General features: G+C 40.0%; 4 protein-coding genes across 4 annotated transcripts; 3 read left to right on the top strand and 1 right to left on the bottom strand.

Moving 5' to 3' along the window:
- The first annotated feature begins 12,986 nt into the window (after positions 1-12,986).
- Positions 12,987-13,624, top strand: LOC129774486 (mantle protein-like). The gene is made up of 2 exons (XM_055778231.1): positions 12,987-13,035; positions 13,097-13,624. The coding sequence occupies exons 1-2, from the start codon at positions 13,030-13,032 to the stop codon at positions 13,622-13,624; spliced, it is 534 nt and encodes a 177-aa protein (XP_055634206.1). The 5' UTR covers positions 12,987-13,029.
- Positions 13,625-16,178: 2,554 nt separating this feature from the next.
- Positions 16,179-16,823, top strand: LOC129774484 (mantle protein-like). The gene is made up of 2 exons (XM_055778229.1): positions 16,179-16,238; positions 16,296-16,823. Exons 1-2 carry the CDS (start codon positions 16,233-16,235, stop codon positions 16,821-16,823), a joined length of 534 nt encoding a protein of 177 aa, XP_055634204.1. The 5' UTR covers positions 16,179-16,232.
- A 14,314-nt stretch (positions 16,824-31,137) lies between these two features.
- On the bottom strand, positions 31,138-31,772 carry LOC129774485 (mantle protein-like). Its single transcript, XM_055778230.1, has 2 exons — positions 31,729-31,772; positions 31,138-31,665 (listed from the first exon to the last, which is right to left on the bottom strand). The coding sequence occupies exons 1-2, from the start codon at positions 31,732-31,734 to the stop codon at positions 31,138-31,140; spliced, it is 534 nt and encodes a 177-aa protein (XP_055634205.1). The 5' UTR covers positions 31,735-31,772.
- A 634-nt stretch (positions 31,773-32,406) lies between these two features.
- On the top strand, positions 32,407-33,094 carry LOC129774487 (mantle protein-like). Its single transcript, XM_055778232.1, has 2 exons — positions 32,407-32,464; positions 32,567-33,094. Exons 1-2 carry the CDS (start codon positions 32,459-32,461, stop codon positions 33,092-33,094), a joined length of 534 nt encoding a protein of 177 aa, XP_055634207.1. The 5' UTR covers positions 32,407-32,458.
- Positions 33,095-72,089: the final 38,995 nt, after the last annotated feature.

Below are 72,089 nucleotides of genomic sequence, written 5' to 3'. Positions count from 1 at the left end.
AATCCTCAGCTTTCAATAAAAAATATAAAAAAAATATAGCCCCCTTGGTCCCGAGACCATGAAAGCTATGAATAACAAATACAGTCAATAATAACGAAAACATAATTCAAAGCATTTTTTTATAACTCAAAGTATTCAATTAATTGACAAGTGTGCTTTATAATTGTCTTTAATTTGGCTTCAATTGGCCAGCTAATTGGCTTTAATTTAATATGTCGAACATCTGAATCGATCCAGTGGTTCGAAACTTGAATTTTGGAAAAAAAAAGTCATGTTTTGCAAAAATGCGAAAAAAATGATTTTTCGGACCCTAAAACGGAAATGAACACCCTATTGAAAAATTTAAAAAAACATGTCTAATGGTTTGCGATAAAGAACTAAACTACCCCTTTTTACCAAAATCTTGGCATATATTTTCATCTTTAATATATCGAACATACCCTAACAACAAAGCTTCATTGCTGGGTAATGTAGACTCGTCAAGCTGTTGGTCTATAATAAATCGAATAACATTTAATTTTTGTTACGTCATGATGATAACTTCCTTCGTGTTAAATCACGTATATGTTTAAAATACAGAAAAATGTAAAACATGATTGATGGACTTATACGCTCAAACACATCTTGCACGAACCTGTTCACGTTTTTTTACTTGGTGAACATAATACAAGCTATGGAGCATCTTAAATATTTCAAATAAGAATATGTGTTATGTTATAGGGGTCGATATTCAGACCCAGTCGACCCATCAATTTTTTCCGTTTCCGTTCCTGTCGACCCCTGGGAAACCGAAATCGGCCCCGGGGGGTCGATATCGACTACTTTGAGAAACCCTGTGATGGAGTATCTTTCTTTAGGAATAGAAAGCACAGCCTGCCGGCTGTGACGGTTATCAAATGCTATTGATCCGATTTAGGTCGAATTTATATGAATTCAATCTGTTTGCATCTCTCTATCGCGTGAACTAATATAAAAATACAAAAAATCTAAATTTTACTGTTTTAAAAAAAAAATCTGGAAACGTAAAAAAACTCATTTGGACAGCATTTTTTCCATCAAACGGCCACCATCTTGTCAAAAAATGTGTTCTTAACTTGTTTGAGATTCATGCGATAGCGACATCTTCGCTGATTCAGAATATGTACGATTTTTTTTGTTTCAGATAACCAGAAGGGCTGGAATTGTGTACGCCATGACACAACTTTTCATTGAACTCACTCTGTGGGGGAGTAGTGGGTCCTTCCTTCGATGTTCCGGTGGCTTCTCCCTCACATAGATGGGGATTGATAAAAGGACTCTTCCGCAATTTTAGAGATTCACACACTTTTTATTGCTGCACAGTTTTACATAGAACTCACACACTTTTTATTTTTACAATTAACATTTAATTTTACATTTAACATTTAGAAACTATTTACAACAAAGAATAATTAACAAAGGAATAAACTTGTTCGGTGAACCTGGGTCCTGGGTTCCGTGCGATTGGTTTGGCGGTGCTAAGTCAACTCAACTCTATCATTCGATACGAGTTCTCCAGGACCTATCGATTGGGCTTTGCGATGTTTTTCTTGTTGAGATAAGCCGAGGCTTTTATCTCCCTCCGATCGATCTCACTGCTGCTAATGCTATGATATCAGTGCACCGACCTCTGCGACCAATGAACCTTCGAAACCTGCAGGAAACGCTCCGTAGACAAATCTGATGCCAACTCCAGGTGCACCGCTTTGGTGCAAAGACACACAAACAAGGCTACGTATGCCTTGACCGCTGTTCGTCGTGGCCCTGCTCGAATATAAACAGGTCCGAAGTAATCGACGCCCGATTTTTGGAAAGGCCGCGCTGCTGTAATGCGTGGCGAGGGTAGTTCACCCATCAGTTGTTGAGTGGCTCGTGGTTTAACCCGGAAACACGTTCGGCATTGGTGTATTATGTGTCTCACTACACTTCTGCCACCTAATGGACATAAACGAAGACGACAGGTTCCTAGTAACAACTGAGGACCCGCATGCAGTAATTTCTCGTGGTAAAGACGAAGCAGTAGCCGTGTAAACCTATGTTTAGCTGGAAGAACCATTGGGTGCTTCGTTTGCTCTGACTCCGCAGAGTGTTTGAGCCTTCCGCCGACTCGTAGAACTTGATCCTTATCAATAAACGGATTAAACCAACGTAGAGGGGATTTTCCGTGGAGTAAATTTCCATTTCTGAGCGCCTTGAGCTCCTATGCGAACGTCTCTCGCTGAACGCACCGCACAAGCGTTGATCAGCTTCTCGCAGTTCAGATGTAGTTAGAAAACCAGCGCCCTTTGACCCCTTTTTCTGGAGTAGCCTTATGAACCTTCGGTATATCGCAGTGCTCCGTATCAACTGCGTGTGATAGTTGAATCTTGCGAAAAACGTTTCGTTGAAATCTGCATACGGACAAGCTATCGCTGTTGCTACACAGCGACGCATTTCCTCTCTCCCTTCATCGTCTGGCATATGATTCGGTAGGGATGGCCAATTTTCTTGGTCCATAGCCAACCAGCTTGGACCTTTCCACCATAAGCTGTTGTCTCGAATCTCGCTAGGCATGAGTCCCCTGGATATTAAGTCAGCGGGGTTGTCGATCCCGGGAACGTGTCGCCAGTGAAAATCTTCTGTAGCCAACTGTATCTTGGAAACCCGATTTGCAATGAATGTAACCCATGTTGCCGGAGGTTATTGAAGCCATCGGAGGACGCAGGTAGAGTCTGTCCAAAAGAATGCGTCTGCTTGTATTTTGAGTGCATGCTGTACCCTTTTGAAGAGCTCAACACCGAGAAGTGCACCGCAAAGCTCGAGTCTGGGGATTGTCTGCACTCTGAGAGGGGCAACCATGGACCTAGAAGTCAACAAACGTATTAGAACGTTGTTTTCCTCATCTCGACTACGTAAATAAATGCAGGCACCATATGCCTTCTGCGACGCATCAGAAAAGCAGTGGATTTGGGAATCCACTGCATTTGATATGACAACACATCGATCGAATTCAATGTCGTGCAGCAAAGGGAGTTGTTGATATTTTTTTCCAGTTTTCGCACACTGTAGGAGGCAGTGGCTGATCCCAGTCCAACCGATTTCCACCTTGATCGGTCAATGTCCATAAGGATTGCATACATATTCGGCAGTTGTAATTACAGGACCAATATCCCCTTCTGAGTCAAAAAGAGTAGCAATTCGGGATGAAATAAGCCGTTTCGTAAGAAGCTCGCTAAGTTCCACCGGAGGTATAGTGAAATGAAATTTGAAAACATCCTTTTTAGGTATCCATATTAGACTCAATGTCTTCACAGAAGGATAAGCGTCCAAAACTATGCCCGTTGAGTCGGGAATTGCCAAGTAACTCTCAGGAACATCTCTTAGAACATCTGGGTGATTCGACGCCCACTTTCTCAATCGAAAACCTCCACTTTCCATCATCTTTTCCAGTTCGAATCTCAGTCGCAACGCTTCTTCAACGTCAACAGTACCTGTTAACACGTCATCCATATACGTGTCCTCGCTAGCGGCTCTTGCTGCGAGGGGAAATCGTTGTTCCTCCTCCATTGCTAGCTGTTTTAACGTTCTCGTGGCAAGAAACGGAGCTGATTTGGTACCATACGTCACCGTGTTTAGTTCGTAGACTGATACCTCTTCGGACGGTGATTCGCGCCAAAGGATGCATTATAGTGACCGATCTTCTTGGTGTACATTAATTTGGCGGAACATCTTTTCCACGTCCGCATCCAGCATGATTTGCTTGATTCGACAACGTAGAGTAATAGACCTCAAGTCATCTTGTATTATTGGGCCCACCAACAGGCAATCATTTAATGATTTTCCTGATTTCGTTTTGCAGGAGGCATCGAACACCACCCTAACCTTAGTCGTTGTGCTTGCCTCCTTGATGACTGGGTGATGTGGCAGGTAACAACGCTGACATGCATTAATTTCCTCACCAACTACCTTCCGCATGTGTCCAAGCTGCTGATACTCCGACATAAACGCGATATACTGTTCCCGTAATCCGTCATCCCTGGCTAACCGTCGTTCGGTCCCATGAAGCCGTCGCAAAGCGATGTCCCTCGACTCGCCTAACTGCGCCAAAACGTCTCCATTTCTCGGTAGCGAAACAGTAAACCGCCCATCTGTCTCTCGCCGTACCGTATTTGCATAAAACAACTCGCACCGTGTCTCCTCCGGTGAAAACCCTTTGCTTGTCCCAACCTCCTCACAGGACCAAAATCGGGCCACAAGCTCCTCCAATTTTTCAGCCGTATACATATTGCAATTTATGCGTAAGGGATGATTTACTACGGACAGTCCACCACAAACAATCCATCCAAAGACCGACTCATTCAGCGATGGCAAATTCTCTCCTAAGCTGATTCTACGACCTGTCTCGAAGTAGTCAAAGAAGGATTCGATCCCTAGAACCATATCCACGCTCTTAGATATACAGAAGGAAGGATCGGCCAACTCTACTCCTTCTGGTATCTTCCACCCAATTGTATTTACATGGGCCGTGGGTAAGTTGACTGTCAATCGAGGCAATACGAGGAAGTTCAACTCACGGGAAAAATTCGAAACTTTCGATTTGACGGTAGCATAAATGCGTTGATTTATCCTGGTTGATGTTTGTCCGATTCCTAATACTGAGATGTCCACCTTATCTCGATTAACCTTCAGGAATTGACTTAATCTTACGGAGAGAAAATTGAAAATTGAGAGATTCGATTCTCCCATAAAAAGCAGGAGTACCCCCGCTTACTCTTCGGTTCACAGAATTATCCTACAGATTTCTCATCCGTTGCAAGATCATAAATCCATCGGTGATTGATAACTTCGAAAATCTACTCCAACAGACTCCTCAGTCAAGTTTTATGTATTTATACCATGAGTACCTTACCCACGAAGTGCACCCTTCACCGGGCATCTCCAACCAAGTTTGCTTCCCATACTTTTGCAATTCCTCTGTCAATTTTGATCTGTCCATGCGACAAAAGATCCATGGAATCCCAGATCATCTACGCTCCGATTATATTCCGGAGATATTTTCGGCAGAATATGGGAAAGTTAGATCTGATAAAATGTTCTTTACTGACGGTTCATGCATAAACGGGTCCACTGGCTTCGGCATCTTCAATGAAAATTCCAGTGCCTCTTTCAAACTCAAAGATCCTTGTTCCGTGTATGTCGCTGAACTGGGTGCGATATATTACGCATTAGGGATCATTGAAACATTGCCCATCGAGCACTATTTTATTTTTTCAGACAGTCTCAGCTCAATAGAGGCAATCCGCTCAATGAAAGTTGATAAACGCTCATCTTATTTCCTAACAAGAATAAGACAACTATTGAGTGTTTTGGTCGAACAATTATTAAAGATTACCTTAGCATGGGTTCCCTCTCATTGCTCGATTCCGGGAATGAGAAAGCGGACTCGCTAGCTAAGGTGGGCGCTTTAGAAGGCACACTTTTTGAAAGGCAAATTGCTTATAATGCATTTTTCCACATTCCTCGTCAGTATACGCTCGTAAGTTGGCAGCGCATGTGGAGTGGTGATGAGTTCGGTCGTTGGTTACACACGATTATCCCTAAGGTCTCGACGAGGGCATGGTTCAAGGGATTGAATGTGATTTCATTCGCGTGATATCTCGGCTTATGTCCAATCACTACAACCTAAACGCGCATCTCTAGCGCATTGGGCTCGCAGCAAACAATCTTTGTGATTGTGGCGATGGCTACCACGACATCGAGCATGTTGTCTGGTCGTGTATCCGGTTCCATGCTGCTCGCTCTCAGCTCTCTAGAGCACTGAGAGCACAAGGCAAACAATCGGATATCCCCGTCCGGGATATCTTAGGTAGCCGTGATCCTGATCTTCTGCTTCATCTATACCTGTTCCTCAGAAACGCCGATGTCAACGTTTAATGATGTTTCCTTCGTTGTGTCCCCGTTTCATATCCCTCCTATCCGATCGATAAACTTTTACTTAGTCGCGGCAATACATACACACACTCTTTACAGTTGCACGGGCCAAAGGTTGTGCAGTCCACTGATCATTCAACAAGAGCCAAAGGTTGTACCGCTCATGACAACTCTACACGAACTGATGATTGCGCCGGCTAGTGACCATTCTATCCTGGATTTCTCGAGTCGAGACGCACCACGCTAGATATGGGGTACAGACTAGGGGGGCGTTGCTGATTAATGGTCAGCTGCATCCCAATAGGAAGTATCCCGTGTCGGGCACACGTACAGAGCATCGAAACTGCGACATACCAATTATGAGAACACTTGTAATACTAACCTCGAGTCAACCGCGAGTAATCGGTTACATATTACTAACATAGTCTAAGCAAACATTGTCAAAATATTGAACTCCCGGCACCGTTAGGCTGACGCCATATGAGCCTTAATAAAATATATATTTTGGATAAAAAAAAAAAAAAAAATTGCTCTCTGACCCGGAATCGAGTAACGCTCGAGCTGGATATTGGTTGCCATCGTCATCTTCCAACAGCACGACTGCTGTAGCTAACAGAACTTGTGAGGAATATTACTGCACGATGCCGGAAACCATACTGTTAGTTGCTAGGTTAGCAACTTGATCGGAATTCGTTGGGCCCTTGGCCCCAATTGGATTGTTCGAGCTACTGGTTTTACCACTGTTAGCTGTGCTCGTCCCGCCATCCTTCCCCTACTTAAAGCACACCATGATATGGTGTCGTCCCTTGCATTTGCGACATGAGAACCTTGACTGACAATCCTTCGCCTGATGGCCCGTTCTGAATCAGTTTCGACACAAAGCGTGAGTTCGAAGAAGTGCCTCTCGATCTGACACATTCATCTGGAGAAATGTTGAACATAGGTGTAAAAGATGATTGGAAGAACACGCTATACAGCGAACCACTGTCGCCGTACTGAAACTGGCCTTCACCCCAGCAGCTTTCAGTTTGGTTACAGGTTGTTGTGAGTTGGAAACGCTCTTCATAGGCATTGATTACAATACGTGTATCCGTCTTCGAATGAACTCCGTCAAATCAGCCACGGTATCTCGTTCCTTACTAGCCGTATATTCCTCCCAACCCCTGCGTGTAACAGAGTCCAACCGTGATGTCAGTATATTCACTAGCAGGAGGTCCTTATATTAAATTGGTTGGATAATTTGATCTAACGTCTGCACGGTCCTTTCGAAACCTTCCAGCAATTCATGCAGTTCGGCAATGAATTCCTTGTTGATCGTAGGCAGCGAAAAGAGTGACTGAACCTGGCGCCTTCTTAGGTGTTTGCTGTCATTGTATCACTTCAGCAACATCTCCCAAGCGATGTGGTAGTTTGTCGTCGTAATTTGTAGAGGATCGATTAGATTTCGTGGTTCCCCTATCAAACAGCCCTTCAAATAATGAAGTTTTTCTACCTCTGGAAGATCCGGCTTCGAATGGATCACAGAAATGGACAAATCTCGGAAGCTGATCCATTCGTCAATATCCCCATTGAACGTTTGTAATCGGATTTGTGGTAGACGAACGTGCTCATGCGTATGAGGAATAGGATTATCCTCTGAACAGAACGATTGGTTTTTCACTGGTAGATCCGTCATTCCTCTCATCTTATCCTTGAGAATGGATTTGACGTGGTAAAACCGTTCACAGAATTCCTGTCGCTCCTCGTCGTAGGTCCCATCAGAGAGATCAAAATCGTCATGCACCTTCATTTCGATCAGCGTATCACCATATTTTTCCAAAAGGTTTTCCAATCTCTCTAGGCGAACCTCCACCTCACCGATGGTTGTATCCTCCTTGTAACGATCAACAAAATGCCCGATGTCATTTACAGTAGCTTGCATCTGCTTCAACTTCGTTGTCAACACCTACAACGACGACGGTTTTTTGGATGATGATGTACTCCTCATGGCGATGTGTAATTAAACCCAGTATGGAGAAACAGAAAGGATCGGATGCAGTAACCAATGTAGGATGCTTAGCCCGGCTAGACATACACTATTCTTTCACTGACCTGCCGAAACAGTCACTGATGCCCAGTTGTAGCAATGAAGATTCCAGTCTCACCAGCGTTAGCAGTTAACGTTGCTCGGGTACCCCATCAACGCTCAAAAACTCGGAATTTTGGGTAGAACGGGGAGGAAAACTTGGTGTAGTAACAATAAAATACCAGCCTCGACTGGGCATATACCAGTTTACCTCACCTGGAGAAACTAATAGTGCTTCCAGATGTACAACAAATATGCATCAAATTTGATCCGGAATGTAGGTACTCAATCGTCGTGTCTCTTCGTATATATCGCACAACCAAAATAATAAGATATAAAAGGATGCATTGTGCCACAATTATTCCTTCCTGTGCAATATCGAGTCTCAGTAGTAACAGAAGGTGATCAGCAGGAAAAGTGAATCGAAGAAGAAAATATTCTCAAAATTGTGTATTTCTCTAAACCTAGCTTGGCAGACATATACCGCTCCTAGACTCACCCAGAGAAATATAATTTGGTGCATCCTCTTCTTCCGGAAATTGTTGGTAATTGTGATTGCCAGCATCGAAGGAAACGCGTTGATAACCAAGATCCAAATGAGCCAATAATTTTGCCAGGAATTATCCGAGTGCCGAAGATCCTTTCCTGGTTCCAGTATCCAAAGGAGTATTGTCTTGTATGGTTCCTATTGTTCCTATGGGTCCATTCAGCATGCACAATAGTACTTTGTTGTACTATTGTTTGAAGTCACAATGGCTGTCAATTCCTTTGTCCTCATACAATGAACTCACATGCCATTGTTTTCCACGGGTAGATGGTAGATCATGCAGATGAAATCGAATGCCGGAATTAGAATCTAACTTTTTGCCTAGCTCGGCTGGACATATAGGTGTCGGTCCAACTCACCTGGAAAACCTTTTCCATCAACGGATGTCCAGTCCAGAGCACCTGATACATAGTTGATGATATTCTTCGTTGCGGCGTCGGTGTTCCCTTTGATGAAAAGTGTATGAATCCCCTTGATGCGTCCTTATCCGGTTCGAAGGACCAGATGATGTGGGGGAGTTGTGGGTCCTTCCTTCGATATTCCGGTGGCTTCTCCCTCACATAGATGGGGATTGATAAAAGGACTCTTCCGCAATTTTAGAGATTCACACACTTTTTATTGCTGCACAGTTTTACATAGAACTCACACACTTTTTATTTTTACAATTAACATTTAATTTTGCATTTAACATTTAGAAACTATTTACAACAAAGAATAATTAACAAAGGAATAAACTTGTTCGGTGAGCCTGGGTCCTGGGTTCCGTGCGATTGGTTTGGCGGTGCTAAGTCAACTCAACTCTATCATTCGATACGAGTTCTCCAGGACCTATCGATTGGGCTTTGCGATGTTTTTCTCGTTGAGATAAGCCGAGGATTTTTATCTCTCTCCGATCGATCTCACTGCTGCTAATGCGAATTAGCGACAGTTGATGATTGTGGTCATCTCTCTCCTATTGCGTTACGTAATTTGGATGATGAGATATATACACTCGTTCAGGGCCGGATTCTTCGCTAAGCTGAGTATATGTACTTGCAGACACACTCCATCAACTTGTAACTATTCTAATTATGAATATTTTTTTCCGTTCCATTTTTATTTTATTGCTAAAAAATATTTAAAGAATAATGATACAATGGATATTAAAAATATTCTTCGTTTTATTTTTTCTTAATACGAAAAAACGTCCGAAATTCGTGCCTCTGCACTATAATACCCCCTTAACGGTTCGTTCACACAAAGACACAAAACTGTCAAGTCGCTAATGGATGGGCCTTTAAAGTTTGTTAGATGCCATCGCACAGAAACATCTCGAGTTGATCAATCGTAAGGTTATTGTGTTTCGCCATGATAATGCTACTCCACGAATTTCGGACGGAAGCTCTCTATAACGACAATCTTTGAAAGCGACAATTCTCTATAACGACGGTCCCTTGCGATTTCGCTATAGAGAGCTTTCGCTATAATTAGCAAGTGTGATATTTTTTCAAAAAAGGCTAGTAGGCTTGGCAAAAATCAATGCATGTTGGTCGGGATACATTTCCAAATCTACCGTCTAGTCCAGACATTGTGATATGAAACTTCATGCAAAACTTCCTGAACATTGCAAGTATGCTTCTGAAAATGCGAACGTTAGCCGTTTTCTCATATGATAAAAACTAAAAAGAGAATAATTTGTGAGAATAAGCTTTAATTATGTTCACATATGATAACATAGTTACGTTCGGATTTACGAACTGTTCTCCTTGCGGATGCATAGTAATGCAGCCATTCCAGGTCAAACCGATATAGTGGTTCTCAGATTTTCATGAAAAGAGTTAGTTTTGTTCCTTTTCGAAAAATATTAGACCCGTATTTTTTTTTTTTGTTTTTTAATTTTGGTGATCACTTCAATTTTAGGGTGGTTCGAAAATTAATTTTTCTCCTTCTTTTCAAAAATGGCTTTTTTCAAGAATTCATAACTTTCGAATTACCACACCGATTAAAATGATCTATAATTGATATATATTAAAGCTAGTGTTCTTTAAAAAAATACTACATCTGCAAAAAAATAATTAATTTTATTTTCATAATTATTGTTTTTTTTATAGTTAACATGGTCTCGGGACCAATGACGCCATATTTTTTTATATTTTTTTCTGGAAAGCTGAGGTTTTTTTTTACATAACATATCCAAAAATCAAAGAGGTGTTTTTTTTCATTTTTAAGTTATGATTTTTCAAAATTTACCGATGGTCCGAAAAATTATTTTTTTCCTCATTGGCATCGATTTGATATGTCGATCATTTGAATCGGTTCAGTAGTTCGAAAGTAATGTTTTTTTGAAAAAAAAAGTCAGTTTTGGAAAAAAAAAAAAGAAAAAAACAGTTTTTTCGGACCACCCTAAAACGGAAATGGTCACTCTAATAATGACTTATTTCAAAAGAAAATGAAATGGGTGAACGTTAAAGTGAAAGTTAATTGGCTATTACGAATACAGTGAAGTAAAAAATGTGATTTTGGTAGATTTTAGTTGAAGATTCACTAGGAATTGTTTAAAATGATATTGCAGCGAAATTAAAAAAGATGAAGGTTGTGTATCAGAGAACAAATTGTAGAGCGGTTAGGGAGCTTCAATTTGGTTGATAGAAATATTCATGTTTATTATGTATTTTTTTTTGGATAAAATAAGGAGTAACACCTTAAGAACCACAAACTTTGAAGTTTTCACTTCTGGAATGTTATTTAAATCCACTAATTTGGAAGTTTCATAACGGTCTCCTGTATAAAATTTTCTCATCTTTCAAATGAAAGCAACATAATTGTCCTACGTAGCGTAATTTTTGAACTAGAGCCAGTTTAAGGCAAACAGAGCCCGACATAGAGAAAAAGTTGAATAACTTTGTCATTGTTGGAATTCGAACATATGCGTAGAAGGATTTTTATCATTTAATATGATCATCATCATCTTTATCATCATCTGTAATAATTAGGATTTTTTATATGAGAAAGGTATTTTATGACTTTAAGGGGATGAATCAAAAATTCAATTCTTTTTTTATAATCAAAAAACAAAAAATATTTGTATAAAAAACAAATGAAAAAAATATTGTTTTAAGAAATAAGAAATAATAAATCGAGTCCGCGCTGTATTGTAAATAAAAGTTTACAGTGATGGACGCAAATAAAATCCACCCCCTTTCGAAATCAAAGTGTTCCAATATTAGCTAGATAGTCAATACGACAACCCTTTGGTCTCGACAACTAACTGACAAATGTCTTAAAATTGCGTGAAACGTGCAAATTGTAAATTTCTGTCATAAATTAACTTTCGATTTCTGTATGGAAAAGTCCTACATGAACGCTCTAGGAACCAAATGAAAGCTGGTTGATAGGGTTAATTCGATTGCTATTAAGTGATTTAGCAAAAAAAAAAGTGTTATTCTACAAAAAGAAAAAACAGAAAACAATGGATTTTTTTTATTGTTCCCAATATGTTTGTACACAACATCTACACACACCTATATAAAAATGTGTTCACAAATTTTCCAAAACTTCATTCAAACCATCTTCAAGCGTTGATTTTACAGTGCATATAAATATAAATGAAAGTATTTAGTTTTTGTTTTATTAATTTTTATTGGTAACAATTACACATACTATAAACAAAACCGTTTCCCATGGATCATTTTCAATTCAGAAAACTTTTACTTTCATGAAAACCCCCATTGATTTTTATACTCCTGGATGTGAACAATCACTGGAAAGGGCTTCTCGTAAAACATTGGCTGTTGATCATACACTGGAACTGGTTTCTCTGTATAAACTGTCGATGGTTCAACGTTGTCCTCCCCACTAGCCGGGTCGTTTGCTACTGTTAAGCGCTGAATATCCTTTTCGCCTATGGGTACTGGAATAACCGTTTCTACTTCCACAGGACAGTGAACCTCCACTTCTACTGGAACTTGTTTCCCAGCTTCACCGAAGGTTGAAATTGGAACCTCCTTGGGGATGACGGCAGAGAGATGATCACATTTCTGACAACCCGGATGGTTGAAACCATTATGGCCCTGCTCAACCTCACAGGAACCACTCCGAGAGAAGACACACGACTGTGCGGTAGTCAATGGCCATAGCCACAGACAGCACAGCGAACGCCTAAAATTGAAACGATTAATGTTCACTTGTATTGTGCCACGAATTTTTTTTTCTGTTTTACTTTCATATTTGATACCGATAGTAGGGTTGATTTCGCGAGCAGGACCGAGCCGCTGAAACGGTTACCAGCGAATGATATCGCTTGGATGGTCCGATGAGGTTTTTATCCCTGGCTGTGTTACCCAATCTGGGTAACATTATTGATGGTTGGTTTATTTCATGAAAATAAAACATATTTCCTAACATCCCGACGGACGAAATAAAATCGAGACACCGCAACCGAAAAACATCATTCGCTTGCGCTCATAACAACGATTAAGTGCTGACTGGAAATCACTCAACGGTGTCGATCATGAAGGTAAGAAAAATATGACAGAGCGAGATAAAAATTCGTCTCACTATTACCGATAACATTTTAGGCGTTTATTGTGTTTTCAATGGCTATGGCCGTTGCTTCCTGCGCATCAGTTGACGAGTCTTCGAAGAAAGAGAAACGTGGACTATGGGAACTTGGACACGATCTCAACGGTTTCGACCATGCTCACCACGATCACCACCTGGATCATCACGAAGTCGAACATTTACATACAACCATCACCAAGAAGGTTCCTGTTCCATACCCAGTCGAGGTAGAAAAACACGTTCTAGTCGAGGTGAAGGTCCCGTATCCAGTTCACGTTGAGAAGAAGGTCCCAGTTGTGGTCGAGAAAAAAGTTCCAGTTTACGTTGAGAAGAAGGTCCCAGTCCACGTTGATCGCCCGGTTCCATATCCAGTCGAAGTTGAGGTTCCGGTCATAAAGAAGGAATACGTCGAAGTGCCAAAACCATACGCAGTTCATGTCGAGAAACCCGTTCCAGTGTATATCCACAAGCGAGTGGTCGTTGAGAAGCCGGCCCCGGTAACTGTTCACATTAAGGAACACAAGAAACATTGGGGACTGTTCTGAGAATGATCGTGTAATAAACTAGAAATAAAATATACTTACTTTAAAAATGAAATTAATTGATGGAATAGCTTTGTGGAAAAGGGGAGCTCACCCACACCTTCGTTATAACATTCTCACTCAGTTCCATTTCTGCCGAGTATATTGTCGAAGAATTTCCCCACTGTCGCCATTCACAGGGTCCTGCGGGAATTATTTGCCAGACTATTTATACTACGGTGAAACCGGGCCATACAGGAGGTGTAAAATGTACACAGAAAACGTCGGTAAAAAAGCAGCACTTTAAGCGGTTTTCATTAGGGAAGGTCATTGGAACAGGTATTGCGGATGACGGGGAGAGGGCTGGCTGGTGGGAAAACAATAACGCATTGCGGAGTCCCCGACGTCGTCGTAGTCATTATTGCTGGGATTCCTTGGGCGGGGAGTTTATAACAATACGGGTTTGTGGCCTTTTGTCGTGATGTGTTTGCGGGAATGGTTTTTTTTCTCTCCGTCTTCCTTGCGTCCAAAGGAAAAGGAAGCGAATAAATGTTGAACAAATCCCTTTTTCTGCATGAATCCTTTTACAGTGGGACGTCAACATGGAGATGGAACCAAAGGATACCCTCTAATGGGAAGCAACGAAAGCAAAGGTTTCGGAATGCATATGTTTGTGGAAAATTATGACGTTTGCTGTTTGTTTACGAGCTATTTGGACAAAAAAGTATTAATGTGGTGTGGATGGAATGTTGGAACAAATAAGGGGTGATATGTAAATTCCAACGGGAAATTCAGTGGACATATTTATGACATCAATTGTACCTTAATACGAACTTCATTTCATGAAGTACGCTTCGTTCGCTTCCGAACGAAATTTGTCCCGGCCAAGGGGCCGGACTAACTTTATTAATCACATTTTACGACAGCACATGGTGAAGTATCCGATGTAAACCATTCATCATTCTTGCCAATCAGAGAGCACTCCATTGAATCATTCATTTCGCACATTAGGTCCATCCAACCGTCAGCAACCGTTCGGTGAATCGGAGTGGCCAGCCAGACATGTCACCGGGTCCAAATTTCATCAACGAACATAACCCAAAAAAATGAACCATGAATGATGGATGGATTATGACTTTCTCGTTCAATTGGATGCCTCTCGTGTATGGCATTTTTCGTCTTCTCCAGCGATTTTTTTTTTCTCTGTATGTCCGTGTCAGCGGCGGAATATCCAATATGTCCACACGCCACAAATAAAGAGAAGTGCCCTCGAAAAAAAAAAATTAAATCATATCCCACGTGCCACGGATGACCGGATATGTTTGTCCTCGCCCCGAGAGCGAGAACATGTCTCTGAAGTGATGTGAAGTAAATAAATTGCGATTAAGGGCCACCCGTGCTTTGATGTGTCATCAAATTTGCGGGAGTGGATTTGAGCAACTGTTTTATTTTTCGCTGTTGCCGAGTCTTTCTCGATTGATCCTTTAGGAATTGAAATTGAAATCAGTGCTCATTTGAATGTATTTCAGGCGGCTCATTAAACGCGAGGCATACCAACGTTTCCGTTTCACCCCCCAGATAAGAGCAGAGCCTTCACCTCGATGTTCAGGGCCATAAATATTCATCGGATCGATCGGCTTCTGGAGGCCCCTCGGAAACCCCGGGCGAAACAGAAGGAATCGTGGGTGGGATAAAAAGCACTTTTTGAAAGCGATAGCAATCTGAGTTACAATAAATTACCGCTCAGGAATAAGCATCAGATAAACGAAATCCTTCGTCAATTTGGGAGCGTATTCCGGTTCAATTTTTGCATTAGATAAAAGAGACAGTTGACATTTGTTTAACCGTTCTCTTCCTTTTCCAATGATTTGAGTTACAATTATAAAGCTGAAACTGGAGGAAACGGGTCAGGTCAAATATACACCGTTTAATACGATAGTTTGTTGCCATTTTGCAGAAAAATATTTATTACTCCTCTCAGTCAAAGAACCCTCGTCCCTCTTGATTGTATCGAACTGTTAGAATCTATTTTTGGAAAGATATTTCAAACGTAATACTTTGTTCGAGCGTCTTGTCAGACAAATTACATAAAGCTCACCGACATACGTTCACATTCACGGACACAACAATATTTTGACTTTAATGGTGAGATGCATAGCTAATAAATGTCCGAAGTAAAATTCAGCATAATCTGGGCAAGATTACGAACACCCCAAAGGAAAATATGCTTCTCATGGAAAAAATACTATAATGTTGATAAAGGGTTCAACGTTCGTGTGGGCATATCAACCACATAAAGGATACTGGTTAAAAAAATTTGATTTTGATTAAACCATTGAAATGGTCTATTCACAGCAAATAGCCTCAATCATTGTAACCCTGAGTTTTTATTTAAGATCAGTGCTTCATCGAGAAAAATATTTTCATAATTCATGATTTTGTTGTGCAAACGAAAATGAATTCCATTCAATGAGCCATGAGCGAAAATTGGAAACAAATGTCACGGTCGAAAGCGCTACGAACCGACAGCCGAGCCCAATAAAAACCGTGACAGTTCAGATCGGAGGGATCATTCGCTAGAGATCATCTCAACGATCAAGTGCAATCCGGATATCCCTTAACGGCAGCAATTATGAAGGTATAGACGAGTGTTCAATAATAATCATACTGTGCTCAACAAGAATAATCTTTTCAGGCGTTCATCATTTTGTCTATGGCTGTTGCCATTGCTTCTTGTGCAGCAGTTGACGAATCTTCGAAGAAGGAAAAACGTGGCCTCTGGGATCTTGGACACGAACTTAATGACTTTGACGATGATCACCACGATCATCACCTGGATCACCACGAAGTCAAACATTTGCATACAACCATCACCAAGAAGGTTCCCGTCCCATACCCAGTGGAGGTCGAGAAACACGTTCCAGTCGAAGTGAAGGTCCCATATCCAGTTCACGTTGAGAAGAAGGTCCCAGTTGTGGTCGAGAAGAAAGTTCCAGTATACGTGGAGAAGAAGGTTCCAGTCCACGTTGACCGCCCAGTTCCATACCCAGTCGAGGTGAAGGTTCCAGTCATCAAGAAGGAATACGTCGAAGTGCCGAAACCGTACGCAGTTCATGTTGAGAAACCCGTTCCAGTATATGTCCACAAGCCAGTGATCGTTGAGAAGCCAGTTCCAGTGACAGTCCATATCAAGGAGCACAAGAAGCACTGGAGTCTGTTCTAGGAATGTTCGTTCCGTAATTGTTACTAATAAAACATTGTTGAAAATCTAATCGATGTATTATTTGTGGTTTATGATCAAAGGGAGGAAAAAGTCTCCCATTCCATTTATTCGATTTGCCTCATTCATCGACATTCTCGGAAGCATGCTGATCCCGACATCGTTGTAATTTTCTGAGTCGAAAAATCCAAAGAGTTTTATTTAGTAATTGCGGTGAACTGTTGCGTGCGTGTTTGTTGCCACCAATAAATAATTCCCGCTAAGTTCTTTACATCTACAGATTGGAAATATATTATTTCAGACGAACAAATGAATAATTGAAAAATGACAAGCAATGATTATTAAAATGAACGCGCTAAACGAAATAGTAACGAAATAAAATTTGAATGCACCTATACCTCTACGGAAACAATCGTATCTTTCCGCCATGCATATCATTCCAAGAAAGAAATATATGAATATGAAAAAATATTGACCGATGGAAATTGACATTTTTGAAAACCGAAAAATCACCCTAGAGTGAAGTACATGAAATCGGGTTTGAAAAAAAAAATAATCCTAATGTCCTATAATTGCATTTTTTTTTCTTGACTCTCTGAGACTTTTTTTGTCATAAGGTGACTGTTTTGCAATCAGACGTTCTTCGAGTCGTTTTATGATACCAGATTCCGAGGAATTCGTGATTCCCAACTTTTTTTTCCGATGACACGATGCAACAGATCCTTATTCTCAAAGTACCCGTGCAAAATTTGTTCGCACACGCACTGTTCTTTCGTCGCCAATTAGAAAACTTTTGCGCATTCGATGAAAATTTACACAAAGTGTATACAATATACATTAACCATTTGAGTACGGGGGAGCGCGAAGGCGCTCCTCTTGTTATATGCCAAAAGTACAGGGAGCGCATTGGGCGCTTTTTGTTTTATGCTAACATTTTTGGCTTGGTACCTTTTAACGTAGGAAAAACATATTGGTGGCCTTCCGGGAACATATTAGTGGTACAAATTGAATATATATAGATTCTATCGATTGTTGCTCATCCATTTTTCGATGGATTTAAGAGATTTTTGAAAAGTGCTTTAAATGCTGTCAGGACAAATCTAAAGGCGATGTATAGAATGTAATAATGAAAAGTTGAAAAGCTCAAATCCAATTTACTCAATCAAAAACAGAAAGTATGGTTATATAAATAAGTTAATGTTTATAAATTTTATAAATACCACTTTTTATGTGTTTTTTGTTTTACTTTAACACAACTTTTATGGCTTAATCAGTTGTCTACGTTTATCAGTATTTTTTTTGAATGTACTCAAACTCAATCGGATTTTTGGCATTTGCTCTCAAAACTCGCCCCGTACTCAAACGGTTAAACTATGGCTCAATTAAAGGTCATAGACGGATTTCATGCCAACTCGTCTCAAGAGTTGGCAGTACCATATCAGATAGTAGTAAAACGTTATGGGTGTAAAGACATGGGTCATTGAAGCAACTTTTCATACTTGAAATATTCGAAAAAGAATTAAACTACTTTTTGGAAAAAAGCCAATTTTTTTTCTTTATTTTTAACAAAAAATTATAATTTAAAAACTATTATACCTACAAAATTCTTGTCAAAAAATGAAATGTAGGAAACTGTTAAAATTTTCACAAATAAATACCAAAAAGACGGGTGGGTAATGTCGGGGACATAACCGGAGTGACGTAGAACTATACAAAGGGGACAGCTTTTGCTAAATATATATTTTAAATATATTGTTTTATTTTCTTCTCCTACGTGAATACCTACCTATCTACCTGAAAAATGGACTAGTTTACTGTTTACTCTTTATGAACATGTTGGCGGTTCTGAAAAGAACCTTTTGTGTTGTGTTTTTGCTTTTTTTTTACAAACTTTCTCAATTTTTTCTCACTATCTCATAGTTGATTCTTGATTTTTTTCTGAAGGCTTTGTACTTATTAAATGTTTAACGCCGGGCATCTGTTAGCGTATGCACATATCGTACAATCAAAATGATGGCTATGATAGGGAATGCATAGGTGGTCATCAGCTCATTCACTATCATATATTTCACCATTGAGCACATTACCGTACCTTAAACTGTGGTTTCGGAGACGAATGAATTGTAAGATTTGTATCTCCGCAAACAAAGTAAATAGAAATGAAAAAGAACTGAGGTTTTGGAGACGAACTCTACGATCTGTCGAGAATTAAACGAGCTATAAGCGTTCTGAAAAAGCAACAGTAAATTAACACAGGATTAAAGTCCTTTAAAATAACAGAGCAGCAGGAAATACATAGCTCATCATGTTGCTCCTTAGTTATGTTTCTATACAATGCTGATGTAACGTCAGTCAATTTTCAACATCAATTATCAACCAAAGAAAGCAGTTCTTGCTACCGAGAAACTTCGTTAATGCCATCCTGCATACAATGTGTTGTAATTTGAAGCCACTTTTAATTCGGAAACCATGCATGGGTTTGTGAAAACTGAATGATCAATCAGTTTATATTATATGTCATATTATGTCACTTTAGAATGCATTGGTATTGTGAAAACTTTTAATAAGTCTTCTTTGAAAGGTTTAATGGCCCTGAAAAGCGCCGTGTTTTACGGTGGCTGGTTTTGCCACCAAAGCAGTCTGTATAAACAAACTTTTTCCTTCTTCTACCTGCTACCGTTTTGCGATTGCGTTTGCCACTCGCTGAAACTAGTTGTTGCCACCGAACCGAATGTGCTCTGTTCTGTAGGCGGGTTTTCTTATTGTCGTGCATGGCCAGCTCGAGCACTCCGGCGGCCAAATTTCTATAACCGCTATTAGGTATATTGTGATGTGAAACGATGCCACACTACAACAACACTGATTTACGGTTTGAAAAAGAATGATATATTTTTCAGCGGATCCGCGCGTTTTGTACTCTAGCGGTACACACTCACAGGATAGAGACAAATCGGCAGACACAGCCAAAGGGGCGAGTCCAACGAGACGAACGAATGAGCGTTAAAAGGCAGCGATGGCAAAAAAATACATAGAGGCGAATGAACTGCAAAGTTTAAAGCCTCTTAAAAACAAAGAAAGAAAGAAGAAAAATACATTCATTACGATTTGTTCGCTCGTTGGATTCACATACAGGCTAAAAAGGGTCCTTTTCAGGATCACAAAATTATCTTTAATCTAAAGAGTTTAATGTTTTGTTATCACTCGATATCCCCATCCTGTTCGGCTAAACCTTCCTGTTTAGCGAGTGCGTTTGCTACTCGCCACAGCTTTCACAGTTGGAAAATTTCTTCTCATCCAGCTTGGGACATGTTGTACTGTAAATTACATTTAATGCGACATGCCGAAGAACCACTCAGTGTCGCATTTGAGGTGATTTTAACCTGTAATTGAACATTTGCGATGCCAGTGGTACAGCTTCCACAGTTGGAAAATTTCCTCCCATCCAGCTTGGGACATGTTGGGTCATAATTTGGAGCCCCATAGAGTTTACAAAAATCTCCAACTAAATATATCGCATTGTAGGTCCGTCCAATTAGCTAATTATCGAACTAAATGTAAATTATTGTACTTTCAATCTAGAAGCAATTTAGGAATTGGTGAAAATTTAATAATCGAGAAAGTCCCCAACCATCAACATGCTCAGCACAACTGCCAAATTCTCATACTCATCATATCCTGACAAACAAATTATGAAAAAATCCATTTGTGTTTTATTATTATTTTGGATAATATTTTAGAATGCATTGAACTGTATTTCGTAAACTCTTTTTTGAAAGGTTTAATGGCCCTGATAAGCGCCGTGTTTTATGGAATGGTTCCAATTTAGAAAACTTAGTTCTCGTGGTTTTGAAAAAAACCATTTCGAACGCCATCGATGCCGCGTTGTTCTGGATTTGCCACCAAAGCAGTTTGTATAAAGAAAAACTTTTTTCTTCTGCTACCTGCTGCCGTTTTGCGGTTGCGTTTGCCACTCGTCACTCGCTGCAACTGCCTATTGTTGTCTTGATGTCCACCGAAACCGAATGGTCTGTTCTTAAAGCGGATTTTCTTATCGTCGCGAGCAGCTTTGCCAGCTAACTCGATCACTTCGGCGGCCGAAACTATATAACGCCGACTAGGTGGACTGGTGCACTGGTACTAACGCGCTCGGCCTAGCTACCCTTGCGGAGCAATTGGCGGATACACCTACGGGGAACGGCAAACCAACACGGTTCGAGCGGGATTTTGCCTTTCCCTTCACTTTTCCTCCTTTGCCATGTCCAGACATGGCTGCTTGTGTTGGTTTGTTGATGTGTTGTGATGCGAAACGATGTGGTGTACGGTTTGGATGAGAATGATCATTACGGCAGCGGAGCGAGGATTTTTAAGCTGACTGGCTGGCTCGAGAATTACGCATGTGTGAGACTGCGACCAATGTTTCGTTCATATTTTTTCTTTTTCCTTTCCAATCGCGCTTCATTGTATTTCGCTGCTGCAGTGGTTGCCCGTTTTGGTCGGTACGATTTGAGGAGCACAAAATGGACCAATCAAAAATGGGCACATAGTGCATTTGGACAATGCTTGATATTTCACAATTATTCAATTATTTATCTCAAGATAAATGAAATGTTATTCGTTATGATAGATGCGTAGATATATTTCCTATCAATTGATGGAAAAACATTTGCGATCTATTGAGAAATGCTCGAGTTATAAGCGTTCCAAATCTTGCATTTTTTCCTACTTGTTCAGTGCCTAGATTTTCATTTCACCCCCTATATCTTCCAGTTAGACGTAGTCCTACGTCAAAAAATTTCAGAAAAAAATTCGCTGACAAAAAAGTTATTTCAAAAAATTAAAATTTATTTTTCTCAAAAACGTATTTTTTTAAATTCCTAAAAATATATAAAAATTTCAAACAAGTCGTCCATACATCGGAAGATGGGCACTATTACAGGGAAACAGTTTTTCGAACAACAACTTTTTCATGTTTTGTTTGAAAAAAATTCAACTAACTCTAATTTTGTTTAAAGTCAAGATAGCGATATAGTGTATTCGACAAAGCTTTATACATTGTTATAATATAAACTTTTGTCGAAGACATCATCTTTCTATCTTTTATAGTTTTTGGATTATAAGTCATTTTTGTATGAAGACTCCTGAAAAAAAATAATGTTTTGCTCGTAACATTTTTGTGTGTAAATTGTCACGTTTGACATGTTTCTTAATAGAGAAAAGTTAGCAGAGCATGTAAATTGCGATAATTTAAACATAAAAATGTTACGAATTAAACATTAATACTATTTTTTTTAAAAAGAAAAATGAAAAAGTTGTTGTTTCAAGAAAATTTTCTATGTAAATATGCCCATCGTCCGATGTATGGAAAACTTGTTGGAAATTTTAAGGGCTATTTATCTCTATTTTTTCAGAATTTTTGAAGCATATGTTTTCGAGAAAAATTAATTTTAATTTTCAAAATAATTTTTTTTTCAATGATTTTTTTCCAAAAAATTCTTTGATAATTTTTTATGAAAACCAAAATAATTTCCTACATTTCATTCTTTGACTAAAATTTTGTAGGTCTGACAGATTTATTTGTAGGTTTTTTTTAATTTTGAGTTTTTTCAACTTTTATTTTGGAAAATTCTAACTTAAAAACTATAACATCTACAAAACGTTGGTCAAAGAATAAAATGTAGGAAATTACTTAGGTTTTCATTAAAAATTATCAAAAAATTAAAAAAAATTAATTTCAAAAAAAAATATTTTGGAAATTAAAATTCATTTTTCTCGAAAACATATGCTTTTAAAATTCTGAAAAAATAGATAAAAAAAGCCCTTAAAATTTCCAACAAGTTTTTCATACTTCAAACGATTTTTTCATTGAAAAAATTGTATTAATGTTTAATTCGTTACACTTTTATGTATAAATTATCACAATTTACATGCTCTGCTAACTTTTCTCTATTTAGAAACATGTCAAGAACATGTCAAACGTGAAAATTTACACACAAACATGTTACGAGCAAAACATTATTTTTTTCAGGAGTCTTCATACAAAAATGATTTATAATCCAAAATCTATAAAAGATAGAAAGATGATGTCTTCGACAAAAGTTTTCGACATCTTGACTTTTAACAAAATTAGAGTTAGTTGTATTTTTTTAAAGAAAACATGAAAAAGTTATTGTTCGAAAAACTTTTTCCCTGTAAAAGTGCCCATCTTCCGATGTATGGACGACTTGTTGAAAATTGTAAGGTCTATTCATATATATATTTTTGTCAATTTAAAAAATTCGTTTTTGAGAAAAAATAATTTTAATTTTTATAATAACTTTTTTGTCAGCGAAATTTTTGGTATTTTTTTGTGAAAATTTTAATAATTTCCTACATTTTATTCTTTGACAAGAGTTTTTTAGGTGTCATAGTTTTTAAGTTATAATTTTTTGTTAAAAATTAAGAAAAAAAAGGGTTTTTTCCAAAAAGTAGTCTGATTATTTTTCGAATATTTCAATTATGCAAAGTTGCTTAAATGACTTTACACCGTTACAGTTGCTTAAATTGTCTTTACACCCACAACGTTTCACTACTTTTTGAGATGGTGCTATCAACGGCCAGTCGAGTTGGCATGAAGGTCGTCTATAGCAATTTGAGTTTGTGCAGATTTTAAACGGTATACCATTTATGGTCAGCGATAACAAGAATGAACCATGAATTTTCGCTGCCCTCATTATATCGACTTTTTTTAGGGCTTTCTCTAAATAGTTATTCAAAAAGTTCCATACATTCTAAAGTAGTATCCGAAATATAGTACGGAATCGCTTATATACAGTTCCCAATTTTTTTTCACTGTGCCAAATTATATTTATTTTCTAATATAAAATAATTTATTTTCATCCTTTTAATGTCAGAAAATACCTTTCTCATATAAAAACAAAAACATATGTTCGGAATATTTCAGAAGGAGAAGAACATCATATTTAATAAAAAAAACTCCTTTTACGCATATGTTAGAATTCCAACAAAGACAGAGTTATTGCTTTTCTTTTTTATTCTGGGCTCTGTTTGCCTGAAATTGGCTCTACTTCAAAAAGTATGCTATGTAGAACGATTACCATTTTAACTCCACTGTACTTTCAACTTAATGTTGAAATGTTATACTTTTTCTTAAAACAAGCCATATTCGAAATATTTTTTTTAACTGTTCAAAATTGTATAAAACTGAATCATATATACATAATCGAGTCTGTAATGGAAAGCGAATTGATTTTTAAAATGTTTTCATCGGGAGAGAGCTTGGGTGAGTTAAAGGAATGTTTTTAGGGTTATTGGTAACCTTTCCCAATTGATCATTCAATCTTCAGTAATTCGTGTATTGTTTCCGGGTTAAAAATGGCGCCAAAGCACAGCGCATTCCCAGCAGGATGTGAAGGAGTTAATGTTAAGATTTTATTGCTTGCTGCATTCGGAATGGTTTGTGCTCTCAGTGCAAGCATTTAGTTTTCTTACATTACATCTGCACTGAATAGAAAAATTAATAAAAGGCAACATAATGAGCTATATATTCATTGGTTTTTTTTAAGAATATAATTGGAACATTTCTCGACAGATCGAAGAGACTATTTTTTTAAGTGGATGATTCTGGGCGTTTCCTCAAACTGTTATTCAAATCGTTCAGAGGCTGCGTCGTACTGGGACTTTCGATCGACTGCTGTGATTTAAGGTTTTGAGAACAATTCGGGACTCTTGGGCTACTACATCTACAAAACAAAAAGTACCCTTTCGAAAAATACGTATACAAGAAGGTTTCCATAATTTCCGTCCCTCCGAGTAGCCAAACAGGACGCCAAAACCAGACAACCAAAAGACGCACTCGAGACTTATATGACTGGCGAGACTTATGCTGGTGAATAACGAAACGTACGTTAGGGTGGATTTTGAACAGCTCCACGGTCTGAAATTCTATACGACCACCGTCAGAGAAGATGTCCCCAGCAAAAAGTACGTTTTCGCTCATTCATTTGCCAGGAAATTCTATATTTATTTATTTATTTTATTTATTTACAAAGCTCACAAAGGTCCGGTGCCACTATAGTCGAGAAGTTCTTCAGTGGTACGGTGACAATGAGGTCGACTACATTCAAAAGGATCCTCCCAATGGCTCCTAATTCCGCCCAATCGAAAAATACCGAGCAAACGTCAAGTCGAAATTAAAGAAGGATACCGTTCTGAATCATATTTCGGACACTTTTTTCTAATATTTTGAAATGCTTAATGCACTGATGATATAACTATTAAATTACGCTAAAAACTATTAAATTGCGCTCCGAAGTTGTCAGTCATGAGCTGTTACATCAGCTGAATATCTACGCTCCCGAACGAGAGCTGCGATACAGGTAATTACTGTGCGAGCTACCGAGACGAATTTTGTATGGATCCATCAATTCGTTGCGAAAAAATTTAGAAATCCACTGCGAAACATAGATTGAAAATAGTTTGTGAAACAGAATTTTTTTTTATCATTATTGTTAATCCGACGGGGCACCGTCAACTTGAAAAAGTTGTATAATATGCTCTAAGCTATAGCTGGTTTTACGTATTAAGTTCCAGTGAAAAAAAAACAACCCAAAGATTTTTCGACGACGCATTAATTTTTTTTTCTAAATAGTCCATTGATGATGAACAACTTTTCTGCACATTATATTCTAATCTGACATCTGGATTTCGAATTACGATTTTTTGAAAAAAAAAAGGGCAATGATTATAGATACGCCATAAAAATCAATCGTAATTTAAGTTGGTCATCTAAAAGCGAAAATTGTGATTGGGCTTCCACCATTTTTCGGGATAGCAGCCGGCTAATTTAGCGTGGAATTTCTCTTCGATATTAAGGGGGTATTATACTATGGAAACTTGAAAAAAGGTGCGCGGATCAAAAATTAAAAACGCGTTTTTCTCGAAACAAAAACAGTTTTGTAAAATGGTGTTAGTGCTCCGGAACGGTCCATCCGATTTTGATGAAATGGTTTTTCCTAGATTCTTCACTATATTTCCTGTACCTGTATATATATTTCCTGTACCTGTATATGGATTTGCTGTATACTCGTACGTAGGATTTTTTTTTCAATTTTAAAAAACAAAATTTTGGTGAATTATTCTGTCTTGATTTTTTAAGCAAAAACGCAATTTTTTTACAAAAAATGTCACCATTTCGTCGAAAATCAAAATACTCGACACCTAAAAATACCCCCGAATTGCACGTATTTGCAAAGCGGATTTCCCCTACACACCTTAATTTTAAAGCCCGTGTTAAAGAAACACAGCTCAGTGGCTAAAAATACTCCGACTAGCATGTTTTGACAAAGCGGATTCCTCCAGGCACATTGATTTTGAAGTCCGTGTTAGGGAAACACAGCTCGGTGGGAACAAAAAATACCCCCGACTTGCATGTATATTTACCAAGCGGATTTCCACAGGTACATCGATTTAGAAGCCTGTGTCGGGGAAACCGTAAATCGGGCCAATCAAAACTTGGCAGTTAGGGCGTTTAGATAACGGTTGACATTTTACAGTTATTCGATTGTTCATCTAATGAAAAATAACATTTTATTAATTGTGATAGACGCGTAGAAATATTTCCTATCAATTGATGCCAACATCTTTCCGATTTGTTAAGCAATGTTCGAGTTATAAGTATTCGCATTACGGGTAGGGTTAGCACACAAAACGACAGAACAAATGTATGGGGAAAAAGGAAGTTCTTCCAGTTTCTATAATTTAAACCGCTTAGAGATTAGCGAATTGTAATGTATAGCATATCAAACAAATCTTAGAGAATTTCCAATTCGATTGGTATTCAAATCACGAGAATTCGTTCACAGTGAAAATAGTTATTAACGTTAAATTTATTCCATAAAAACGTTACCTGTTTTCTGATTTGGCACCCTTCCTGAAAGACGTAGTTCTACGTAAAAACTTGTAGAACTCCCACCAGTTTACAAGGTTTTGGCTACAAGGGTTCAACGAACCGCTTGCGGCTATTCAGGGGACAGTCCAATTGACACCATTTTTGACGTAGAACTACGTCTTACATTAAGGGTTAATAACTATTTTTGCTGCAAACGGATTTTAACGATTTGCATAACAATCGAATGCACCCGTGGCCGAGTGGTTAGCGTCTCACGTTGTCATGCCGGGTGTTCGGGTTCGATTCCCGTTCTGGCCGGAGGATTTTTCGTCAAACATATTTCCTTCGACTTGCACTGGGGTCACGCGTATTCAAGAGCTTGCCCCTCGGAATACATTCAAGGCGTGTTATTTGGCTTAAGAAATCTCAACTAAGTATTAATAAATGGCGCTAATTAATGCATACGTTGAGACGGCAAAAGTTCCACAGGGAACGTTTACGCCATTCAAGAAGAAGAAGATACCAATCGAATCGGAAATTTCCTAAATTTGTTTGTTATGCTATACATTACAATCCCACAATCTGTATATGGTTTAAATTGATGAAAATTGGAAGCATACCGATTTCCCCATACATTTGTTCTGTCCATTTGTGTGCCTTCCCGAACAGTGCTGTCAATAACGGGCAACTTATGCGGCCGCTAGAATATAAGCAACGAAGAGGGTTAGCGAAAAGAGAATATTTGGGAAGTAAACTACACCCTTGCATAATGAATAAACTGTCGCTGGCGTATAATTATTGCATCTCCTCTGAGGAAAATTCTTAGAATCTTTATGTGCCCGAAACAACAAAGGTCGCTTATTCTGCTCGTTTTGTGTATTATGCTTTCTCTCGAGCTGTGAACGCTAGAGAATATTTCACATGAAGTGTGATGTTTCATTTTTATCGCTGCAACTGTATCCATCTGTTAGACGCGTTAGACGTTTGATGCTCGTGGAATGGCGATGCATGGAAGATGCCTCTCGTTAAATACTCAGTATAATGCGTGCATTAATATAAATAAACAAATTGCGACATATGACCAATTAGTGTATTGTTCTCGCAAAGGCAAGAAAGAATCTTTGCTTTTCGAAATGATTCTACAAATTCACATAAGCCATCAAAACTTTTCAGGATCCCCGGAACTTTTTACTAAAGAGTTATTCATGGAATTTCGACGTAAAGGGTGTGTCACATCAAATTGCATCACGGAAAAAACGCTGAAGAAATTAAATTTTTAGGAATTATATCTTCAGCTTTCGCTTATAATCAGATAAGAGTGTATAGATCACGTTGGCCATGCTTCACTGTCAATTTTTCGTAAATTTGGAAAAATGGCGTCGAACGAAAAAGAGCGTCGTGAATTAATCCTGCGCACTCATTTCGAGAATCCGGAGTTGTCACATCGGGACATCGGTAAGATGCTGGGAATCGTCCAATCCACGGTCAGCAGAGTACTAAAACGACACTTCGAGAACCTAACCATCGACCGGAAGGTGAAGAACGGCAAAAATGGATGCTCCGTCAGCGAAAAAGATCACAAGCGCGTAGTCAAGCAGTTTAGACGTGATCCGAGAAGTTCGGTCCGGGATGTCGCCAATAAGCTGAATTTGTCAAGTTCATTCGTCCAGCGGACCAAGCAGCGGGAGGGCCTGCGTACATACAAGGTTCAAAAGGCTCCTAACCGCGACGAAAGGCAAAACATGGTGGGGAAGACGCGAGCCCGGAGGCTGTACACCGAAATGCTGACGAAGCCGCATTGTCTGGTAATGGACGATGAAACCTACGTCAAAGCGGACTTTCGTCAGCTGCCGGGCCTGTTGTTCTTCTCCGCAGAGGACAAATTCAGCGTTCCGGAGGAGATTCGCAAGCAGAAACTATCCAAGTTTGCCAAAAAGTACATGGTGTGGCAAGCGATCTGCTCTTGCGGAAAGCGGAGCGCCCCCTTCGTAATGACCGGCACTGTAAACGGGCAGGTTTACCTTAAGGAGGGCCTACTACCACTATTGAAGCAGCACGAGGGCCCGACCATCTTCTGGCCGGATCTCGCTTCGTGCCACTATTCAAAGGACGTGTTGGAGTGGTACGAAGCCAACGGGGCCACCTTCGTGCCAAAGGAAATGAACCCGTCCAACGCGCCGGAGCTTCGCCCAATAGAGAAATATTGGGCGATTATGAAGCAGGCCCTCCGGAAGAACCCAAAAGTTGTCAAATCGGAGGCGGAGTTCAAGAGAAAATGGATTTCTGTTCAAAAAAAACTACAACCTGACGTTGTACAGAACCTTATGGACGGGGTAAAGAGGAAGGTGCGAGCATACGGGCTTGGGCTCGAAGTATGAATAAAAAGAAAATGCCAAAAGTTGTTTAATAGTTTTTATTTTACTGTCTAACATTTTCAAAAGGATCGGTCTACTGGGCGAATTTCTACAGCGTTTTTTCCGTGATGCAATTTGATGTGACACACCCTTTATTCGCAAATGATATCCGAAATAATAAACCAACAAATTAAAAAAAAAGCGTAGTCCTACGTCCTAAGCGGTCGTGTCTCGGATACAACCCCTCGAATATTTTTGTTAAGAAATATACACTTAATAAAACTGTGAGATAAAATTAATCATAGTAATTTATTTTCACGTTAGTGGAGGCGATCTGGCGTAGTGGTAACATCCATACCTCTCACGCTCAAGATCACGAGTTCAATTCTCACTCCCGATATTCTTCCAAAAATGGAAGCAAAAGTGACGAACCAGCCAAAAGTGTTGAAAATCACTATAATACAGAAAAAAAAATTACACGGGGCTTTCACGTTGAAAAAAATCTAAAAATATTGAAGTTTCGTGAAACTGTCTGAAAATCGGTACCTTGCTGGTGGTATCAGTTCTGAAGGAACAAAGTGTCCCGGAACGAATTCCAATGAATATTTTGAAACGTGAAGACAATACCTAAAGCGTTACATAGGGGTTTTTGAAAATTGGAAAAATTGCCAAAATGGTGGCCATTTTTGTCAAAGATGAGTTATTTTTCATGAAAAATCGCTGTTCAGAAGCATAAAAAATCGAAAAAATTAGATATTAAAACACGGCTATGTAACGCTTTGGATAATTCATTTCTACATGCTGATAAAAAAAAATCAGCCAAATCGGTTGGGTAGATCCAGAGATATCGATACCACCAGCTGAAGAAACATGATTACGAGAAGAACGCCTTTAAAAGTTCATACAGCAATACTACATCCTTCGAGGTGACCTCATACTTTTGGCTGTAACTTTCCAACGAAATTAAATATCGAAAAATCCTTTCAGGACAACATTTCTGAGGGCATAAGCTACCCAAAAATTCAAAAATAAAAAAACTCGATTTCTTCGACCTTCCAGACCGGGGTCTCCCCTTAAACGTTTTCATATTTATGACGAAATGTGCTTTTCCATTTACATTTCCCGCCTGATAAATGGTTTACGTTGTTCAAAATTGCACCATTTTCGTCCTTTTCCGCAAGGTAAGATATTCGGAACGAAATAAAGATATAAATCACGGCACCACGGTCAAAGAACATACCATTATCTCATCCAACCAGCCAAGTTATTCATCAGCTTCTTCTAAATACTCTCTACGCCTAAAGTAGGCCTATAGTGGGAGGAAAAGACGTTGCGACTTTTCACACATTGCCATCTTTTAAGTCCACACCGTAAATGTGTTTGGCGATTAAGGTTTCGTTCCCTTCCTGCGCTCTGCCCCTTGGGGAGGGCACTTTCAAAGGGGGTTTGTCATATTTTCTTGCAGACAAGTAAAGCTTTAATAGCCTCTGCGTCTCAGCACCTGAATTACAGCCGAAGGCAAGAAACTGTGTGGTTTTACTTGCTGCCGGAAAACCTCACACACGTTTAAGCCCGCTCGCAAATAGGATAATCCCTCTTATGGCGTTTACAGCAATTTGTTCTGCCACTTCGAGAAAGAGGTGGAAATTACTGCTACCGTTTGTTCCGACCATACAGGACCGGGGAGACAGTTGGCACCTTTTCAAAAATCTCACCCGCTACAACTCAAAGACCGCCGTCTCGTATCGCATTCGCACAAGCGGATTATGGCCCCCCCCCTTTTGTTCCTAGATGTAATAACCTGTTTGCTGTAATTAATATAGAGGATTTTCATTATGTCTGGAATAGATTTAATTACGAAAAGTGTACTTGCTCGACATGGTACTTAACCTACGTTCCGGATGAGATTCTGCTATTGCCCGTATTAAGATTGTGGGCGGAATTTTCATCCATCATGCAATGCTAAGATGTATGATGTGTGGTGAAGGGTTTTCGGTCGTGTGTTAAGAGCCAAACAGAAATACTTCTACATCTCAGCTTTTATTTTCGTTCTTAATATCACTAATATATGTCATTCTTAGAATAGTCCCCAATGCTTCTTGTGCTCCTTGATGTGGACGGTCACTGGAACCGGCCTCTCAACGACCACTGGCTTGTGTACATACACTGGAACGGGTTTCTCAACATGAACTGCGTATGGTTTTGGCACTTCGACGTATTCCTTCTTGTAGACTGGGACCTTAACCTCGACTGGGAATGGAACTGGGCGGTCAACGTGGACTGGGACCTTCTTCTCAACGTATACTGGAATTTTCTTCTCAACCACAACTGGGATCTTCTTCTCAACGTGAACTGGGTATGGGACCTTCACCTCAACCGGAACATGTTTCTCAACCTCGACTGGGTATGGAACGGGAACCTTCTTGGTGATGGTTGTATGTAAATGTTTGACTTCATGGTGGTCCAAATGGTGATCGTGGTGGTCATCGTCGAAGTCGCTGAATTCATGTCCAAGTTCCCAGAGTCCACGTTTTTCCTTCTTCGAGGAATCGTCAACTACCGCGCAGGAAGCAATGGCCACAGCCATAGACAACACAATAAACGCCTGCAGAATTGAATGTTTATTATTTAGCTCTATATTCAATTGAATTATTACGCAAACTCTCACCTTCATGATCGATGCCGTTGAGTGAGTATCGGACTGCACTTGATCGTTGGGATGATTGCTGACGAATGATGTTTGTTGACTTAGCCGGAATGGCTTTTATTTGATTCGGTTCAGTTTATTTGCGCCCACTAGCAAAAATAGATAGTGAAAACGCAATCGCAATCGCAAATTGGTGGGAATCAATAGCTATTTATCATGTCGTGAATTCGAAAAAGGATATAAACGGCAGAGAGAGTTTTTTCTTTATCTTTAATTTGGTAAATCGGAATGATTTCGATCTTTGTTTGTTTAAAAATACATACCAATAAAAATAAACGCGAACGATGAAACAAAAATTGATGAATAATCTGGAATAGATTGGGTGGCGTTCCATGTACATATTTCGTTTATATTGTACCAAACATCAGAGGGAAATTTTTTCAACCACATGGTATAACGAGCAGTTTCATGCGATGGTATTTGAAAAAAAAATCCTCATTTGCTTACAAAAAGAATAGCGAACCTTGATTCGAATTGGCAAATTCGATAAATCTCGATCATATTAACCTTTGATAATCAAAATCACTAAAAGCCACCATAAAGTGTTTTCATGGTCGAATGTTATCACACAGCGGACAACGATAGGTAGTCGAGCCAAATAAAAACTGATTCCGATTCGGCTAAACCATCATTCGAAGGAGATCATCACAAAGATCACGTACAGTCCGAAAACCACTGAACGGTGTTAATCATGAAGGTATAAATAAATTTCTCGGTGGGCTTGAGCCTCATAGCAGATCGTGCAATTTATTAATTAGCACACGCAAGTATCTAATTAACGATATTATCCCCTTCGCAGGTGTTCATCGTGTTGTCTATGGCTGTGGCCATTGCTTCCTGTGCAGCAGTTGACGAATCCTTGAAGAAAGAGAAACGTGGTCTCTGGGAACTGGGACACGATCTTGATAGCTTCGACAACGATCAGCACGATCATCATTTTGACCACCACGAAGTCAAGCATTTGCACACAACCATCACCAAGAAAGTTCCTGTCCCATACCCAGTCGAGGTTGAGAAACATGTGCCGGTTGAAGTGAAGGTCCCATATCCAGTTCACGTTGAGAAGAAGGTCCCAGTTGTGGTCGAGAAGAAAGTTCCAGTATACGTGGAGAAGAAGGTTCCAGTCCACGTTGATCGCCCGGTTCCATACCCAGTTGAGGTTAAGGTTCCAGTCATCAAGAAGGAATACGTCGAAGTGCCGAAACCATACGCAGTTCATGTTGAGAAACCCGTTCCAGTGTACGTCCACAAGCCAGTGTTTGTTGAGAAACCTGTTCCGGTGACCGTCCACATCAAGGAACACAAGAAGCACTGGGGACTGTTCTAAGAATGATTATTTGATTATTTCCTAAGAGTAGTTTATGTAGTTTGTATATGTTATGTTATGTATATTGTACTGAATTTAATACACATATTTTGCACAAAGTTGAATTCAAAAAGGAGCTTCATGTTTCAACCAATAACTCGAAGAACATGACAGATCGAATTTCCAGCAATTCAAACGAAATCCAAATCAAGACAACGGCCAGGAAAGCTCTGCTAAATTCTGATCCTAATCATCAGCAACTGGACCGTATGAAACTAGTCATTACCCAGGAACCAAGATTAGTCAACAGGAAAGTTTTTATCATCAGCATAAAACCAGATCAATCACGTCAGAAAATTCGTCGTCATCGTCGAACATACAAGGTCTGTTCAAAAAGTATCGCGACTTTCGAATTTAGGCAGGTTTCATATATTCGATTCTAGATTTTTTTTGTGGCATTATGTTGGTACTCATGTCTCTCACTTATGCCGACAAGTATGGCTATTTTGAATGTTCAGTTAATTTTTGACAACTGCTTCTCTTACACGTGTTTTGGTTCATCTTCAATTTTTGCCTATTGCTAAATCTAAACCATTCCGGACACATTCCGAATGTTGATTGTGACATCTGGTGAACCTACCTTGGAACGGAACAACGTTTATCGGAGTTCGAAAAAATGTTCTCGGAGGGTCGAAAAGATGTAAACGACGCAAAGCGTGCCGGAAGCCTGAGCACGTCAACAACTGAAATCGATTATACGTAATCCGTGGGTGTACAATAATCGTGATACTTTCAGCACAGCTCTTGTAGATAGTGTGATCCACTCTATCCCATTCCATTAAACATTTTCATAGCCATAGCCGATTTTATTTCAGCACTACGATGGTATTTCGTTCGAGATAGGCGTCTTACCGAAAAACACTCATATTTTTATCTGACAATTAAGACAAAAATAAGTCTGACAGATGATGCACCTGATGAAATATTCAATAAAGAATGTACCAATAAATATTTGGTATCCCTGATAGCGAAGATATGTGTTGGTTAAGCTTAGGTAGACCGTACACTTCGTGGTTACTCTGCATTGTAATAATCACAGTCATTTTGGGAGACTATCATCTCTTTTCCGAATAAACAACTTCTTTCGTTCCGGTCTATACTTCGAATATTTTTTTCGGTCACATACAATCTTTCACCAGCCTATTCGTTGCTTGTGATTACGCCATGCGCACCAAATGTACTGCCTAACAACAGTATTCCTAAGGCTGCCACCTTCATTTTGACAGTCTATCGCACCTTGGGGACATTATGGATAATGGGTTCGCCTGTTTGTGGTTCAACCTCTTTCACCATACTTTGTTTTGCCAAGTACTTGAAATGGTTCATTTCATTCTACGAACATCGTCCATGCTTTATGCCCGTAGAGGACTTCCAGGCGTGTAAGAGATTTATACATGGTACACTTCCTACGGGGTCGGAGTGTGTTGGACCTTAGGGATTTGTAGAGCCCACACGACTTCCTTTGATTATGCATTTCCGAATTTCACGACAGTTGTTGTAATCATTTGTAATCAACGAGCTAGGGTAGATAAATACGTCGACCACCTCGAACTCGTCACCATCGATTACAACATTAGTACCAAGAAGAATTCGGTTACGATCTTGCATATATTCAGTCTCAAACACATCCCAAGCCCAATCAGCCCTGCTTCGTGAGAGTTCATCACCATGTCCAAGTCCCCATGTGAGTGTCAAACGATTTCGACAGATCGCCGCGTTCGTCCATGACGTGCGGGTTTGAAATCGATGAAGAGAAATTGTATTGTGGATTTCTGATTGAGAATTAAAACAAATGAATTAAAACAAATTTCAGAGGCAGACTTCGCATCATGATGTTATACAGATTACGAATAACAGATTAACCCTCCAGGTGTACGGGATGCTCCCGTGGCCGATTGATTAGCGTCCCACACTATCATGCCGGGGGTTCGGGTTCGATTCCCGTTCTGGTCGGGGGATTTTGCTCAAAAAAATTCTTCCGGCTTGCAAATGCCGTCACGCGTATTCTAGAGCTTGCCACTCCAGAGTACATTCAAGGCGTGTTATTCGGCATAGAAATCTCAACCACATACTACTAAAAAAATGGCCTAAATAATGCTACGTTGAGAAGGCACAAGTTCCACTGGACCGTTAGTCCAATCCAAGAATATGTACGGGAGATAAAATAAAAAAAATGGGTGGGTTATATCTATGATTTAACCGCAAGGTTGATGTGGGACTACCGTTGGCTTAGTAAGAATTTGATTGTGTTAATTAAATTATTTATTGAATGAAACAATTTTCGAATTCAAGTGAATTCAACCCGTTTGTCTTGTAAGTAAAGAGTTTGAACAATTGCCATGTAAGATCAATTCATGCATTGTAATAGATTATGTTCTTCGTTACAAGTAAAATTCGACCACCGTCCTTTTACGTTTGATATGATATCTAGGACTACCAAAATATGTGAACGGAAGAATTGTCAAACGATCATTGTATTCTACATTTCCTTATGAAATACATCTCTCATATGTACGAAGTTCTCAAACCGCAAACATGCTTGATATGATGAAATTCAGGCACTCAGTTTCGATTTTGACATGCATGTCCAACGCACAATCGACGTTATCGCAGCAAATGGCATTTCACCTAATCATTAAACGGTATGAGTAGAAATTCAGTGAGCAGGAGATATTTTTTTTTGGTGCATAAATATACAGCCATTCCGTGCCAAATTTCCATTTTAGGGTGGTCCAAAAATCATTTTTTTCAACTTTTTCCCAAAAATGACTTTTTTTTTAAAATTCATAACCTTTGAATTACTGAACCGATTTAGATGATCGACACATCAAATTGAATCCAATGAGCTAGCCTTTTGTTAAACAATGTTGAAACTGTAAAAACAATGGATTTTATTTTCGTAATTATTGATTGTAGTTGTTTTCATGGCTTTGGACTAGAGGACACTATATTTTTTTCAAATTTTTCCTTGAAAGCTGAGGATTTTTTACATTACATATCTCAATATCAGAGATGCTCTATTTTGTTTTTGAGATATTGTTTTTTCCTTTATTTATTTAATTAGGCTCAAGTGGATAAAGAGCCACTATTAACCAATACATTTTAAAACTATTTGAATATATTAGAACTACATAATCATTGACTTAAGTCTAATTAGCTAAAACTACAGTGCAAAAAAAAATTATTCCTTCGTTGCCTCGTCGGTAATATCCTTGTCATGAACAGTGCCTGTGGTGGGTCGTAACAACTACATCGCCAGTTGATGTAGCAACGGTATCCTTTGGTAGTGAGTGTCTCCTTGTTATGTTAATAGCTCCTGTAATGATCTTATCTCAACGGGTACTAAGTTCTGCTTGTGTAATAGGAAAGGAATGGAGAATGGACAGTGAGAGTAGGAGATGCGACCTAAATAATGTCATTAGCGCTTCTTAGGAAGACATATATGGGGAACATAAAATTAGGGTCGCGAGTAGCTAAGATATTGCGAACTGGCATGCGTGAGTGTACTCCTTGAGCCTCTAAATCGGCAACCAGTTTAATTATTTCATTGCAAAAATCATTACATGACCAAACAACGTGTTCGATGTCATGATATCCTTGACCACAATTTCATAAATTGTTAGTAGCAAGACCTATGCGGAAGAGATGCGCATTTAGCGCGGAATGATTGGACATCAATCTGGACATAGTTCTAATAAAATTTCTGTCAAGATCTAACCCTTTAAACCAGGCCTTCGTTGAAACTTTGGGGATAATAGAGTATAGCCATCTCCCAAGCTCATCTCTATTCCATTGGTTTTGCCAACTGGTGAGTGACTGCTGTCGGGAAACGGAGAAGAATTCCCGATACGCTATTTGTCTTTCAAAAACTGTGCCCTGCATACTACCCATCTTTGCGAGTGTATCCGCTTTCTCATTACCAGGAATAGAGCAATGGGAAGGAATCCAAATGAAAGTGATTCGAATACTTTAATCAACAAGAAAATTTAATACATCCCTAATTTTGATAAGAAAATATGATGCTTTCGTCTGTTGTTTCAAGGATTGAATGGCTTGTATATTGCTAAGACTATCCGAGAAAATAAAATAGTGATCAGGTGGTAAGGACTCAATGGTCTTAATTACATGATATATTGCAGCCAGTTCGGCAACATACACTGAACAAGGGTCTTCAAGTTTATGGAAGCTAGTGTAATTTTTATTAAATATACCAAAACCAGTTGATTCTTGAACCATCAGTGAAAAACATTCTTGAAGAATTGATATGGTTATATTTTGAAGCGAAAATATTAGGGATTAACGATGATCGAAGATGATCTGAAATGTCTCGAGTTTCGTCCTTCATAGATAGATCGAAATCAAAGGAAGATCTGTAAAATTTGAAATATTTTTGACATATGTAAAAAATCCTCAGCTTACCAGAAAAAATATAAAAAAATATAGCGCCCTCTATCTTTAACCGAGAAAACTATGAAAAACTGACTCAATCAATAATTACTAAGACGAAAATCAAAATTTGTTCCAAAAGTAATATTTTTTCAAAGAAAACTATCTCATAAGCTTCAGTTGGATATATCGATCATCTGAATCGGTCCAGTAGTCTAGAAGTTATGATATTTGTAATGGAAAAAAGGTGAAAAAAATGTTTTTTTCCAGCCAACGGTTAACTTTGGAAAATCATATCTTAAAAACAAAAGAATAGCATCTCTGATCGAGATACGTTATGTAAAAAATACTTAGCTTTCAAGAAAAAATATATAAAAATTAGCGCCTTCTAGTACAAAGCCATTACGAAAACAAAATCCACCATTTGATATGTCGACCATCTAAAACGGTTCAGTGGTTAAAAAGTTATGAATTTAAAAAAAAGTCATTTTTGGGAAAAAAAGGAAATAATTGATTTTTCGAACCTCCCTGAAATGCAAATGGTCACCGTAACGAAAAAATAAAAAAATACGGGTTTTGTGATAAAGAACAAAATTACCACTTTTCACGAAAATCTGAGAACCACTATATCGGTTTGGCATAGAATAGCTGTATATATTTATTCCATATCATTTTTGTTTGATACATGAAATAAAGTTTATAAAGTTAACGTTAATAACCATCTTCGCAACGTACTAATTCTGATGGTTAACATAACAATCGAATCTTAAATTCTCTAGGCTTTGTTTGAAACGCTATACACTACGATTCCCTGATTTCCGGTTTAGATTAATTAAAATTTGAAGCATTCTTATTTTCGCATACATTTGTACTTTCCATTTGTATGCTACCCGTGCCGTATCGACAACTAATGCATTCGTTTCTGCTCATTGTCGGAGATGAATGAATTGATTGATTTCAAGTCTCCATCGACAAAGGGATTGAAGAAGAAGAATCTGCTCGTGTTCAGATAATTCGCTATAAATAAACCATTTGCAGCAGTCTCAATCCAGCTAGCGAGGTACAACTTTCATACCTAATGCTGGTATTACACGCACACATATCAACACAGCTCGATAAAAGAATGGAAAGAATGGAATATATTGCAAAACAACAGTGCAATTCTATTCGGTGAAATCACCGCGTCGATTTTCATGTCGTTGCATTATGCACACACACTACAAAGCGCCAGCTTAGAGAAGAGGAGCCTGTTATCATTTTGAGTCGTGTGTTAGTCACATCTTTAATACGTTGATTACTACCACACCTTAAAGGATTCCGGTCCTTGAACAACTAACTCAATTCAAACATATTGTGTTATCAAAAACGGTATTTATAGTATATAGTAATGATCGAAAAGCTCCAATTGTTTAAACAAACATGTTACGAGTTATCTTGTTGTTGGCTTATGGAACAAAAATCTCCACACGGAAGTCAATTTCGAGATAATGCGTTCACAACATGACCACATAAAGCTGTCCACCAATTCGTCGCTGGCTTGTTGGCATAGACCATAGACTTGACGCAGCCCCACAGAAAATAGTCTAACGGCGTCAAATCACACGACCGAGGCGGCCAATTGACTGGGCCATTCCGTGAGATAACATGCTTACTAAACTTGGTTTTCAATAAATCAATTGTTAAATTCGCTGTGTGGCTTGTGGCGCCATCCTGTTGAAACCAAATATTGTCCAAGTCCATATCATCCAATTCGAGTCAACAATATTCGGATATCATTGAACGGTAGCGATTCCCATTCACAGTAACGTGCCGGTCTTGATAATCACGGAAGAAGAACGGATTTTCTGAATGCAAATGATTCAGAAAATGAACATAGATACGAACGGATGGAGTGTATTATTGGCGCACATCGTCTGCTCTCGTCTCGATACATCTACTCTCAAACAATGGGAGAACCATCACAAGTCAACAGAGGTTTCCAAATACGAACAACTCATCGAGTTCCTGCGTGGTCATTGTATAGTTCTTCAGTCTATCGCACCTGTAAAGTCACGTCTCTCTGAAACATCTCGATTGGATCTAATAAAGGTTCCGAAATCAAAGGTTAGCAGCGTTCATTCCGTCATCAGTTCTTCTGCGAAGTCGTGTGGTTTTTGTAATCAGTCCATCCATTCACCTTTCAAATGTGAGGTGTTCCGAAAGCTGTCAGTTCCTGAACGCTATGATTTGGTGAAGAAAAAGGCTCTCTGCATCAATTGTTTATCTTCAGATCATCAAATTAGAAACTGTTCTTCTAGTGCCTGCCGCGTCTGCAGTCAAAGACACCACACAATGCTCCACCAGCCAGCTCCATATCGCAATTTTCTCCAACCAAATGCTCCTAAACCCCACCAAACCCAGCTCACTACAAATCAGAATCAGAATCAAACCCAAATCGCTCAATCTACCTCGCCGAACGTAAATAAGACTTCCTCGCAACCTTCGCCCACTGAAGGTCAACCGTCAGCTTCAGGTTCGCTCAGCCATTGCTCCACCTCCTTGGTCAGCAACTTTCATCGGATCCCAACGACTGTACTGCTACAAACTGCTCTCGTTAAAGTCATCGGATATTCTGGCAGAATTCCGTGGGCTAGAGCATTGCTTGATCCTCCTTCGCAACTAAACATACTCTCGGAGAATTTAACACAACGGTTACAGCTGCCAAGGACCAAAAATAACCATACCATCGGTGGTATCGGACAGTCTACAATTGTGTCCACCCACTCCATCGCCGCTCACATCCAGTCGCATTGCTATAATTATAGTACGCAGCTGAAATTCCATATTTTATGTTCCGTAACCCGTGAGCTGCCCGCGAACCCCATCGACGTTACTGAATGGAATTTTCCTACTGACATCGTGCTCGCTGATCCCCAGTTCCATATGCCTGGGGTAATCGATATGATCATTGGAGTGGACAGTTATTACGACCTACTTCTCGAGGGTATCATTCGCCTCGGTTCAAGGCAGCCGGTGTTGCAAAATACATTGCTTGGATGGGTCGTTTCTGGTAGAGTCGGAACCAGCCGACCAGATCCAAAAATAGTCAGTATCGTTCACGTGTGCACTCAGGATTTCGACGAGAAGCTATCCAGATTTTGGGAACTAGAATCTTGCCAGTCATCTAGCACCATGTCAGTGGAAGAATCGATTTGCTAGGCTAATTTTGCTGCGACGACCACGAGAGATGCCTCCGGCCGATTCATCGTCGAGCTTCCGGTAAAACCGTCCGTTGTGTCCATGTTGGGAAACTCCTACGAAATCGCCAAACGTCGCTTTCTGTCGGTGGAACGCCGTTTACAAGCCAACCCTCAACTCAAATCCGCATACTCGGCTTTCATCGAAGAATATCTTCTGTTAGGACACATGGAAGAGATTACTGACGTCACGGTACCCACACAGTACACCCCCTACTACCTCCAACACCACTGTATTCAGCGTCCGGATAGCTTGACCACGAAGCTCCGCGTCGTGTTTGACGCGTCTTGTGTGACTGATACTGGCATTTCACTTAATGATGCGTTGATGGTGGGGCCAGTAATACAAGATGATCTTGTATCTATTATTTTACGTTGGCGAATTCATCAATTCGTATTTATTGCCGACGTGGAAAAAATATTCCGTCAAATCCTGACGCATCCCCCGTTTCGATGTCTTCTGCGAATACTCTGGCGAGATGACCCTTCCCAGCCAATTCGGATCTTTGAACTGGCAACGGTTACTTACGGAACCTCTTCGGCACCATACTTGGCCACTCGATGCTTGCAAGAACTCTCCAAAGTAGGTCAACAGTCTCATCCTGATGCCGCAGAAGTTGTAGGCAAGGACTTCTACATGGACGATTTGCTAACGGGATATAGAGATGTAGAATCCGGAAGAATTCTAGTTAATCAGCTGCTCCAGCTTATGGGCTCTGCTGGATTCCAATTAAGGAAATGGTCATCTAATTCTCCGGAGCTTTTCGCCCACATTCCGGAATCTTTGCGAGATGAACGCAACGTTCTTGGACTGGATCCTGGTGCCTCGATTAAAACCCTAGGGCTAAGGTGGGAACCAGCATCAGATGTTTTTGGTTTTCACGTTCCCAAATGGAAGGACTACTCCCATATCACCAAAAGGATTGTCGCTTCCGATACTGCTAGTCTATTTGACCCGCCAGGATTTCTCGGACCCGTAATAGTAGTCGCTAAAATGTTTGTCCAGGATTTATGGCGCAGCAACCGTTCCTGGGATGAACCTCTAGAGAATGAAATCCAGCAAGATTGGCTGCAGTTTCGTTCTCAATTCGTCATAGTCGAAACAATTACCGTTCCACGTTGGGTTATTCCGATTGTAGATCCGACCCACATCGAACTCCATGGGTTTTGTGATGCCTCTGAACGAGCCTACGGGGCATGCATCTATTTACGTGTCGTGTCTACCAGTGGGGATACGTCTGTGAAACTTCTAACTTCAAAATCGAAACTAGCACCACTGGGAAATACTCGCAAACAGAAAAAGATCTGTCTAGCTCGGCAAACAGAAAAAGATCTGTCTAGCTCATCTGCATTATTATTATCCCACTTGTACCAGAAGGTCCAGAAAGCATTGAACCTCTCCATGAAGTGCTTTTTCTGGACTGATTCCACGATTGTGCTCCACTGGATATCGGCAGCTCCGTCCCGATGGAAAACTTTTGTTGCCAACCGGGATTCGGAAATCCAACATCTGACTGCTAATGGATTGTGGGCTCACGTTCCAGGAAGCGAGAACCCGGCGGATATAATCTTCCGAGGAATGCTACCAGCGGAACTCAAATGCTGCACCGTATGGTGGAATGGGCCACCTTGGCTCAGTCAACCGAACCGATTTTGGCCGCCTCTGGTTCGCCTTACATCTGGAGACTTTCCTACTGACGAACTCGAAGAGCGTTCGATAACACTTGTCATTCAGACTAGGGAACCAAATCCTATCTTTGATTTACAATCCTCTTACGTCAAACTGGTATCTCTAGTGGCACATCTTTTGAGATTTGTCCACAATTGCAAGCAACGGATGCAGCAGGAACGAAAAATTGGTTTTCTCCGTATCATTGAATTTAACGAAGCACGGAACGTGCTCGTTCGTATCGCCCAACAGGAAACTTTAGCCGACGATATCCACGCCATAGCAACTAACGGGGAAGTTAACCGCAAATCAAAATTGAAGACTCTGACACCCATTTTGGAAAATGGAACACTCAAAGTGGGTGGCCGCCTTCATAACGCCCCGATTTCAGAAAACCGGAAACATCCCATGATTCTTCCCGCAAATCATCGATTCACGGAAATGGTAGTCACACACTATCACCTGAAGCTCCTGCACGCTGGGCCACAGCTTATGATCGCAAGCCTTCGCAAACAGTTTTGGCCACTGGGAGTACGCAACCTGGCGCGGAAAGTGGTGCAAGGCTGCATGAAGTGTTATCGTTGCAAACCTACTATCCAAGAGCAGCTAATGGGAGATCTTCCCAGCGAACGCGTCACACCAACTTACCCCTTTTTGAAAACTGGTGTGGACCTCTGTGGACCTTTTTTTTATCGCCACGTTGGCCGCAAAACTCCACCAGTCAGATGTTTTGTCGCCATTTTCGTGTGCCTGACTACAAAGGCTGTCCACCTCGAATTGGTGGCCAATTTAACCACCGATGCATTTATTTCGGTCCTGAAGCGGTTCATCGCACGACGTTCGAAGCCGACGATTATCGAATGCGACAATGCGACAAATTTTCAAGGAGCCTCCCGAGCGATAGCTGAACTTCTAGCACAATTCAGATCCCAACAACATCAACATGCAGTCGTTTCGTACTGTCTAGAAGAGGGAATACAATTTAAATTTATACCCCCTCGCTCGCCAAACTTCGGTGGTCTCTGGGAAGCCGCCGTGAAGTCGTTTAAAAAACACCTCAAATCAACCATCGGCACAACAGTGCTATACAAGGACGATCCAGAAACGCTGATTGTCCAAATAGAAAGCTGCCTCAACTCTAGGCCGCTCACTCAACTGTCAACCGATCCTGAAGATTTGGAAGTGCTCACACCGGGGCATTTCCTAGTACACCGTCCGTTAGTGACCGTTGCAGAACCTTCATTGGAATCAGTGCCGCAGAATCGATTCGATCGTTATCGGCAGACCCAAGAATTTGTAAGACGGATATGGAAACGCTGGAGTACGGATTATCTTTCCGGTTTACTTCCGCGTACGAAGTGGACCCGTCTGCGGGACAACGTGACTGTTGGGACCTTAGTTCTCCTGAAGGAAGAGAATCTTCCTCCCCTCAAATGGCGCCTTGGCCGTGTCGTTCGAATTTTCCGTGGCGACGACGGAAATGTTCGCGCAGTCTCGGTGAAGACGAAGGATGGCGAATTCAACCGCGCCATCAGCAAAGTTTGCATACTTCCGATCCAGCAGCCAGCAAATTCGGGTGACGATGATGTTCTCGCTAAAATGTAACCTTTTCGCTTACTTACTGCGCGATAGCGCTTGCATGTTGTGCCGTTGAACCATTAAGTTCGAAACTAATGCTTCCTATCGTTCCATGTTGTCAAACGAGCATAATCATCAAAACTAGCTACTGTGGATAGTCATCGTTTATACGTCGTCCGTCGTCTGAGGGACATCGCAACTGCTGACAAGCTCCACACCATCTGGAACGTACAAGGCGCCTCCAATCAATGCTCACTGGCGTCTACACCGTACCGTCAATAGCCAGAACAATCACCACGCCCACCAAATATTTTCAGATTATCCTGCATCATCATATTATTTCCGAAGGTGAGTTGTTCCGGTTTACACTTTTCTCTCATTGGATACTACATCAATTCTCCGCTCCGAGGATCAACTGCACAACCAACAACCATGAATGACGTCTGATGTTTATCACTCATCCACAATGCCTACCGACGAGGAAGACTAATAAGAAGGACGAGACCTTTTCCAGACGAGAACGATCGCATTGCCGTCTCAAGGTCGAAGCAGATGTCAACACACCGAAGACGAATCGTAGAGGCGACAAAGCACGTGATCAACAACGACATCGACGAGCATCGTCGAACCGAAGATTAGCCGACGTGTCACATGTTTGTTTATTACCGTATTGAAGATAACACCTCCCAACCACCCCCAACTGAGAGCCGAATACCAGGATTGCCAGCTGAACATAATCGCAGTGCACAATAACAACGAAGAACTCATGTGAATTAGATTTTGAATTTTGTCACCAAACTTAGATGTAGAATTGAATTATTGAAAATCACACTTTTCAACAGAGGCCGGCTATGTTAAGGATTAATTGAATCACCCTATAATTTGTATAACAGTTTATATGAGAAACGTTATAGCGTGCATACTATCTTACGAACTCTTACCACTCACTCACTCAGATCAAGTTAGCGGAAGAGTAGGAATAGGCTTTCCTGTGAGTTCGGGTTAGTGATCAGATTCTGTGCGTACTATATAACGCGTATACAGTAGCCAGCTCAGCCTCACTTAAATAAAGATCATATCCAAGAGTACATCTTATCGCGAATAAAATCATACCTTTTCTAAAAGGCCAATTCGAATACCGAGCAAATCTATAGTTATTTCGTACATAGGCCAAGCAAGTTCTTTTCGAAAAATTCGCCACAACTACGTCACAGAGATTCCCAACGCTTGATAATGACGTGTGAGAGACTGATTTGGGTCTTCCTCAATTGATGCGCTAGCGGCAGCAATATTCTCGACACTACGGGCACTTCTTTGTCTCACTGGCAAGGGAACATTTTGTACTGTGCCTGTGGATTAAAATTTTTCCATTGGACGCTCAATTGTTGATCTGGCAGGACGATTATGACGACCATAAATTAGCCGTAGCGCTCTTAAAGTTGAGGCCGAATAATCTCGACTCGTAGTTGGATCGTATATCTTTTCATTATAAATGACAAACCTTACTGAAGATAAATGTCAAGAGAGCGGAAAAAAATATGTCTTCGTTTGCTTTCCCTATCGGTTTACTTTTATAGCGTCCCTATAAAAATACCCGTTACAAGTACCTAGTTGGTAAATTGTGGATTTCGGCATATATTTAATAAGTTCCAATGTCTCTCAAGCTAAAGCAGTACTTGTTGTTCGAATCTTTACGCAACGATACTTGTGCTAATAAGTTGTTTATTTTATGTCTTTTGACCCATTAATTCAAAAAAAGAATGTGAAATAGAACTGGTTCATTGAAAAATATAACGAACATAAATGAAGATTTATCCGGTATAGAACCAGATGCAACAAATTCTGAACCACCATCCGAAGATGAAGCGGATTATATTGGAAGTGAAACATCTGACATATTCGTACCGCCCAATAGCAATGCTGTCTTGTATACGGAAATTGTTGGAGAAAATGATCTTGTTTCGCCTTGATCGATGGGTTGAAACAAATGGCCTACTCTCAGATACACAATATGGGTTCCGCAGGGGCAAGGGAACGAATGATTGTCTTGCGTTGCTTTCTTCAGAAATTCAAATGGCTTACGCCGAAAAAAAACAAATGGCTTCAGTATTCTTGGACATAAAGGGGGCTTTCGATTCTGTTTCAATAGAGGTTTTGTCAGACAAATAACACTCTCGGGGTCTGCCGCCTCTATTGAATAATATGTTATATAACTTGCTTTGTGAGAAACATTTGAACTTTTCTCACGGAGATTCGGCAGTAAGTCGGGTCTCTTACATGGGCCTCCCCCAGGGCTCATGTTTAAGCCCCCTTCTGTACAACTTCTATGTAAGCGACATCGACAATTGCCTTACACAAAATTGCAGCCTAAGACAACTTGCAGATGATGGAGTGGTGTCTGTCGTAGGATCAAACGAATCCGACCTGCAAGGACCCTTACAAGATACTTTGAACAATTTGTTCAACCTGGGCCATTGGGCTAGGGATCGAATTCTCCACGGAGAAAACAGAGATGGTGGTTTTTTCTAGGAAGCATAGACCAGCAAAACCAAAGCTTCATCTTTTGGGTAAACCGATCACTCATGCTATGTCATTCAAGTATCTTGGGGTCTGGTTCGACTCCAAATGTACTTGGGGGGCCCATATTAGGTATCTGAGTAAAAAATGCCAACAAAGAATAAACTTTCTCCGTACAATTACCGGCACCTGGTGGGGAGCCCATCCCGAAGATCTTATAATGTTGTATCGAACAACTATTCTCTCAGTGATGGAGTATGGCAGTTTCTGTTTTCAATCAGCTGCCAAAACACACCTCATTAAACTCGAGCGAATTCAGTATCTTTGTCTCCGTATCGCGTTGGGATGTATGCCCTCAACGCATACCATGAGTCTCGAGGTTTTGGCAGGCCTACTCCCACTAAAAGATCGCTTCAATTTATTATCTCTTCGGTTCTTCATCCGGTGTAAGGTTATGAACCCATTGGTGATCGGAAATTTTGAGCAGCTGATCGAGCTAAATTTTCACTCCGGATTCATGAGTTCATATCATGAATTCATCTCCATGCAGGTTGATCCTTCTTCGTATATTACCAACCGTGTTTGTTTCCCTGACTACATCAATTCCTCTGTGCATTTTGATCTGTCCATGAAGCAAGATATCCATGGATATTCAGATTACCAACGATCGAGGATCGCTCCAACGATCTTCGATGAAAAGTATGGGGGTATCAATTGTGATAATATGTACTTTACTGATGGGTCCACTATAAACGAGTCCACAGGATTTGGAGTGTTCAACGAATTTTTTAGCACCTCACACAGTCTTCAGAATCCTTGCTCAGTGTATATTGCTGAATTGGCAGCAATTCATTGGGCGCTGGACAGCGTCGCCTCACGACCTGTTGAACACTATTGTAATACATTGTAACGGATAGTCTTAGCTCTGTCGAAGCTATCCGTTCAGTGAGGCCGGAAAAGCACTCACCGTACTTCCTTGAGAGAATACGACAAATTTTGAGTGCTTTATCCAGACGCTGTTATTTCATTACCTTTATCTGGGTCCCTTCACATTGCTCCATTCCGGGTAATGAGAGGGCTGACTCATTAGCAAAGGTAGGTGCAATTGAAGGCGATATTTATCAGCGTCAAATCGCCTTCAATGAATTTTATTCTTTAGTCCGCAAAAATACCATCGCTAACTGGCAACGCAAGTGGAATGAAGATGAATTGGGCCGGTGGTTTCACTCGATTATCCCTAAGGTTAGCCTCAAACCGTGGTTCAAATGTCTAGACTTGAGTCGGGACTTTATTCGCACCTTCTCCCGACCCAATCACTGTTCGTTAGACGCGTTACTCTTTCGTTTCAATCTGGCCGGTAGCAGTCTCTGCATTTGTGGCCGAGGTTACCACGACATCGAACACGTTGTTTGGGCGTGTGAGGTGTATCTTGTTGCCAGATCGAATTTAGAAAACTCCCTTCGGGCTAGAGGAAGGCAGCCCAATGTGCCGGTGAGAGATGTGTTGGCTCGGTTAGACCTTGATTACATGTCCCATATATATGTTTTCCTTAAAGCTATAGATCTTCGTGTGTGGTTGTCCATACATCCTTATACCCTCCTTTCCTTCCTTTGCGGGTAATTCGTCCCCTTGCTATAAATAGTAGAATAAGTTGAAATGTAAATACACTATAGATATACGAATAGATTTAAGAAATGAGTGTTCATCAACATTGTTACAATTTCCTTATATCCCATCCTTCTCCTAAAAATATGTCACCCTCCTAAACTCGAGTACACCGCGAGTAATCGGTTTTCCACCTTACTAACCATAGATCTAAGAAAATTGTTTATATATATATAGTTTTAAAATTATATTTAAGAATTCGGCTCCTTTAAACTTAAGTAACTGAGCCTGCAAAAATAAACGAATTAATAAAAAAAAAATCATCTGACACTGAGAATAGCCAATGATGAGCATGAATGAGTCATCAATATGCTCAAGAAAAATGTGTGGGATGCTAAGTAGTTCAGTTTCTGATGAACATATGAAAAGACCTTTCAGAAGACCGAAACAGCTACCGATGGAATTATTTGGTCAAAATTTGACGACGGTGATATTCTTAGAAGATTACCATATACTTTCGAGGGTGTGAAAGGGTCCCAAGGCTGCGCAAAACAGAACATTATGTCAGATAATCCTATCAGCGCATTTTCGTTGATAATGGATAACAATATTATCAAGCATATTTAAAAAGTGCACAGAAGAAGAAGGCTGTAGAAATTAAAAGGAACAGTTAGACAATAGTAATGCCTGCATATAGTGGGGTTTTATAATAAATAAAAGTGGTTTATTTATACTCACCAAAGTGGGGTAAAATTAAGACCACAGAAAAGTTCTAGCAAATCCTAGGTTTTTTTTTTCATTTTGACAAAATGACAAAAGAGACACCTACAAACAAATAAATTTCCTTGATTTCGGGAACCCAACCCATTTTAACACACGTAATATTTTTCCAATACGACATTGCTGCAACAATAAAACAACAAATAAACAAAAAAAAAAGTGAAACATGTTAAAAAAAATTATGTTTGCGGAATAAAGAAAAAAGATTTCCAATTTTCTTTGTAAAAAAAGTACAAATAATGATGCATAATTTTTTCCTAAGTGAAAAATTGTTCTTCATTGTTAATATATACTAATAACTCGTGTAATTATATAAATATATTAAAATCATTTTTCAAACAAATTTCCTTACACAGCAGTTATTCTCTTGCAATGCACTCATTTTGACCAGGGGTACGACTAAAACGTCGAATCCCTCATATTGCCAGTGTACCCAATATTGCTGCGGTTCACTGACATTTTGGTTCTATCAATTACTGTTGTTTACAACTCAGTCCGGTTATATAGTCGAATAGTGGCTAACTTTAAACTCCATGTTAAATGTGAACACCTCCATGTGAAACCGAAATATGAAAATCGCCCATGCAGTTAGAATAAAGCAGCGCATTTTTCGATTTCAATCCTCGTAAATGATATGTTGATAAACAAATGACGCCATATTGATTTTGATTTTGGGTATCCTATATTCAATTGATGTCTAACCCCTGATTTTGACTGCTTTGGGCAATCTAGGTAAATACAAATGTTCACGCAACCGGGCATCGACTGTAGCCAGTCGGTGTAATCGGCGAGTACCGTTTTCGTGTGACTGATAGTTGACAGTTGCTGATATCTGTGAAGGCGACTCAAAAGCGGAAGCGAACTGACAGGGGAAGAATAGGAGAAGAAGAAGAAAAGAAATAATAATAAACAAAAAGGTTTTTTTGTAAGATTTGCAAACGGGAAATTTATTGAGTATATTTCGATCGGAACAGTGTTAGAAGTGATAAGGTGGATATATCAGTGGGCCAAGTTTACCTCCGCACCTTTCGTAGCACACTGGATTGATTGTGAGTATCTGGAAAGAGAAATGAAAATAAATTAAAAAATTAATAAGTGAATTCAATAATAGGAAAAAGTAAGCAGTACAAAAAGTTCAGGAAGGCTAAACGTCGTAAGGGAAAACGGAAACTATTTTTAGTAAGTGATGTAAATGCAGGGTGTAAACAAAATATGAATTAATAAATATAATTTCAGTTTTGAGCCACTCCAAAAGTACTGCTGCGAAATATTTAGTTACCCGAACAACAAAGTTTCAGTCTCTCTAATGTTAACGACATTTCCTTCGTTCTCAAGCGTATCAATGTACTTGTGTATGCCAACGACATGGAGCTTCTCGCGGAAATTGGAAATGAAAATTACATCGAAACATTTCAAAATGAAATACACGTATTTAATGCCTTGTGTAATAAAAATGTAGTAAAACTGAATGTAAAAAATGCATCTCACTAACAAATCATGTACCAAATATTGTAATACGTCTTGGAAATCAATATGTAGAAAAATGTGAAATAGTTAGAGACCGAGGCGACGTCTTGGATTCTGTTTTTTTTTTTATTTTATTACCGAGACTGAGCTTAGCGACACTTTCATTTTAATGGTTACTCTCTTAATAGAGCTTTTTTCAGCTTTTGGTGGATAGCTATTTTATTTATAATTAATGCTTACAGCTAGTCGAAAATTTAAGAATCGTGTGAATACAAAGTTTCGCTTTTTTCCATAACAAAAAGTCCAAATCGTGAAATCGCGCGATTAAAAAATAGTGACCAGGTCTAGAGAGAGACACCCCTGAGAAGCTTTAATTTAAAATTCAGAAAATACAGAGAATATAAAAAAAAATTATTCAAAATGCTCTGCTCTGCTCTGTTATATCTTAACACTTTTAATTATAATGAAGTTGTAGTGTATTCAGAAGTGTATTCAAATACACTTAATAATTTCAATGTTCCACTTCGCTCTTCTATTTTTTGTCAAAAGTATATCAATTCTATTTTTTTCATATTCAGCAAAAACTATTTCGAATAATGGAGTTTTCCACAGATTTTCCAACAAATCTGCATTCCTTAAATCGGAAGTGTGCTGTTTTATGTTCATTTTCTGAGATTTAATATCCGAGTGAACAGAACGGTAGATTGCTATCTTTTACTCCACATTTTCTAGTGTATTTACGTAGGGGTAATGGGGGTAAAGTGGTCACCTGCTTGTTTGGTAGTATAACTATTGACTATCGACACCTTGTGTTTGAAGAATTTAATGACTTTTGAGTCACCCTGCAAAAATCGCTCTCTCGGTAGCCATTCGGCCGTAGTTTGGTGCGTTTCGAATCTAAAGAATTTCTAGTGAAATTTAGTTTGTTTGACCTGATATATTCGACAAACCAATAGTTTGGACGACTGTTCACATACTCTAGGAGACGGGAACATAAATTTTGTTCAATTTCAGCGATTTTTTCTCATATTTCACATTTCGTTGTTTGCTGGGTAAAGTGGTCAGTGGAGGATTACTACTGACAAAGTTCTGCTTTCAAAAGCTAATATACCTTGTCAACTCCTGCTCTTAAAGGAGTACCTTTTGTGGTTTTGACCCAGGAAAAATATGCCACCCCAACCAAAATCAAGCCTCACTATGAAAAACGTTATGTGTTTCCTACTACGTTTTTGTACGTATAAGAAAATTTCAATTACGACTCTAGGTGAATAGGCCTAGCTCATTTCGGACATGTACCTACTGTTTCAATAATGATTTAAACATTTTTAACAAAGAAAACACGTATAAATATACCTCTTCTAGCGTAATATGTACGAGTGACCACTTGCCCCCCACAGGGGAACACTTTACCTCCTCACTATAAAATGTTCGATTTTTCAACATTTTTTTCTAATAAAGAAAAATGTACTATTTCCAATTTTCATAATAAAAACCGCTTACTATCTTGAACTACAATAAGTTGAGCTACAAGATTCTTCGAGGAACGGAAATTTTAGTGATATGTGGACACAGGAAATGGGCATGTTCCTTAGGGTGACAATTTTCGGTGAATTCGCAACTCCAAGAGAGAAATACTGAGAAATAAACATTCGTTAATTTTGTTTTCCAAACACGTATATTCCAACACCTATTACGCCACTAGGTATGTAATTGGACAGCTGCTCCGGCAGTAATCCTTCTCAGTCGACGCTTGAAACCCCACTGTAGGGCGCCCGGCCGGCTAAACACAATTTCCCAACAGCGGGAAACTGGCATACAACCTCCCCTTTAATTTCCAAACGAACACCCTCGTGAGTTCATCCAAGTGAACTAAGCTCTCCCCTCGAAGTTCATGTGCTATATGGCAAACGTCGCCTTCAACGGTGCCACGATGCCGTTCGGAACGGCTGAAGATGAGCAGACATTCGTTCGAACCGCCTGAAAGGGAAAGCTCCGTCGAGTGTGCAATGTCGTAATCATAAATTTTCATTTGAGTTGAAACTTTACTGGCAGCGTCACCTCCGTGTATGATGTCATTTTGAGGAACCCATACAGTGAAAGACTGAGAGAAGTGGGTGGCCATATGTACTTTAAAAGCAGGTAGCGAAAGATTACACGGATAAGTTAATGATATGATATGTGCTATTAGACGGAGAAACGGGAAATAGATGGCTCACCGAATTAAGCTGTATAATTTTATGAAAATGACACTGGCAGCTCGTTCGAAGATTGTTCTGGATAGATATAATAAAAAGTGAATAATGTTTTATACGTTTTTATTAATACCGGTTTTATTCAATGCCAACAGAGTTATCAACAGATCATCGCTTAGAACAGTCCCCAATGTTTCTTGTGCTCCTTGATGTGGACGGTCACTGGAACCGGCTTCTCAACGACCACTGGCTTGTGGACATACACTGGAACGGGCTTCTCAACATGAACTGCGTATGGTTTTGGCACTTCGACGTATTCCTTCTTGTAGACTGGAACCTTAACCTCGACTGGGTATGGAACTGGGCGGTCAACGTGGACTGGGACCTTCTTCTCGATGTAGACTGGGACATTCTTCTCGATCACAACTGGGACTTTCTTCTCCACATGGACTGGGTACGGGACCTTCACCTCAACCGGAACATGTTTCTCAACCTCCACCGGGTATGGGACATGAACCTTCTTGGTGATGGTTGTGTGGAGGTGATTGACTTCGTGATGATCCAGGTGGTGATCGTCGAAGCCATTCAGATCGTATCCGAGTTCCCAGAGGCCACGCTTTTCCTTCTTCGAGGACTCGTCAACTGCCGCGCAGGAAGCAATGGCCAGAGCCATAGACAACACAATGAACGCCTGGGGGAAAGTTATCACATATCAACGAATTTCTAAAAATAGTGAATGATTAAACCTTACCTTCATGATGAATGCTACCGCTGCTATGAACTGCGCTCCAGTGGTTTTTGGTACTGAACTTGGTCGATGAAATGACCGCAAGCGAGTGATGTTTTTGGGAAAAACCATCAGCTGTTTTATACGATCCACAGTGTTGCTTACAAAATATCAAAATAATTGAACCGTGAAGAATCGTAACATGTGTTAATTTTCACGATTATCTGTTCTCCTTTTTTAATTTCACCAACTCACGAGGACGTTGAAACTAATCGGAAGTATAGCTCATCAACTCGATTGTGACTTGTTGTTTTTTAGGTTTCAATTTGTTGTTTTTTTTTTGTTTCAATTACCGTGAGTAGTCATCCTAAGTTTTTACAACGAGTCTTTATTATGCTATTTGCACATTGAGTTGAAAATAACATAAGTCCGCATCACAAACGTACCCACTTCATCCAAAATTGCACTCGCAATCTTGAAAAACTTCCCCCCTAAAGTTGGTGACACTTTGGCAACACTCACCATAATGGAGTCAATTTCCGTGCCCCACGGAGGAGTGCACCATATTTCATTATGGATTGGCCTCGCTCCAAGCGCTCTTCTTCGTCAGCATTTGCCTCGCCACGAATTTTCCGCGTTTCTTCATCTCAGGAATGACAACCCCGTGGCCCCAACCTGGCAGATCAACCAGAATGGTACCATAAAATGTAATTTATTTCACCTTTTTACGACTCTCGCCACAGTCAGAGACTCGTCCGCCCGCTCGCTTAATTCTTAATATACCTAATACTTTTATTTGCGTTTATGGCCTTTGCCCTGTAGCACTCACGTTTTTGACCGGTCAGTTTTTGACTTGCTTCTGGCTTCTGGAGGTTCCATTCACAATGGAGCTGTTTGGGAAAACCAGGAAAACCCCACACATACCGTCTTAAAGAAGCTGCATTTTACACTTCCCCCCAAGCTCCTCGGATAGAGCAACTTTGAACCGTAAAAACGTATACAAACGCCCCCCATTCCCCCCCCCCACCCTACACTTCCTCCGTTGGGATCATTGAACAAACTTTGAATATTGTGTTTATTAAGGTTAGTCTCGGGTGACGATGCGCGTTTGTTGGGGACAAGTTTCGTGTTTGGAAAAATGAAACCACCGACAGCCTCCTCGAGGAGGGTAAAATCAATAAGTATTCAATATGTTTTCGCTATTTTTATGTGTTCGTCTTCCGCAAGTCTTTTTTTTCCCTAAATGAACTTTTTTCTCTGTGCTCTTCTTCCGGGGGGGGGGGGGGGGGTCGACCCCAAAAGAACTCGTATTTACACGTGTGTTTTTTTATGGCTGTGGATTGTCCCGGGTCCCGTTGCCTAGGAGAAGATTTTATCATCTCGCGTTTGTTCCGGCGTAGGCGGAACAAGAAGAAGCATAATCGAAACGACGACGACGATGTTTATTTAATGCCGAGACGCTACTGCAGGTGTGGATTACAAATTGATCCACATTGGATAGGTTATTTAGTGTGCCGGTAATGATGTCACGTTCGAGGATTTTGGCATTTTGCCGATCGGGATTTCGTCCACCGAGTAGCGAAAAAAGTATTACAGCTCCAAGGGTAATTGAAAAAGCACGATGCTAGCTTTGCTTCAGCCACAGATCAATATATTTTCATTGTTGAATGTTCACAGCTGAACATCACCAAATTCCCGAAAGTTCCCCCGAAAAAAGGAACAGCTCATATTTCAACCAGTTTAAGCCGGAAAACCTCTCTTTAATCCTCGCACAGAGATCGAATATTCATCGAGAGAGAGGGTGTGAAATTATTGACATTTTTGAACTCTCCTTCACACCGCCGCACTTTTCCCGATTCGATGGATGAAACTCATTCCGCTGGGAGCAGGCAAATTTCTCCATAGGATTTTCGCATGATCCACATGCCGTGGTGAGGGAGAAAATTCTGCTGCTACGACACCCTCAACCACTTTGCATTCTTAGATTTTGCCCGATACTACGCGCGCAAAAGACAAACGTAGAAGAGGAAGGGTGACGAATTTTTCACCCCATTAGAATGGCCCGCGTTATGACACGCTCCACTGGCGGCGATGAAAGTGGTGGAGGTGAATGAATGTCGAAGCGCTTGTTCTTTCCGATCAATATTTATAAATTGTCACAAGACAGCATTTAAAGGCATGTCATAATTTTCCGCCTATCGGTTATCTCGGTGCGAAAAAAAGCATACGATTTGACGGGCTGTGAAATAGGGAAATTGTGATGGATTGTTTACAGAGGCAATTTGCGTGTTTGCGCATCGGCAATTGGGATGAGAAGATTAATGTGGACCAAAAAATAGCAAACAATCGCGATGACGTGAAATTGAGAAAACCGAGCGAATTTGTAATTTCAAGAATGTTAGTATAGCAAACAAGACAGGGTTTCTATCGAAGCAAACAAATTTCTTTCCTGGGTCCATTTTGAAAGTGACACTACACGGACATGTCTTCACTTTTGGGATGCTTCAACGCTACTGTGTTCAAAATTTGAAGACTGCGAAACAGTAAATATGACACCAATTTACAGGGAAATTCTAGAAATTGTGGAAATGATTGAATGAGTTGATGATATTGATATTGAAGGATAATAGGGAGATTCGAAAACATTGATTAGCCATATGTGGAGGTATTGACATTTACTACAGATGTGCTTGATTTTCTGATTCTTATTATCTGTATCATATTTTTAGTTCGTATCTTTACAGAGTTCGAATCGCAGACGGAATACTTAAATTACCAAATTCTCAAAATTGTTACGAGTTCTATACTAAAGTGACCAGATGGTCAAAGGTCTAGCGCGGGACGAAAAAAACAAAATGTTATGTATATACGTTATGTGAAAATAAACCATAGTTTAGCGAGTCTTATTTATTCGTGAAACACTTAACATGTGTCCTTGCAATTAAACCTTATATGTCTTATTTCTTCCGAAGTATCGTCATTCAGTTGTGATTTTTCGGTGGTTTAGATTTTGTTTACGCCTGAAAATTTTTTTTTTTTTTTTATCTGTATTATAGTGATTTTCAACTCATTTGGCTGGTTCGTCACTTTTACTTCCATTTTTGGAAGAATGTCGGGAGTGAGAATTGAACTCGTGACCTTTAGCGTGAGAGGCATGGATGTTACCACTACGCCAGATCGCCTCCACGCCTGAAAATCACTGGCTCAGTTAGAGCATTAAAGCCTGGCAAGCACGATTCAAATTCAACAGTTTTCTTCAAATTACCAAATGAAATACTCGAAAATTTCAATTCATTTTTCATCCAATTAAATGTTAACGTATGCATTAAAAAAATGGACTATTTTCGGATGGCGATGAAAAAAAAAACTATAAAAAATAGTTTAATGGAACAAATTTTCCTTATATATTACGTTTATTAAGCCTACAACGAAAATTATTATTATAACTGCAGCATAATAAGCAGCAGTCAAGCAATTTCATGATTTTTTCATACTATCAGCTTCACCCCACAGCAAAGGAGTTGGACATCCTGAGACACCTTGTGTCCACCAAACATAGCCGATCTGCTATTTACAACATCCTCTCCCTGTCGCTCCTTAAGCAAGGAAATCGAAACAACCGGCCAAACGGTGAAGGAGAATCTGGCCAAAATGGACATTTTTATGCGGAAGCGTCAGACGAGACCGGCAGTATCTGAGCAGCAGGCAATCACCCAGAAGCAGTAGCTTCAGGTGCTGGTGAAAAACTTCTTTCCGGTGAAAGAAATGAAAAACTTCTTTCCGGCGAAAGAGCAAAAGAACTGAAAAACTTTTTTTCGTGCTCATAATGGAAGACGAGACGTGCTTGATGCTAGAATTCAACGAATGGCCGGGGACCGGGTACTTTACGTTCCCCAGGTAAGCGATGACGTCGAATATATCATCCACATCAAGTTCTCAAAGCAGGTCCTTCTCAGACAGACAAGAAGGGAATGTCCAAACCGCTCTTCTTTCGAGTCATATGGTGAACAGGGGAACGAGTACGAAGTGCTTGCCGAAACTTGCGAAGGTGATGTGGTCTTTATGCCGAAACGGGGATCAGCCCATTATGCCAAAAGATCACTGGAGAATGGATAATGGATCGGCTGGAGATAAACATTGTCGCGTAGACCGCCAACCTTCCCAACATACCCCAGCTGCGGCCTATAGTAAACTTTTAATCGAATGGCCAAAATTGAAAGATAGCTAACTACCAAAGCCACGGAAAGGTAAAAGAACATGTCGACATACATCTTTTCATCAGCCATGATTGAGGTTCCAGCCAACATTTGCTTCATTTGCGATACTTCATCAAACAACCATGCCTCTTCCTGTCCAGCATACACTAGTTCTTCCGGCTTATTTAACACGTTAAGCCCTGACCGAGCTAGAGGACCAAAGATGAACTTTTCGTTTGACTCACGTTGGTCCCTGCGGATCAACAGGGAACTTTTATAAAAATCATTATAAATCTTTATAAAAATCTTAAAAATAAATCTTTTAAAAATCAATTTTCCGATTTTATTGCTGTCGGTTCGGACACTCTCTAAACGAAAAGTCCCCTGTCGGTGCGATGAAATCAGCTCAACGTATTAGTCGTTGAATGCATTGGAAGCGCTCTTGAACAGTCTGGCAAATAAATGTTTCATCCATTTAATTTCTTAAAATTGAAAAATTGATCAAATTGTAATACTGAAATATATTGATATCGCGGGACATTTTCGTTCCTTTTGCCAAATGCGGGACGTTTCGCGGGACGTAATCCTACGAGGGACATTTTGTTGAAATGCGGGACTGTCCCGCGTAACGCGAGACGTCTGGTCAGTTTATTCTATACAAAACATCGTATTTTTGCACATTTTCTTATTCTGTGAGCAATTTTGAGTTTCATACATGAAGTCTAGCACACCTGCGATAAATGTCAAACACTTTGACCCATATGGTCTGCAATGAGAAGTTTGTCGAATTGGAATTCGTGTTGACGGCATTGGACTTCGTGTTCCGATGTTATGAAGCGAAAATAATAATGGATTTTCGAATGGAATATGTACATTTTTGAATTAAAATAGAATATGTATTCTATGTATTATACAGTAGTGAAGTGCCCCTGATAATAATAATAATAATAATAATAATAATAATTAATAATAATAATAATTCGGTCGGTTAGTTAAGCCTGGTGCACGTGTCTCGTAGTTCCCATTGCGACCTTCAGCCTCTGCCCAGGAACTCCGATCCCTACCTTCACGAGGTACTAGCTGAGATGCGAGCAACCCTTGGAAAGATCGGGTAACCAACCCCGGTGGGACCTTGGGTCGTATGCAAACAGGGAAGGGGGACTAGTGTAGCGTCTGTTCTCCATGTTAGGAGCGGCCCACAACAGCGTCTGTATTCCAGGTTAGGAACGGCTGAGATACCGTCCTTCAGGCAGGTTGAGGACTCTAAGAAGCAACCTGTGCCAACCCGTGTTTTCCCGGGAAAAGGAAAACTACCAATAATGCAATTGAGAAATCGGAGAATTATAGTAATGCGATCACCTGAGGAGGGCCCCCGGACTGGAGCTGGTCCTGGAACGGGCGTACATGCGAGCGGCCAGCGGCTAGAGGAATTGGTGCAAGAGCGGACCCCTAGTCATCGGGCTCAGCCCGTAAACCGAACGCTAAACAGAACCCGCAGCACAAGAAATCACAATGGCAATGCTGCACCTGCAAATGATGCTGCGATTGGACGACGTCAGTCGCTCACATTGACAGGCCGCCAACGGCAACGAATCATGTGGACGAGAGAGATGAATGAATTCGTGATTCGTTGCTATTATGTCTGCACAAGATTGGAGACGGACATGTCCGGCAGACCAAGAATGCTGGAAATGTTCAACGAGCAGTTCCCACGATTTGCCGGCCAACTAGATCGGAATAAGCTCTACACACGGAGACGAGCGATTTTGTCACACAACATGCTGTCCCCGGCTGAAATAGAGGCCATCAAGTTGGAAGTGCAACGAGAACTGCGTAGAGAGAGTGGAAGATTGAGCGATATGTCGAGAAGGAGCTCTGCTAGGCTGAGTGCATCGTTCGCTAGTGAAAGGCGCGAATCTATTGCACCACCACCGGATCCAGTGGATGAGCCTAGAGGACAAGAGCCGGCAGAGGATCAACAACGAGGTCAATTAAAGAACGAATTGGCTTTCCACATGGATGCAGCAGTGACCCAGTTTTACGGAACGGACCCCTTAACCCGACACAAGATTCCGAAGTTGCAGTATTCCCACCGACTAACGAGTGCCGTCCAAGTACTCGACCAGGAAGTTCTACCTGTGTACCTGGAAGTGGTAGAGAATCTAGAGGAGCTGCAATTTATCGTTTATTGTGGAACTGTAGCTGTTGTACGGACGTTAGGAATGCGCACCTTTCACCAAGACGATTGACAGAACCGCGTACTCTCCAAAAAACCGAAACCTGCTTGGATGAGACGCCTGGAAGGTCGTATCCAAACGCTCCGAGTAAAAATCGGTCGACTAACGCAGTACAAGAGGGGAAGTCGATCGCGAAAGCTGATTCGTGGAGTTGCTGAAATTGTGAAGCCGGCAGAGCTCTCTGATCTTAATGAAAACCGCATCATTGAGATCCTCGACACCCATGTACAACGGTTGAGTGCTCTATCAAAAAGGTTAAGACGTTATACGGAATGTACGAAAAGGCATGCGGATAATCGTATGTTCAGTATGAACGAAAGGGAGTTCTACAGCCGCATCAAAAAGAAACGCAATAATTACGATGGTGGTCTTCCTGAGATTGACGAAGTTACCCAGTTTTGGTCAGGCTTATGGGAGAACCCTATTCAACACCGAAGTAACAGGATGTGGCTGGCAGAAGAAGAGGAATATGGAAACGGACTTGAAGCAATGCCTGCCGTTATTGTAACCGCCCATAATATCAACGAAGCCATTCGATATTCCAGGAATTGGGCTGCGCCAGGACCAGATTTCGTGCACAATTTCTGGTACAAAAATTTTTCCTCAACTCATGGGCGAATGGCAGAGTGCTTCAATAAGGTATTAGAAAATCCCCAAACAACACCGGAGTTCGTGACCAGGGGAATTTCTCATCTGATGCCAAAGGATCAAGACACAGCGAATGCGGCGAAGTACAGGCCAATAACATGTCTAACGAGCCTGTACAAGCTACTTACGTCGGTGATTAATAAAAAGATACAAAACCATTGCGATGTTAACGAAATATTAACAGAAGAACAGAAAGGCTGTAAACAGAACACGCGGGGCTACAAAGATCAAGTCGTTATCGATGCAGTCATCGTCGGACAAGCAAGCCGAAACAGAAGGAACCTGAGTATGGCGTACATTGACTATAAAAAAGCATACGACTCAGTACCGCATACGTACCTGATAAAGGTACTAAAAATGTACAAGATACATGATGGCGTCATCAGGTTTATGGAAGACGCAATGGTAAACTGGAGCACCTCGCTTAGTATCACCGACGGAACAACTATGTTGAGATCCAGAACTCTCAATATTCGCAGGGGAATATTCCAAGGTGACACATTCAGTCCTTTGTGGTTTTGCCTTGCGATGAACCCCTTGAGCAGAGCACTCAACCGAAGCAGCCATGGCTACCATATCAACAGAACAACGACAATAAACCATACTTTCTATATGGACGACTTGAAACTGTTTGCGGAATCAACAGAAGCGCTACATAGTTTTCTACAGTGTGTTAGCGACTTTAGTTCCGATGTGCGGATGGAACTCGGAATCGAAAAGTGTAAGGCAGTACAGCTCCACCGTGGACGATTGGTGGAGACTGAAGGATTCCGCATTAACGAGAGTGAAGTGATTCAAGATTTGGTGGAAGGCGAATCCTATAAGTACCTGGGATTTCTGCAATTGAAAGGGATTTGTCACACAACAATCAAGAAGGAACTCCAGGAACAATTCTTGATCAGAATCAACCAGGTTTTGAAAACAAACCTTTGCGGCGGCAAAAAAATCAAAGCCGTCAATACGTTTGCCGTTCCTTTACTCACGTACAGTTTCGGGGTGCTGAAGTGGACGAGAACCGATTTAGAAACAATAGAAAGAGCAATGAGAGTGACGTTCACAAAGCACCGTATGCACCATCCAAAGTCGTCCATAGAAAAATTCACCTTGCCACGTGTTGAAGGAGGAAGAGGTGTCACTGACATTAGAGCGCTTTGCAGTTCCCAGATCCAGCAGTTGCGGAGTTACTTCGTTGAAAGTCAGACCCGTCACGATATCTATCGCGCTGTCTGTGAAGCGAACCGTGGATTCAGTGGATTCTGGCGCAGGAGCAGTACGAACTTAGCTGCAATTTGCAGACCATAGAAGAAAAAACAACATCATGGAAGCAAAAGGAACTTCATGGGTCACACCCCCATCGTTTAGAGCAAGCGCATATCGACAAAGTATTATCGAACACGTGGCTGGTGCGAGGTGAACTCTTTTCTGAAACAGAAGGGTTTATGGTAGCCATCCAGGACCGGATAATAGCGACCAAAAACTACCGGAAGTACATCTTGCACGAAAACGTTGTTGACTGTTGCAGAAAGTGCAATAAAGTAGGAGAGACGATAGAACACGTCATAGCCGGCTGTGGAGCGCTAGCCGAATCAGCTTATCTCAATCGTCACAACTCGGTTGCCAAGATTGTTCATCAACAGCTAGCATCAAAACGCAACTTGGTAAATCAGTTGGTACCCTACTACAAGTATATTCCGGATCCGGTTTTGGAAAATAGCTGCTACAAGTTGTACTGGGATCGCGAGATTATTACGGATGTCCGAATACCAGCTAATCGCCCTGATATTGTGGTCTACGATAAAAATAAGAAAGAAGTGCTGATAATAGACATTGCAGTACCGTTAGACCACAATCTACAATCTACGTTTGCTGCCAAGATAACCAAGTATCACGACTTGGCAGAAGAACTAAAACAAATGTGGCATTTGAAAGGCATCCGTATTATACCAGTAGTGATCTCTGCTACTGGTTTAGTTCCACACTCTCTCACGCAGTCATTGGAGGAGCTGCAAGTAACAGAGCAGCTTGCGGTTATGCAGAAAGCGGTGATTCTTGGAACGTGTAACATAGTGCGACGGTTCCTGAATCACCATAATTAGAACACGATGATTGTGCAGACACTATTATAAAGAGAGAAAAAAAGAAAAAAAAAGATACCACAGAGCCTAATCCCCCTTTGGCATTTAAGAAGCCCGGGGGTAGGTGAATATTCCAGCTCAATGCTGAGAAGTGCCATAACTCTATATAATAATAATAAAAGTAAAAAGTAATAATTAATATATCGTAATAAAATAAATACATAATAAAACAAAACCAATGCTTGAGAATTATCTTTCAAGATTATTTCAAGCTCTGTTAGTAAGAAGGGATGAAGCGCCCCTAATCTTGAACAATATGAAAAGATGCTTTACATTACTTTTTTTTTCAGACGCGACTTAATTTCAAGCCCGCGAATACATTCACCTCATTGAAACATCTCACATTACAATATTTTCGTCAGCCAGTGTCGCTGACCAGTTTTAATTTTTCTACTGACGCGAATTCCAGTACAACGAATATAAAAAAACACGGTCGAGTTTCTATGCAGCTCGGGCCGGCCAGTTCAATATCCGCGCGACTTAAATTTCGCGTAATCAAATTATTGTTTGCCATAATATACATAGCCTAATCGATTCCGACTGGTGAATATTAAATGTATTCCGAAGCATCTCCCTTTTTGACAAAATGTATAGTGTTAGGTTAATTGATATAAAGTTCGAAAAATGGGTGGCTTACATCTATGACATAACCGCAAGATTGACGTGGGACTACCGTTGCTGTGTAAGTAAAGAATTTGAACAAACGTCATGTAATGTAAGGCATATTGGTTTTGTTGGCTGTGTTCGGGAAACCGTAAATCATGCTAATCAAAACGTGGCAGTAAGGGCGTTTTGATAGCGATTGACGTTTTTCAGTTATTCAATTGCTTATCTCAGGAAAAATAACATTTTATTAATTGTGATAGATGTGTAGAAAACGAACATCTTTCCGATCTGTTAAGAAATGATCGAGTTATAAGCATTCGAAATATTTAATTTTTTCCTGCATGTTCTGTGTTAAGGTTTTCAATATTCCTCACATTCATATACAGTGCAGCTGTAATGTAAGCAGACTAAATGCGCGTAATATTATCGAATAAAGTTAGAAAATTATCACTCTCATCATCAGTATTAACATGTACAGTTGATTGCTCGCTGTCAAGAACGATACTGGATCACGGAACTTATTAACACATTGCGGACCGCTCACGAGTTCTCTCGTGTTTCGCGTTCCGTCTGTTACGGATGGATCACGAAAGCAAACGATCTTATTCGTGGAATTCGAATATTTTGAAAGATTGCTGTGTTTTTCTTGTTAGGGTATGGGTGAATGAGCTATTCACATAAAATTCAACTGTTTTGAACTTGTTGCTGATCATTAAAAGAACTGATGGGTTTGATTGATTTTGTAAAAACAACTGAAGATATTTGATACACGATTCATTTTGTTTTCGTGAGAATAATACACGAGATTGTTCATAACCATTCCATGTGAACTGATGCTTATGGATTGGAATGGAACACGGAACACCTAAGCGAATGCGCAAATGTGTGCGAATATTCCTCCGCTCCGGCGCATTCTCAAGCAACCAATTTTTCATGACTATGCGAAAACAAAATAGAGACTGAAAGAGGTTGGCGTCGACATCATGCCATCATGCCTCAACCGTATTATAGCGATTTCAATAGTAGATTTCGAAGCAGTTTTCAGCTATTGAAACAATCCTTCGAATCAATTAGTAAAAATCTTGGACATTTCATCGTTCGAATCAAGTGATTTTCATACCACTTTGTTCAGCCGCCGAAGATTTATTAACGTTCAAAACCTTGCACTCCAAGCGTCACGCTCTCGTTTCCGAAACTTATAACTTGCACCCCGGTACAGACATGAAAGACGTAGTCCTACGTCAAATATCCACAAATTAAACTATGCAGTACCTTTCGCAGAACGGCAACGTAAATGACGTTGGAAGCGATAGCAACAAGACTCACCGCTGGGAAATACATTTTCCACATACAGCTTGACTTTTAATCCGGAAAAAAGCATGAATTCGCGAAAATTGTATGATCGATCGGAAAATCACCAACAAACCCAAAAACCCAAATTCACACAAGCTCCATCCCGACTATAAATTATGAAAATCAATCTGCAATTCGCTTGTGCATGTATTGGCTTCGTTGTCTTATTTTTCTTATTCCCTTGGATAGAATGATATAATTCGATATAATAATTTTTTTCGCGGCAGTATTGATGTATTCAAATTGTATTCCTTTAGTTGCTCCTTTTGGTCGGCCCAACTTGAGAAACACAAATCGGACCAATCAAAACATAGGATTCAGGGAGTTTGGATAACGATAATGTCAAGCATTATATTGTTTTACAATTATTCAATTGGTTAACCTAAAAAAACTATTTTAATTATTGTGATTGATGCGAAGAAATATTTATAATTAAGAAACGGTCGAGGCATTCGTCGTCTTCAATTATTTCCTATATGTTCAGTGTCTTGATTTTCATTTTACCCTCCATATCTTCCTGTTAGATAATACATTAAAGCTCAAGGTTTCATGTTGCTTAAATCAAAATACTCTTTAAACCATATCATTATCAGTGAAATCTTGCTTGATTGCAGACTTTTGTTCCACGTCACACACACATACATAAAATCGTTGATACAGCGCAAATTGAATACGGAACAACTTTGGAAAAATTGGAAAACAAAGCCGAAGTATATTCATTGCAGTATTATGCATTGATCCTGATTTTATGGCTTTTGAATAAACTCGAACTATTTTGAACGCTCATTCCTTCCATTCCTGATCATTGGATCTTTTGTTGACATTTCTATGGGGTTCCAAATGAGAACCAATTTGAGTTTACCCGCATGACCCAGTTTACCACTAGTGGTGAACGCAGCACAAAACAACAATCGCAACACGCAAACAATAACAATCGAATTGTCTTAAAAAGGAATAGATGGAGACGGTTTCGCTATACAGCGATTTGCCTCTGATTCTAATCCAGCCTGTAATGCGACACAAATAATTGTACATTTGATCCTCTAATGGGGTATTTCTGTAAACATCCTTTGTGCAAGTTTCTGCAACACAAGAAATTTTAAGAAGTGTTTTCAACCATTTTCTAATCACTTTACTGGATTATGTATTCTGCACACTTTTCAAATGGTTATTTGTTAGATTTTCAATTGAGTTATGTTTGTAGATATCTCCATTTACAAGTCACAATCGCCTCTAATGTGACACTGAGTGGTGCCTCGGTGTGTCCAATTAGAGAAATTTTCATTCAAATTTTTGACGTAGGATTACGTCTCTCGGGAGCATATTGGGGTACAAATTGAAAATCGAAAATCGAGCACATCGTGAAAAGTGTCCAATTTCAAACGCTTATTACTCAGTCATTTCATGATGGATTGATGAAATTTTTGCGTCAATCGATTTCGGCACTCCACTACAATTTTTTATACTGAATAAAATAATATATGTCATGAAACTAATTATCGAACAATTGAAAAATCTCAACCCCTATCCTAACGGAAATATCCACTTCTGATCGGTCGAAATTGACGACACATGCTACTGATCCCTAACAGAGACATCAAAACCAAGCTGCCTGGGGGGAATCGACATTGCAAATACATGAAAGTATGGGAAACTTTTGTTCCTGACGGATTTCGCGCGAACTCGTCTATGAGATTGGCACCTCTCAGAACTTAATGAAACTTTCTGGGCGTGAAAACCTTACCTAAATAATTTAGCAACTTGGCATACTGTTTTCCGAAAATTTATCTAGACTAACATACGGAAAGGGCTAAATATGTTTGATAATTTTTTTATATTTTTTTCAGATTTTGATTAAATGGTGGATAAATATGTGCCCTACAACTTTTACATACATTGCAACTTGTGCATATTTGAGACAAAAAAGTTTTTCTAACGTAAACTTTTTCAATTTTTTTTTCTCGAAAATTTTCTATTTTTTTGTGTACAGTTGTAGAAAAAATCAATAACAGGTAGATAGGGATTTATGGTGACCCTTGGATGCTAAAGTACAGTTTCCAACTTGTTTTTTGTAGAAAAATACAATATGTTTCAATTCAGAGAGCAACGACAGCTCTCAAACAATAGCCATCTGCCAAAAATCTCTTGATCGGTCGGTCAAGTATCGAATAGTTGTTGTACATTTAGGTATATATTTAGAGTCACTGTAAGTCACTGTAGATATGATAATAAGAAATGAATTGTATAGATGGGATGAATTAAATGACTCTGCAGTTGTTTGAAAATCACCAGTCATGACCGGCAGCAAATGTAAAGCGACGGAAAATAAAAAGCATTATTTTGTTTCTGCGTAATCATCAAAATTCAACAAAGAAAAGTGTGACGTTGTTTAGCAACATGAGTCAAGCAAATGCAAATAGAAAATTTTCGAGAAGTTGTATTGGTGTGGTTACTAGTGTGCCAATGAAAATGGTCATCTTGAATTTCAAAAAGTTACCACATAAAAAATGTTCACCACCCCGAAAAAACACCCTATGCAAAATATCAGCTCAATCGGACTTAAGGGAAAGTGGCGCAAAGCGGTCAAAGTTTGAGTTTTTTGAAAATCGAAAAATCACCCAAGGAGCGAAACGAAAAGTACGGTTTTGGGTGCTCATACAAATAGTTATCTCGATTTTTCATTCGGAACTTACTACGAAATGTTGATTTGCACGATAATGGATAGGATAACTTTTTGAAATTTTAGGGTCGATTTTTTCCCATACATTCATTGGCATCCTAGTGGTTACATTGCTTCCTCCTTTTTTTTTTATCCAAAATATATATTTTTATTAAGGCTCATATGGCGTCAACCTGACGGGGCCGGGAGTTCAATATTTCGACAATGTTTGCCTTATAACTATGTTAGTAATATGTAACCGATTACTCGCGGTTGGCTCGAGGTTAGTATTACAAGTGTTTTCGTAATTGTGATGTTGCTGTCTTCCATGATCTGTACCTGTGCCCGACACGGGATACTTCCTATTGGGATGCAGCTGACCATTAATCAGCAACGCCCCCCTAGTCTGTACCCCATATCTAGCGTGGTGCGTCTTTCTCGACTCGAGGAATCCAGGATAGGATGGTCACTAGCCGGCGCAATCATCAGCTCGTGTAGAGTTGTCATGAGCGGTACAACCTTTGGCTCCTGTTGAATCATCAGTGGACTGCACAACCTTCGGCCCGTGCATCTGTAAAGAGTGTGTGTATGTATTGCCGCGACTAAGTAAAAGTTTATAGATCGGATAGGAGGGATACGAAACAGGGACACAACGAAGGAAACATCATTAAACGTTTACATCGGCGTTTCTGAGGAACAGGTATAGATGAAGCAGAAGATCAGGATCCCGGCTACCTAAGATATCCCGGACGGGGATATCCGATTGTCTGCCTTTTGCTCTCAGTGCTCTAGAGAGCTGAGAGCGAGCAGCATGGAACCGGATACACGACCAGACAATATGCTCGATGTCGTGGTAGCCATCGCCACAATCACAAAGATTGTTTGCTGCGAGCCCAATGCGATAGAGATGCGCGTTTAGGTTGTAGTGATTGGACATAAGCCGAGATATCACGCGAATGAAATCACGACCGACATTCAATCCCTTAAACCAAGCTTTCGTCGAAACCTTAGGGATAATCGTGTGTAACCAACGACCGCACTCATCTTCACTCCTAATGCGCTGCCAACTAACGAGTGTGTCCTGACGAGGAATGTGAAAAAATTCGTTATAAGCAATTTGCCTTTCAAAAAGTGTGCCTTCTGAAGCGCCCACCTTAGCTAGCGAGTCCGCTTTCTCATTCCCCGGAATCGAGCAATGAGAGGGAACCCATGCTAAGGTAATCTTGAATAATTTTTCGACCAAAACACTCAATAGATGACTTATTCTTGTTAGGAAATAAGATGAGCGTTTATCAACTTTCATTGAGCGGATTGCCTCTATTGAGCTGAGACTGTCTGAAAAAATAAAATAATGGTCGATGGGCAATGTTTCAATGATCCCTAAAGCGTAGTATATCGCACCCAGTTCAGCGACATACACGGAACAAGGATCTTTGAGTTTGAAAGAGGCACTGGAATTTTCATTGAAGATGCCGAAGGTAATGGACCCGTTTATGAATGAACCGTCAGTAAAGAACATTTTATCAGATCTAACTTTCCCATATTCTGCCGAAAATATCTCCGGAATATAATCGGAGCGTAGATGATCTGGGATTCCATGGATCTTTTGTCGCATGGACAGATCAAAATTGACAGAGGAATTGCAAAAGTATGGGAAGCAAACTTGGTTGGAGATGCCCGGTGAAGGGTGCACTTCATGGGTAAGGTACTCATGGTATAAAGACATAAAACTTGACTGAGGAGTCAGTTGGAGTAGATTTTCGAAGTTATCAATCACCAATGGATTCATGATCTTGCAACGGATGAGAAATCTGTAGGATAATTCTGTGAACCGAAGAGTAAGCGGGGGTACTCCTGCCAAAACTTCGAGACCCATCGTATGTGTCGAATGCAAACACCCCATTGCTATACGCAAGCAACGATATTGTATTCTCTCCAGCCTGAGAATATGAATCCTGGCAGCTGATCGGAAGCAAAAACTGCCATATTCTAACACATACTCGTTGTTTTGTACAACTGAATGAGGTCTCCTGGATGGGCGCCCCACCATGTTCCGGTTATTGTTTGGAGAAAATTGATTCTTTGCTGGCATTTCTGTTTCAAATACGCAATGTGTATTCCCCAGGTACATTTAGAGTCAAAATATACTCCAAGGTATTTGAAAAACATCGAGTGCTTGATCGTTTTGCCGGATAGGTGAAGCTGAAATTGGGCGGGTTCGTGCTTCCTAGAAAAAACGACCATTTCAGTTTTCTCCGTAGAGAATTCGATACCCAGCTTGAGAGCCCACGTGAACAGGTTGTTCAGGGTATCTTGCAAGGATTTTTGCAGAACGGCGGGATTAGTACCCGTGATGGAAATAACTCCATCGTCTGCAAGTTGTCTCAACGTGCAATCTCTAGTTAGACAATCATCTATATCATTGACGTAAAAACTGTACAAGAGGGGGCTTAGGCAGGAACCTTGTGGCAGGCCCATAAAACTGTATCGAGAAGATTTCAAGCTGCCATGATTGAAAAACATGTGCTTTTCTGAGAGTAAATTGTACAGAAAATTATTCAGAATTGGCGAAAGTTCACGATTATGAAGTTTCACTGAGAGAATTTCCATGGAAACTGAATCAAATGCCCCTTTGATATCGAGAAAAACGGAAGCCATTTGTTCTTTGCGAGCAAATGCGATTTGGATTTCAGAAGATAGCAGCGCGAGACAATCGTTCGTCCCAAGTTGCCAACCTTTCAGTTTTTTTTTCTGTGTGTTGCCAGTTTTTTAAGCATGCCAGTGAAGCAGTCAAAGGCCAAAATCTCCAGTTTTTTTAGGCAGGTGATAAGTTCTTATATTGCACTCGTCAATCAAGTTTTAAAACGATTTAATTTCAATGATCAATTATCACTTTGATCACCAACATGACGCTAATTGATTCAACTAATGTCATAGAAAGGAAGCATATATCAATTGTTCACCTTCTACAAAGTCTTTCGAATATTTGCGATCGAAATCACATTCAGGACATCGATAATGAATTTAGTGAGATCCGAAACCTGGATTTTACAGAGTTCACTGTAAGCGAACGCAAGGATGCTTCTCTTTTTTGGGTAAAATTTTGTCACTAAAAAGGGATAACAATAATTTAGCTTTTCCTAAATTGAGAAAAAATATTCCAACATTTCTGATTCTGCCGCATTCCTCAGCAACCATTGAACGATTATTTTCAGAATACAATTTGAACAAAATAAAACAAAGGACAAGAACAGGAACGGAAACTATACGAGAGAGCTTCCAAAAAACTTCCTAGCAATATATAGAAATTCTGTTTAAAAACACTATCCTGATGGAAACAGGTGTGAATTAGTAATAAAATGATTATCCAATCTGAATTCGTGATAATCAAATAAGACAATGAAAGTGTGAAAATAGGAATAGCTATGCAATTTATTCAAGTTCACTAATGACTAAAGACACAGTTACGTAATTTATGCATGACACTTTTTCATATTTTTAATCATGTGAGTTGATCCGGTGAAGTGGTTAACGTCCGTACCTTCCACGCGAATTTTCACTGCCGACATTACTCCTTCAGAGTGGAATGGAGCGTGTGTAAAGCCGTGTCTCAGTGAAAACATGGTTTTTAGACAATATTTAATTATTTCTCTAGTAACATAAATTGTATAAGAAAACTTAATTTTAGGACAGTGCTTTTGGGTTTAGTTTCTTCTCTATTGGTTTCAGATCATGTCGAGGAATTTCGTCAGATTTTACATTTCTCTAGGTAGAAGGTCCTTCCATGCTTCTATAACCAATTCAATTTCCAAGCGTCCAACGATCTCAAAGAAATAATGAATCCATGAGCTAAAAGTTCACTAATGAGGTTTCAAGATGTTCCATTCTTAGTACAATTATCAACAGTGGCAAACAATGTCAAAAATCGAAACATTGAAAAAACTTGACCGGAACATTTAACGTACATCAGTACATGTTTTGAGGAACAGGTCCAAAACAGTTTAAGCGACCAAGAACTATATCCATGATAATCGCTAGAAAACCACGGTATAGAGACGACCCTTCTGGCCTTTGGGCGGCGAATATCATACTATCCTTCCCTTCCTCTGGTGACTGTAAGGATGTGGCCGGCGTCGTTATTGACTATTCACAGCTCGAATTACCGAAACTTGCACAATGACAATGATTCGCTACGTCCAAGCGTCATTCAATTTCGCTGGTTCATGCCAACCAAGGAGAGCAACTAAGTGTACAGTCTACCCAAGCTCATGCTCAAGCTCATCAAGAACTAAATATTTGCTTGTCGTGTTTCGTGCCAAATATCCTCAGTACACGTTGATCATATTTTATCTGTCAAAAGGTGTCGAATAATTAGCATCGGTCAAACAGTTTATGGGCACCTTTATGAAGATTTAGATCCTCCCGCACGACTCTTAGAGCTATGCAAAATTGTACCAAATAATTGTTTTATAAAAAAGTCGAAAGTGTTATATGAATTTCATTTCAAGTGTTTCTGTCAGAAAGCATTGAAAATCTGATGATATTTGGCACATTTGGCAGTTATGTATCCGGTAAAAGTGTTAGGGCCAAATTTTTCTTCCACTTTCAGGTCTAGCGCCATCTTTATACAAACTTCAGAACATTTGAATTTGAGTTTCTCATTTCCCCTCCACGACATACAAAATTGAGCTAGTGCTGTCACCATCTGAATGAGTGACGCTGTCCATATCTGAGACACTCCCCATCAGTTACAGCACAGATGTCGCTGCGAACAGTGACAGCATGTACAAACTCACAGCTAACAACGGAAAAGTTTGATCCCATCCATCAGAGACAGCATCGAACATTTTCCGAACTAAAATTTTCTGCCCCTTTGCATTTCTAGGCTGCAAGCCTTTCACTCCACTGTTCGTTGGTTGGTTGGAGAGAGATAGATTGCAAAGCTAGCAAAGAAAGAAAAATGTT

This window comes from Toxorhynchites rutilus, chromosome 3 (genome assembly GCF_029784135.1).
Source record: "Toxorhynchites rutilus septentrionalis strain SRP chromosome 3, ASM2978413v1, whole genome shotgun sequence".
Lineage (NCBI taxonomy): Eukaryota > Metazoa > Arthropoda > Insecta > Diptera > Culicidae > Toxorhynchites > Toxorhynchites rutilus.
This window is presented reverse-complemented; position numbering and strand designations above follow the sequence as displayed.